The sequence below is a fragment of the Pyrus communis genome, chromosome 5, assembly GCF_963583255.1.
Source record: "Pyrus communis chromosome 5, drPyrComm1.1, whole genome shotgun sequence".
In the NCBI taxonomy this organism is placed as follows: Eukaryota; Viridiplantae; Streptophyta; class Magnoliopsida; order Rosales; family Rosaceae; genus Pyrus; species Pyrus communis.
The window spans coordinates 4,979,346-5,030,341 of record NC_084807.1 but is presented as its reverse complement, the minus strand read 5'-3'; the positions used below and the strand labels follow the sequence as shown (position 1 = coordinate 5,030,341).

Genomic DNA, 50,996 nt, shown 5'->3' with positions numbered 1-50,996 from the left:
ACCAAAAATCGGGTATCTCGAGTTCGATGTGAAAACAAAGGTATTCTTACCTGAAATGGGTATGGTTGGACTCCAATGAACCTCACGAGCATGGATATGTACTTTGTTTCTTCGATCTGTGAAGATTCGATGTGTTTGTGTGTGTGTCCGTACGTTTGGATGGAAAATGGGAAGGGAAATGGCACGGGACAGGGAAAGGGTGAGTGTGTGTGTGTGGGGGGGGGGGGAATGTGTGGTCCACCATCAGCCAACAACCAACCAAAAACAACCACACAACGTAAAGAAATCGCACTAGGGGCAAAATCGTCTTTTCACACTTACGTTTTTTAAAATTTTCGGAACGGGCTGTCACACCCGCCTCACTAATGAATCTCCTATGTTAGAACTATCGAGGGATCCAACAAGTTTAGGCGATGCAAAACATTGTGTGGCTAAAAGATCCTAACTTGGTCTTTCTTTGTGAAACCAAGTGTTCAGTTAACTCTTTGTAAGTTCTTAAAGTCCAGCTTGGGTTTGATTGTTTTTTTGGTGTTAACGCCCTAGGTCAATCTGGAGGGCTATGTTTTTTGTGGAAAAAATGAGAGCAATGTCCGGATTCTCTCCAAGTCCAAATCTCACATTGATTCTGAAATTGGAGGCATTGGGGACTCTGAACATTGGCGATTTACAGGTTTTTACGGGAATCCGGTGCAAACTAATTGACGGTACTCATGGAATCTTTTACGCCAAATTTCCTCTGCCATGTCTATTCCGTGGGTGGTTGGTGGAGATTTCAACGAACTTCTCTACTATGGGGAAAAGGTTAGAGGTGCTACTCAATCCATTGGTCAAATGCTGGATTTCAAGGAGGCAATGAGCGACTGTAATCTCCAGGACCTGGGGTTTATTGGCAATCCCTTAACTTGGGTCACTTCCAGGAGTGGTGGAATTAAGGAGAGATTTGACCGCTTCCTTGCTACTGACTCCTGGAATGATGCTTACACAAACTTTAAGGTTCGTCATTTGGAGTCGTATAACTCAGACCATGTTCCAATTCTCCTCACTACCAAGTGCAGCCCAGTTACTCTGCGGTTCATATCTCATTCTTTTCAGTTTGAGGAGTACTAGACTCACCATCCAGAGTGTGCGGAGGTGATTCGTTCGGTGTGGAATCACGATATAATTGGATACCCTATGTTTCAAGTGGTTGAGAAGATTAAGGCTACTCGAACTGCTCTTCTTTCATGGCAACGTGCAACTTTCAAAGCTTGCCAAGTCGAATTGAGTAAGGTCTGCTTTAAATTACATTCTATTGATTGCCAGCCTTTTTCGAATTACACTATTGTAGAAAGACAGGTTCTTGTTTAGCAACTTGACTCATTCTTGGCCTAAGAGGAGACCTATTGGAGACAAAGGTCCAAGACCGGTTGGATGCATCATGGTGACTGAAATACCAAATTCTTCCATCGAAGGGCTTATGTTCGTAGAAGCAAGAATTGTATTGTCGGTTTAAGGGGCATCAATGGTGTATGGTATGATAATGATATGGGAATAGTGTGACTAAGGACATGAATAATTCATTGATGCGGGATTTTGGGCCTGAGGAAATCAAAACAACTATCTTCTAAATGCAACCATCGACTTCTCCTAGTCCTGATGGCCTCCCTCCCCTGTTCTTTAAAAAATTATGGGTTATTGTCGGAGATGATGTGACACGTGCGATCCTTTCTTTCCCTAATTCCGGTAACCTCCTTAAGGAAGTGAATTATACTTACATTGCTCTCATTCCGAAGGTGAAGACCCCGGAGGATGACTCAGCTCTGGCTTATTAGCCTCTGCAATGTACTATTTAGGATAGTTTCCAAGGTAATTGCGAACCGCCTCAAGCCATTACTCCATCATGTGATCTCCCATCACCAGAGCGCCTTTGTCCCAGGCCGACATATTTCGGATAACATAATTCTGGCTATGGAGTTATCTCACTTTATGTTCAAGTGCCGCATGGGCAAAAAAGGTTTCTTATCATGGAAACTTGACATGAGCAAAGCTTATGATCGAATTGAGTGGGGTTATTTGAGGAATGTTCTTCTCCGACTTAGTTTCTGCCGTAAGGGGATCGATCTGATTATGACTTGTGTCTCGACAGTTTCTTACACTTTTCTAGTTAATGGCATTCCAAAATGATATCTTCACCCATCGAGAGGCATGAAGCAAGGAGACCCGATGTCCCTATACATGTTCCTCTTTTGTGCCGAAGGTCTTTCGGCTCTGATTGCCAAAAAAGAATGTGAATGACTCATCCAAGGTATTTCTATTTGTTCAGTGGCTCCCCACATCAGTCATCTCTTATTTGCGGATGATAGCTTCTTGTTCGCAAAAGCTACTATGGATGAGTGCCACCAAATTTTGCTTATTCTCCGCAGCTACAAAGTCGCCTTAGGCCAAATGATTAATCTACACAAGAGTGAAGTCTCCCTTAGCATAAATGTAAAAAGAAACACGCACGACTCTATAGCCTCCAAACTTGATGTAACTCGAGTGGTGAGACATGACAAATACTTGGGTTTCCCGACATTTGTAAGGTGAAATAGGGGACAATGTTTTAATTTTATCAAAGAACACCTCTAGAAGCATCTCCAAAGTTGGAAATGAAAATTCTTAAGCTCGGCAGGTTGGGAAATCCTTGTCAAGGTGGTTACTTAGGCAATCCTTCTTTACGCCATGAGTTTTCTTTTACCTAAATATTTTTGTGATGAACTTAATGGTCTTGTTACACGGTTCTGGTGGAATAGATCCGATGATGGCAGGAAGATCCATTGATTGGCTTGGGACAAGCTGTGTCTTCCCAAGTATGATAAGGGTATAGGCTTCGGGAATCTACATGTTTTCAATCTTTGGATGCTTGCCAAACAAGGTTGGAAGTTGTCAACTGAACCTAACTCTTTGGTGACACAAGTCCTTCACGTCAAATATCTTCCTCTTCCCTTTTTTTTTTTTTTTTTTCCAAGCAAAGGTTAAGCCCAGTGACTCATTTGTTTAGAGAAGCTTATGTGCTAGTCGAGAGGTGCTCACTAGGGGATCAAGATGGCAGGTAGGCTCCGAAGAAAAGATTAAAATTTGGGATGACAAATATATTCCTTTGTCGTCATCATTTCATATTTTCTCCCCCAAGCCTCATGTCTGCCTTATTTCTCTGGTCAGTGATCTCATTGATATGGAAGGGAAATGCTGGAGAACCAATGTCATAAGGACTTGATTCTCAGATTTGGAGGCCAAACTCATTCTCTCTATTCTCATTAACCATCGTCTACTGGAAGATAGACTCATTTGGCACTTTGACAAAAAAGGTTTATTTTCTGTGAAAAACTCATATCATGTGGCACTTGACTTGGTTTCTGGTAGGATCAATCGAGATTCCTCCTCAGGTTTGTCTGACCTTTCCTTGCTTTGGAAGAGGATTTGGGGAGCCAAAATTCTGCCGAAAGTTTGAATGAACGCGTGGCGCATTTGCAAAGACATTGTCCCAACGAAATCCAATCTGGTAAAGCGTCGCATAACCTTTGACTTTCTAAGTGTACTTTGTGGCAGTGTTGGTGAATTAGGAGTCCATATTCTTTGTGACTACCCTTTTGCAACTTGTGTGTGGAGTTTTTCTCCTCTGGGCCGTCTACCTTGTGGCCCTTCATTCTCCTCAGCCTGTGATTGGATGATGTATCTTTTTCCCAAACTTGACAAGCATAATTTTGATTTAATTATAATGCTTTCTTATGTTATTTGGAGCGTTATGAATACTATGCTTTGGTCAGGTAACTGTGACCCCTTAACATCGTGGTTTCTCACACCATCTCCTGGTGGCAAAACTTCCAACTTGCCTCCACTCCTACTTCAGCTGCTAGCTACTCTTCAGACTTATCGACCATGAAGTGGGTGAAGCCTAGGCCTGGTTTTTTGAAACTTAATGTAGATGGAGCTTAGAATGCGAACTGTCTCATTGATGGTGTATGTGCGGTTCTCTGAGACACTGCGGGCAATTTTGTAGCAGGCTTAGCTAAGTTTTTCCCTCACGTTCCTTCTCTTCTCTTTGCTCAGGCTTTGGCGGTCAGGGAAGGTTTTGCCTTGATGTCTTGATGGTGTATGTGCATTTCTCCCGAGACACTGTGGGCAATTTTGTAGCAGGCTTAGCTAAGTTTTTCCCTCATGTTCCTTCTTCTCTCTTTGCTGAGGCTTTGGCGGTCATGAAAGGTCTTGCCTCGACGTCTTCCAGGGGGTTTTCACAATATAGTTATTGAGAACGATTCACTACAGATCACCCAATCTCTTCGATCTTCTTCGTCAGACCTTTCTCCTATTAGTCTCAACATCGAGGACTCTAGAGAGCTTTCCATGGGGATCACTGGAGTTTGTTTTACCCATATAAAACATCAAGCAAATGAAGTTGCTCATCGACTTGCCCGTTTCAGTCTTTCGTCTAGTAGCCCTTCTATGGGGTTTGAGGAACCAACGGACTTCATTTTAGATGTTTTATTCGCAAATTGTAATTCTGAGCAATGACTGCTCCCTTTTTGTAATCCTTTTTCCCTTATCAATATATATCTCTATCGCCTTTGATTAAAAAAATGAAAAAAAAGGTTTGTTAGGTCTTAGTTTTCAAACGCAATTGAAGGCACTTTGAAAACATTTTAAAACTAGATAGAAGAGCTGGTCGCTCGGTTGCCAGATTGGTCGATCGGTTGGTCACCAGTTGCCGAAATGTCTCACCAGAATAATTGTTGGTTGCCTAAAAATATGGTAAGGTCGAGTGGAAAACATGTATAATTGAAATATAATAGCATTTCTAAAAGAAATTTGGTTGACTTTTTCGTTGATACCTAAACTAAAAATATAGTATTTATCGAAATTTGTCCTTAGAAAAAGTATTTAATATAAAAAGCCCATTTTGTTTTTTGGTGTTGTTATTAACACTGCAAAAAATCATTTGCACTCCAAACATACAAAAATATAAGTGAACATATAGTTGAAATGAAGACACACTGACATTTTTAAAGTACCAATAACACCCTTCATCTCTTTTAATGGTCATTTATCCTTACTACTTAGACTTGATATTAAGGGTTGGAATTAAAATATTAAAACTGCATCCATTTATTCTTCATCCTTGATATTTGGTGTACCATAATTTGGGTCACTACTTAACCCACAAAGTATGTAAGACTGGAGGAAACCTTTGTCCTATAAAAAGAATCCTAACCCTCACTTTAAAGAGAACCTCTCATTCCAAACCCTAGCCATTTTACCCTTTCAAAGGCATCAAACCTCGTCTTTTACAATGCAACCAACATTTACATAGTGGAATGGAAACTAAACCAATGTGGACATAGCCCCATCTCAAGATGAACCATGATACATTAGGGGTAGGCAAATAGGCCCTAGGTTCGCAGGGCAGGCCGGTTCCACGCAGTTCGGGGCAGGTCTAAAATTTGTAAAGACAAAACGGGGCGGGCTGAGGCAGGTTCACAAAATTATCGAGGTGGGGCGAATGCAAAAGCCTTAGGAAACAGGGCCCCGTTTGGACATGTTTCTCCCAATTTTCACAAAATTATCAGAAATCCCAAGTCTAGGAATTAGTCCCTTCCTCGACTCCCTCGACGGCTCGACCTCGACTCCAACTCTCAAATCTCAATCGTCTTCTCCAATCTCACCTTACAGAAATCACCTAGCCCATCACCGCTGTCGCGAGTCGCAACCAACACAACGACACCACCCATCCAGCCATAGCCATAGCCACCACAACATCGCTGCCCTCAGAAACTCAACCTAGAGAGAGAATAGATATAGAGCAAGAGAGAGAAGGCAAAAATGGCGTCATTGCTGAAATCCTTGGTGGATCCAAGGAAAAACTGGTTCGCCCACCAGCACATGAAGGTCGTCTCCTAACGCATCCGCCATTACGGTACACCTTCTCTTTCACAAACCCTAGCTTCTTTCTCACCCTATATGTATCTGTGTATGTATAGACCGATTTGATTGTATTAGATTTGAACTAAGCTAAATTGGTAATGAAAATTGAGGGCTTTGATACGACGATCTGTACAATCTCTACTACGATTTGGACATCAATGAGGCTTTGAGTCATTTGCCGAGGAAGATTATGGACGCTCATAACCACCACTAAATACCTCCCCAAGCATCTTCAGGTGCCTAGTTGATCATCATAGAAAAAAAAAAAAAAAAATCAAACGACCCATGAACCCAGCCCAAACCGACCCGTTTCAACCAGGTCGGGTTAGGTCTGGTTCCTGTGTTGAAATATGTTATCCCCGGCCCATTTCTTTTATACCTGAGTCTGGTCCGATCCCTTCAAAGTTAGGCCCGGCCCGACCCGTGCCCAGCCCTATGATACGTCGTCGTGTTTTTGTGCGTTTTTGTGATTTGTAGTTGAAATTAAGTTGGTCCAAGATTAATTTAATTTTGTGCATCAACCATATCAAATCGAAAGGTAAATGAGCATGAATTCTTTAGTCACCAAATGACCTCGAGAATATTTTATGTAATGTAAAAATAATCACTTTGAAAAAACTACAAGTCATCTATGAAATAAAGCAATTTGGTGCTTAATAAACTATTAAAACTGATCCGAGTATAATAACCAGTTTTTAAGCTTGAAAAAAAATAAACCGTGGGTGTATAATGAAGGAAATGGAAATGACATTGAAATGTTACTTCAAATATCTTTTATAAGAGCTACTTAGTACTACGGTTTAGTGATATTCATATTCACTTGTAAGTGAGAGGTATTACATTCGAGTTTAACCAAAGACGAATTTGAACCACATTATTGCTAACTGATCGTGAGACTTAACTCACTCCCTCACCTTGTAGATAATATCGTTTATTTAAAAAAAAAATCTTTATAAGAAAATACAACGAGATAGTTCTCTGTTTGGGTAGGAAAGATGGAGGAGCAACAACTTACAGTAATTTCCCTTAAAAAGTTTTAAGGTACTTCAACTACAAAGTCAGAAATTCAATCCATGGTTTCTTACAAGTAACACGTACCTTTGCTTAATTTCCGGGAAGAGGGCACGGTATAGGCCATGGAGAACTTACAAGTAAAACTCATAAACATATACACGAAGGAAGTTGCAATTTTTATATCAATCTTCAAGCTCCATGATCTTGATCACAGAAGTATCGCCAATTTTTTGGCAAATGACCACACGGTCATGTGATTTTACGACACCAGTGGCCTTGCCATGGTCCAAAGCGATTTTAAGAATCGATTCATTTGTTGCATCGGTAGTTTCAGCCTGCAGGGGAGAAAGGGCAGATAAGAAAAAGAAACGTCTCAGTCTGATCCAATGGATAGTGAAGCATGCAAAAGAATATGTATCATGTGATGAACTGAAGTTAATCCACGTCTATAACCGACTCGGGTCCCTAAATGTAGCCTCCCCTTCTCCTTTCCTACCATTTTCAGAGATCTACTTATCTAGAATTTTGAAAAACTTCCAACTATATTCATTAGGGCAGCATTCAAGGTGAACGGGAAACCCAAATCAATCAATTTTAACGAAAGAAAAGATCTGGGAAACCATGTGAGTATTATATGCATTATGCATAGCTTTCTCCAATGCAATCAACAGGATATATCTTACTGGATGTCGAGGATCTGCTAGCATGGGAAAAATGCCTCTAACAATGAGTGATTGCCTTGCCTGCCAGATATTCATCACAAGAAAAAGATGGATATTATGAGCATCAAATTCAGTTGGAGAATGTAAATCATAAAGAATAGCATGATTGTCTGCTAATCATTCTTCTCAATTTTAAATCTTGAGTTTATAAGCGATATATGTTAAAGTTAGAGCATCCAAACCAAAATCAATTGGCGCTCGGCATATAGACTGTAGAGGTTCAAGATATCAAGATATGTGTGTGTGTCTATGGTCATCACAGCACAGAATTCCGGATGCAGGATTTCTATTTTCAATTGGAAACCTATGGAGTCAAACATGTGGATCAGTTAATATTAGGTAACGTGGAGCAAGTATGGCTGTTGGGCCTGACATGCAGATGCATTGTCCGCTCTGATACCATCTTAACTAGAGCATCCAACCGAAAACCAATTGGGAATAAGTGGGGCGGCTCAAGATATGATCTACTTTCATGCATGTTTGAGTGGGACAAAGGAAGAAAGAAAACATTCAACAAAGTAACTGCTCCAGGATTATGTCCCAACTGGATAAAACCATTAGTAGACAAATTCTAGCATCTAGCTTCCTACTTGGAAAAATACACTTGCTAGTGCATAAAAAGTTAAAACCAAAGATGATCAGTTCAGTAAGAAACCTCAAAAGCACCAGAAAATGTCCATCGAAGTTGATTTGTCTTGACCCGAGGAATGACAACAGAAAGCACGGGCATTGTTGGTCTGTACTTTGCAATCAACCTACACTTATGCCCAAATAACAAAACCGGTATATACACAAGAGTGAACATAACAATTGCAAAAATATTTGTATCTAACATCGTAATAAGTTTTACAATTAAAGTACATCTAACTGAACTTCAATCAGGAAACTAAAATTTTACATAAAACCAAGAAACATTAGCCTTACCCACTTCCTAAGGGCCAGTTTGATAACCATTTTTTGTTTCTTGTTTTCACTTTTTGTGCTTGAGATATAAGGAAAGTATATGGGGGGAAAGGAGGGAAGATGAAGTAGGGTGATGGAAGAAAGGGGAGGAAATAAAGAATAAATGAAAACAAAATCTTGAAAGTGAAATCAACTTAAAATAGTTTTTGGGTTTTGAATTTTACTTTTCAACATTTTGTGTGCCTTTCCTTAAACATTCCTTCAACATTTCTTCCATCATCCTTCCTCAACTATTCTATATCCCTCATTTGTCCCATGTATTTCCCCTCTATCTCTAACACAAAAATAAGAACTGAAAACTAGCTAAATGGTAATCAAACAGGCCCTAAGCATTTGATTTTATAAATACACATGAAGAGAGAAGAAGAGATAAGAGAGAATCACCTTGCAGCTCTTCCAGATGTAGTGAAGCAAATAATTACAGAGGCCTTCACCTTGATGGCCGCACGTACCTAGGAAAGATAAATTATATTATAATATTTTCGGGTTGTAGCAAAATAAAAGGCATCCTTCATACATGATTCTGTTAGCAGCATCTCTTCAGGGAACAGGCCAATGGTACAATAAAAAGAAAGAGAAAAAACAAAATGGTAAATACTGAAAGCACAAAACTACCGCAGAGGAAGCAATAGATTCCAAGTGGGTCATTGGTTCTCCAACATTTTTGACAGCCCTCTTAAAATAGAAATCTTGATTGAAAACTTTCTCCGCCTGTCGACAGTAATTTGATAAAAGAAAATTTCCATTATTACAAGATATAAAAGAACTGTTATAATAAATGTGGAAATGAACTCAGAACTTTCCCTTGTCATTGTACTTTAATTTATAATATTTTTTTGATAAACCATTCCTATGAAACATGCATCCTAATAATAAGAACAAAGAATTGTCCCACTCCCACCCTCCAAAACTGACTGACCACAAAACAAAAGGATCACCCATTCTAATATGAGTCGTGTGACTATAGCAAGACCAATGAATCACTCTTTTAAGTATCAAGAAAGAGACAATGTTTTGAAATAATAGCCAGACTAACAAAACACATATTTCTATAGCCACTTTGAACAGTTGAAGCTCAAATGAGAGAAAGTGAACAGAATAGCCATGAACATTTTCCAATTTATTAATATTATATACAATTAATACTACAATTCCACCGGAATATGTTGATGCAGAATCATATCTCCTGTTTTATTTTATTTTCTTGTTTTCTTTCTTTCCTGTTGCTATCAGGGTTGGGATTACTCTCCTAATTGTCGTAGGGCTAGGTTATCATAAATATGTGCTTTGTAAGTAATTCAAATTAGACAGACTTGATTGATTGATTAAACAAATCTTTTCCCTAAGTAATCTTCTCCTAAATTCTCCTCGACATATCTCTTTTTGTCTTCTAAATTCTAATTCTAAATTCTGGTATTTGGTTCTACATCAAATATACTCCCAGCACTTAGCTTTAGGAATGGGTAGCGTCTATGCTAGAAACCATCAAATTCTAGATAAGAAACGTTAAGACCACAGAACATAAACAATGCTCAGTGTGCTAATATAAGTCAGTTCTGAATCTTCAGAGAACCACAAAACCAAAGCTGAAATATTAAGAATTCTCAGAGAGAGGAGTGAAAAAAAATATAAAGGAATGGTCCGATATAAGAATAATGGGAGTTTCTAAAATGCACATCAACATATGGCAAACAAACCCTCAGAAATGAGAAAAGTAATAGGATGGAAAAACAATGCTACTTCAACATTAGCTTTGGAGGTGCACGTCCATAAAAGTCTCTACTGTTGTAGGACAATCACAAGAGAAATGAAGAAAACAGATATATGGGCTCACTCCAACCTTTGGCACTGCACCACAGGTGTATTTTAATCACTCCAATAGAGAAATTAGAAAACTTTTGGCATCACAGTCAGAAGATCGCAAGAACTCCTTTCACCGTAAACTTTCAAAGCTCACAAAGTAACTCATGTATAGAACCATTGGCACATGAATCATTGAAAAGACTCAAATTAAAACACTTAAATGGCAGCAGATATATTCACGATGCCTCATGTGATATAAGATTCCAAACCAAGGATCCTAAAATACATGTGCCAAATGCATTTATTGCAAATAGGTATAAATAATCTGAATCATGTGGTTTTTAGTAATTGAATGGGCTTATTTATTATAATTTGAATCCGGCTCCACCATCATCTATAAAACACAGGGATGCAACAGCTGAAAGATTTCTCGCTTTTTCAGGAGAGAGAGAGGGAGAGCTTTATAGCAATACAGAAATGGAGTTACCTCAGAGCAAATTTTTCCAACAATGGAGATTGTCTCAACAGGGTACAAACCGCGCAGGGTCTCTGCACCTAGAAGAATTGCATCACTTCCTGCACAAATAGAATTGAAAAGTGGGTAAATAAGTGCACAGGTCGTACTTGTACATCCTATGATAACATTAACTTGTTACTTGTTTAATAATGCTCAAGCAACAGGAGTATTCCAATACTAATGATATTTACTAACACTAACAGAGCAACAATCCATGCAATGACATGGACATGAAAGAATAAATGAGATGGTGGAACCTGCCAAAGGTAACAGAAAGGAGCATATTTCATGTCCGAAGACAGAAGTTTACCATCCAGTACAGCGTTGGCAACATCAGTTGCTTCAGCACGAGTAGGTCTTAGGTTGTCGGTCATGCTGTCCACAACCCGAGTCACCACTGCTGGCTTTCCAGCCATGTTGCACTTGTAAACAGCAGCCTTTTGAAATAAAAATACCTGGAAGATCAAAGTAGGGTCTTTACCAGAATATTCAAGCCTCATTATAAAAAATAACCTCCAAAAAAGTATATAGATACACATCCATCGAAGCATGGAAATTGGATACACACACGCACACACTAAAAAAACATTTGGTTCCCAATCCTCATTACTGTAAGTACCCCCCAGCTTTCAGGTCACCATCAGAGGAAATCGACATTTGATAAGTCGCTATTTAATTCTTCCTCCAAAATAATAGTCCACATCATAACAGAATATAACTTGTGCAGGTATACCCCAACATATAACAAACCATGGAGGCGATATTCAATAATATGCTGATGACGCCACATACAAGACATGGTTCTCACTTAAGTCATACCAATACGGTATATCAGGTAGACTGTTTGACAATGACTTACTCATTACTTTTGTGGCCATGTGCAGTTGGTGTAAATACATAAAAGAACATGACTACCAAAGTGTACCTTCTCTGGTGGGAGATCTATCCCCAGAATTCCACGAGAGACGATAATACCATCAGCTTCTTGCAAAATTTCATCAAAATGATTTAACCCCTACAAAAATAGAAGAGAACCTGTAAGCTAATTCAAATCCAAGCACAAGTATGACATTTGGAAATCTGATCAGTCACACATGATCCTTTCTGCCAAGAATATTCCTTACCACCATTACTGCCTAAATACTGACTACTGAGGGCTCTCCACAAATGTGGAGCCCACATGTCAAGGTGGTAACCATATCCATAATCCAAGCTGACAGTGATAATATTAGTAAATTTTGTTTTTTTGTTCTTTTCAAAGAAACTCACCTCTACATTTTCAATTTTTGCAAAAATCTGAGTTTGGTTGAGGTCGCCTAACTTTGAAAGAAACTCACGGGCCTGCATAACAAGAACGGCCTATTAAAACAGAATAATAATACTTCCTCAAAAAGAAAAGAATAATAAGGAAAGGGTACTTAGTTTCTCCTTATATTATCAAAAGTAGAAGGAAACATAATAATATTACCCAGGGAATTAAGCCCTAAATATGAGTGAACCACATCATAAAGTAGGGATGAACAGGGAGAAAAATTATAATTCACATAACCCGAACAGACAGGAAATCCTGTCATGAACAGTCCTTACGTGGCGAACATCTTCAGCATGACGCGTATACGATAATGAGAGGAAGTCGATGGTGTTACGAACACCCCAAGTACTTATGATCTGATAAATCATTAAAATATTAAAACACATTAAATAAGCAATTCATGTAAGAATAAGATCTCCTTTGATAAAAAGTGATTTTTTTTATAATAGTTTCCTCCAAATTGATTTTAATGAGTTAAAGATTACCTCCAAATTCATTTTAATGAATTCAACATTACCTCATGTACCTTCTAATTCACTATCAATAAAATTAGAAGGTACACAAGCCATCATTCAGCAACAATGAGTGAAGACACTCAAGGAATGAATCCAGAAAATGAAGAAAGACAAACAAACTTGACAAAGTCCATCTCCTCCAAGGTACAGCCTCAAAACAAAACACAAACCTCAGTCAAGATTAACTATACTGACTGTTACCTCTGTACAATACTTTGACAAAAATGTCCAAAAAGAGTTAAAAACTAATCCTACCCCAAAAGAAGAAGAAGAAAACCAAGTGTTTCTTACCAACCAAACAATCCAAAAACTGACACCACTCTAAACACATCTGATAACTGTGTTCAGAATTTCCTTCTGAATTGCAATGCTAAACTTCATGATAGAAGGACAAATTGTAATCCATGCAGAAGCAGACAATTCAATTTTCAGGGTGGTTGGTGGATCTAATTATGTTAGTATCTAGTACCGTGACTTCAAAAGAAACTAACCTCCTTATCTTTATCGGTAAGTGTAGGCAGATCAATACGAATCTGAGAGACATTCAAAGTATACAATGACCCTGCCAAGGTAGCAGAATTCTTTATGAGACAAACCACATCTTCACCATTCACCTCAGTGACCTGCATTGTAAAAGAAAACGTTACAACAACATGTGAATCATTCTTTTTCCTGAGAATATTATATAAAAAGAATGCAGAGGGTACTCTTCAAGAGACATCTGCCAACCGAACGGATGGAGGCTCATAATAAATCTAATGGAAGCAAATGACATACAATAAGGCCATGGGACCATACCGCAGGTAGCAAATTTAGAGTTCCTAGAGGTTTTATTTACATTCAGGACCACCCAGGTCACTCATCAAATAGATAACTTCTGATGATCCCCTATAAATATCATGCATGCAAACAATAGTCGACCTTGAGAGACTACAGGTTCCACTGCCAAAGGTTGTATCAAATTTATAGGATTCAGTTTTAGCTTTAGTCTGCTACCAGAGCTTCACCTAATTCCCAATGTATGTCTAAATTGTTCTATTAATTTAAAATTTTAAAGTTGAATGTCAGCATTCCTTATCTCTCAGAAGTCAGAATCTGGTCCCACTCTTGCTTTTTTTACAAGATTTCTTTGGAACAGTTAGAAGAGTAACGAATAAAGTGGCTATTACCTTGTTTTCACTTCTGAGTGACAAGGAATACATATCTGACTAGGCAAGGAGTTGAAAATAACATGCTTAATTTTGATTCTGAAACCAACTATACTACTACCAACTTCCCAATGGAACTCATATCTCTTATATTTCCTTACCTCCAGCCACACAGAAGTAGTTTCACTTCCCGTAAAGAGGTATTGACCAATAAAAATTGTATCTCCCTTCTTCACTGCCTGCAAAGACCAAATTTAACTTAACTCATTGCAGCAATGCCAACATAATGTGAGACACGTTGTAAGATAAATATACAGAACTAAATTAAGTTCTTACATGCTTCCAAAAATCAAGAGGAGGAAGTCAATATCAAACTATATGAACTGGTTTCTCTAAGACACCATTCCTGAACCTACAAGAGATGAATTGGTTCCTCCAAAATCTCGTGATATGATATGATATGGATGACTTGAACTTCTTTGTCTATATGTACAAGAATTCTACACCAGAAGTAAAGCATCTAAAATACAGCAGAAGTTCAAGAACTGAAAGAAACAAAAGAAACAGCACAAAATCACATAAGTTTGAAATGGTTTAGTCATTTCATTTTTGTCAAAAAAGTAGACGCACTCAGTGTTTTGATAAACATAGAAAATCATCGTTATAATCATCAAATGACTAATTTATTCCCCATTTGATCATTTTGTCGAATAATTACCCTTGAATGCAATGCAAGTGTGTGGGTGGGAGTGGGGGTTGGTTAGACTGAAAAACACGACTGCTTGTTGGAAAAACAAACAATGCGTCAAAAGCCCCGTCCCTCATTGATGTCAGAATAAGTCAGTCTCTTTCCAGGTTCGCTGAGTTTGGTAAGTGCAAAAACAGTTACTTCATAGTTCGTCTTCACTCAGAGAAATAGATTGGCACGGCAAAGTTCATCGCTGTAGATCCAATAGAACCAAGGATTCTAACATAGCAAGATATTTGTCTTTCATAGAGATAAGCCAGAAAATATTCAGAATGACATCTTTCAATCATACATACCTTTGCCAGGCCACTAAAATTTACGGGTAGTAGATTTGAGGTGGCCTCTTGGTCTTGATCAGGTGTTAGGACAACCAGGGTATCTTCCTGAAGAGATATGGGATGCTCACTTTTATTCACTACCTGCAACTCTGGACCAACTGTGTCTAGCATTACCTGAAAAATAGAAGATTAATAAACCAACTTGTAAGCGTACATATCCAAAGGGAGGTAAGTCAAAAAGTAAGTAAGCCTATATCAAGCCTTTACAAGTTAAGGTGATTTAGTGAAAGGAACATAACAAATTAAATAATGCAGACACAAAAGCACAGTTAATTAAAAGTTGAATTTTAGGATCATTATATACAGTTAAATAATTTAGAGACAAAATGCAGAGCTCATAAGAATAGCATGCTTACTGCACACAGTTTATTGGTACTCTTCATTGCAACCTTCAGGTTTCCCAATGTCTCTTGGTGAAACTGAGCATCGCCCCATGAAAAATCAAACCGTGCCACTATATATACATGGAGGGTGTGAAAGGAATTATATACTTCAATTAGTAAAATCAATGGCATATAAAATTCAAAAAGGGAATTCAAATTGAACAGACGGAAAATAGATAAAGGATTTACCAGAAGCAAAACAACCACACAGTATTATCTTTACAGTGAAGAAATTGTACCGCCAAAACAGAGGTACATAAGTCTCAGACGGTGATTCTTATCCTTTTACTAAAGTATTATAGATGAAGGGAGATAGCAAAAATAAGAAGCTGGCAACTCATACTCAGACAGATGCACAATGAAAATTATGCATAGCAGGTGAGCAATACCAGACATTCCTGCCTTCAAGCAACCGGAGATTGTCTCAACCGATTGTGATTTTGGACCAAGCGTTCCCACGATCCTTGTCATTGCCGGAAAGAATGTCTGTAAGTTCAGAATTCATCAAAGTTAGTCACGCATTCAAGTTCTTTCAAATCACTACGGCCACATATTCACCTAATAACCCACGGAAATTCAGAGAATATTTCGGAAACAACAATATCCTGTTTGATTGCTAAGTAAATATTCTCTAATAAGAAATATCACACCCTCCTGATGATCACATTTTCTCAGAAACCAAACACATGATAAGAATTAAGATGCTAGAAGGAAATACAGACTCCATCCAAACCCACAAACACAGAGAGTTGATCTATACTTGCTACAGTTTAATTTTAAGAAACAGCCAAACAGGTAGTACAAAGAGGATATCCAGGCATTGTTTGTTTTCCATCCAATCCTTCACTTTCTCGGGAAACAAACACACTGCAACTTGGTTACTTGCTGGAGAAACAAAAGCAAATAATTGGCTCTCTCTCTCTCTCTGCTCAATCAGAAACTGAAAATTAACTAACAATTTCAAAGAAACGGAAGAGTTAAAGTGATCGGAATTACTCACAGGCTTGGAAGGCTCGAGGATCGAAGCCATCCTGATCGGCTCTTCCAGAAGCAAGTGAGACGAATGCATTTTCGCCGCCGACGAAGAAGAAGACGAAGAAGAGGAGCAACAACAACTGCAACTGCTTGTGGAAAATGTTCTGTTGAGAAAGTGCGATCAGAGAGCGTGAGATTTTGATCAGCTTCTTTTGTACGCTCATTTTTAAATTATTATTTTAACTCTGATTTTTTTGTGCTCAGCTTCCTACTGTACTGTACTTACTTGTTTACGAGCAGTAATTAGTTAATTACGGCGTCAATTAGTGAAAAATCAAATACGGTTGTTGGCTGGAGAGCCCACGCGTCAGTTTGATAGGAGGACAGACTGGATCGCGTGCTCCATTCGTCAAGCCTTTGTCTCTTGTTTGTGAGATTGCTACAGGTTAAATTCCATTTGAATCCTATGTTTACATTTTAATAGTTCATTGTCTATCGTATGATTAGAAAGTACTAAATTTTTTTTATTTAAGATTAATCATAAACAGTATCTAATAAAGGCTGATGAACATATAATATGCGATAATTCTTAGAATTCTTAGTTAAATGACATAATCTCTTGGTTGATTTTGTTTTGTTGCATTAATTTCGGTTTCTTATGTGAACGATTAGTACTTTAGTTTATGGGTAGTATCATTGACGGTTAGTGTGGTTTTTCGTTTTTTAGATTGTTAAATTAAGTTTGACTCATGTTTTTGTCTTAGTTGTGATACAACCAATTAGCATAATAGGAAACTCTCAATCACAATAATGTATCACGGTGTTTATTTTTTTATTTTTTCTAAAAGAGGACTAGTTGGTAACTTTTGAGAGCCAACAAGACTTACAAAAACATTTCAGTCTCATCTGGTCATCATCGTGTAATTTACACGCGCCAGAAAATCGAACCCAAGACGTGCTGTATGAAATACGAATTTAGAATTCATCTACAACCGTTAGACCAATCTATGATGGTTGTATCACCGTATTTATTGAGTTGTCATGAGGTCTATGAAGGTGATTGTGAACTACATGCTTTCTATTGAAATCAAACTAAATGTGAGACTAGAAGTTTATTTATTTATTTTCTTTTCTTGTTTTGGACAAATTTATTTTATTTTCTTTGTAGCCTTGTTAGAATACGAGTTTTAAATATAATTTTTTTATTAATTTAATTCGCCTTTTAATTTCAAGTTTTTCATCCATCCCGGATTCGGGGCGTAATAAAAAAGAACCAGTAAACGCAATTGGGTTAACATTATTATATTCAATTATCCAGATAATGAATGGATAGACGAATATCAAAATCATATGTTTTAAACTTTTATTTATTTAAGAAAAATATAATTATTACAAATAGTGTTGCTGTTTATTTTTGGAATTTTAACGAAAATTTTTTGGTACGGTTTATTTTAATGAAAAATCATATTTTTATATTAAAAGAATCATTCTGATACTATTTACTTTATTTTTTATTTTGTTATTATCGATAAAACTTAAAATTTTCAAATCTTTTTTATTATTATTATTTTTTTTTCTCAAAACACCACATTAATATTTTTAATTTTTAAATTTAGACGAGGACGGAGGACCTTCTGGAGTAAGAAAAAGAGAGAGGGAGAAAATATAAGAAAAGCGGCGTTTTCAACATCTCATTCTGCTCGCTTTATCCGCCGTTTACACTTCAGAATCGCCCCTTCTCTCCCAAAAATGGCAGAAAACACAGAGATTGTAATCAAAGAAGACGACCCAAAAGGACCCAAAAACTTGTTTTCACTCTTCCCCAAGTTCAAGCTTCAACTCCCCTTCCTGAAGCAAGAACCAGAAGCGGCAAGCGTCGTTGTTGCAGAGGAGCCAAGGAAACCAGAAGAAGGAACTGAAAGTAAGACGCCGAAGCCGGCTGTTGTGAGCTTCCCGAAAGCGCAAGTGGTGGCTCCTCCGCCTGTGGCGGTTGAGTGCGAAGAGCCCATAACGAAGACTTCCAATCCTATTATACTCTGGCAGGCATGGCTTTTTTACTCGGGTTTATTTTATTTTGTTGATTTTTTTACATGAAATTTTGCTAATTTGTTGTATATGAAATCTGGGTTTTCATTCATGATTGTATGTGAGTTGGTTTCTTGCATCCTCGTATTTGAACTTGGAATTTTTCGTGATGAAACTTGAATTTAACATGAAGAAAAAATATGGATACTTCTTGATTTATGCTGGTCGTTTGAATTTTTGATTACCAGAAACATAAATTGGATAGGAACGGGACTGAGTGTAGGAGTTTAGCTTCATAAAAAGGGTTTTTCGGGTGTATGCAACTTTCGATTCACAACCCTTTATCAAAGTTTGCATTGCTGCACCAAGAAAGGGTGAAGGAAGTGTGATGAAGGGTTTTCAGTTTTGTTTGTACACTGCCTACAATCATCCTGTTGTTTGTTTGTTCTCACGGTTTTTTCTCGAAACACAAATGTGTAGTAATTATTGACATGATGATGGTCTGGTGAGGCCTAGAGATTACAACTACTAACTTGTGAGATAGAGGTCTTTATATGTGTTTAACTGGTTAAGCAGATGTAGCTTAGTGTATGGGTTGGCATTTTGAAGGAGGGCTACTATTGCAAGGTGAAGAGATCATTTTACATAGCATTGGATTGATTCGAGCTTGTGCTCTTTATCTTGAGGGACTCCGAAAAGGATTTCAAAAGATTAACGTGGATTTTCTTTTGAAGATTGGTGACGACACAGTCATCTCCACATGAATAATGATCATTTTAGCTCAGTGGTTGTGAGACCCTGTATTTTTTAGTCCAAAAATAACGTATTTTATTGTCATAGTGAATCCTACCAAATATATATCTTATAAGTTCTAGACGTTTGGTTTTGAGATCGCAGTCAATTCAAAACCAATTTGAAACCAGTGCGCTTTCCACCTATTCTTTTATCTCTTTAGTTATTAGAGTGTGCTAGCTGGAAGTGCATATTAAGCACTCTAGTGCTTACCATTGGAAGCTATAACTTAGACATGGCTTGAGGTAGTTTTATGTCCATCTATAGTGATAATTAGGAAATGAATGAGCTGCTTGTAAGCAGTCTTGCAGCTGGACGCAGCAAGCGGGATTTCAAGGTGTTTATCATGCAATTGACACCACTTGCAGGAATAAACTTGGCCTTTACGTTTTCGGATTGGGTGGTTATCTCTTGCCACTTTATCAACCAATCACTGGGTCCGGGGCGTGACTGTGCTCAAAGTGTCTTGTTTCTCTTGGTATAGTTGGAAAATATGAGTGGGGAAAGTTGTCATGGAGATTTAGGTGGGCAGTTTAATATGATGCAGATATAAGTTGACTAAATCCACGTGATGGCTAATAGGTGAGATAACAATAGCAGTCATTAACTCTATGGTAGTGGTGGATTGAGATATTTTACCAAGATCTTGAATGATTGACTTGTGTTGATTGTTGAACTGGCATTTCAATGTCGTATCAAACGCAAGTAAATAAGTCGTGGTCGACTATTCTGCTTATAAGGCAGTAAGACTTGGAACATCAGTTTGGTAGGGATTTGATAATTGTGAGCATTGCTGAATCTTTACATCTAAAAGCTTCCACTAGTTGTAATGTTTTTCAAATTTTGCACCGATGGTTAAGATGCATATTTCATTGTTGTATCAAGAAAAACCATTCATATTTTGTTTTACACGGAAGCAGAGAGCAATTGTATGTTCATGATTCATAAACATACAACTTACACACACACTTGTGAGACTTTGCTATGTGTCAGTGTTGATCTTTTATGTTTGAAGATATGACTCCAATTTGTTCTAATTGGTCCATTGAGGAGAGGCATGAACTTGGTAGCTACAAATCTGTGTCTTCTTGATAAAAACTACTCGGATTAGCAAAAACATAGTTACGACTTTGTTGTTTTTTCCACAAGCTTGTACTTTAGTTCAGATTTTGATAGCATGGTGCTCACCATCAATTAGGCAGAAAATGTGTTGGCTTTCTGTCCATTTTTTCTCTCATGAACCAGTGACTTCCCGTCGTGTTTTAATTATGTTACTTTGCCTACTTTCAGCTTTCTGCACTTGGAGGGTATCTGGTTTTGAGGTGGCTTTGGGCAAGATGGCAGGAAAGAAGGGATAAAAAGGATGGGTCTTCGGACGACGGACGGTCTAATGCTGATGAATAGGTTTTTCATACGTTGACTACGCTTGAAATATGGAACATAGAAACTGCAAGTTACTTTCTGGATTCCTTGAGTGTGCTTAGTAAAGAGAGTGTTTTCTCTTTCACTTTCCAGTCTTGATTTCGTTACGACTTATAAGATTTACTGCTAGTTATTAGATCCGTTCATTGTTTTCTGGGATGTGGTTTTACGTTCACACAACTTCTGCATTGCCTTGTGAATTAAAGTGAAAGAACAATTTAAACGTTTGGGACTTTCATTGCCTCGGCACACCGCCACGGTGACGTTCCATGCCAACGATAAAATCATGAAGCAAGTTTTACCAAAGTACAATCATGAAGCAAACTTTCCCCCAGTAACGGTTGAATCATAATGTCCCCTTAACGTTATTTGGGGAGCAGTGATGGTAAACCCTGTAAAGTGCATGTAATAGCTAGTTGTCGTCAGCCTGCTTTTCCTGGACCGTTGGATGTACTCGGGTGCCTGATTGTATACATAAATAACTGCGTGTGTGTGATAAAACATGCAACCCGCAACACCCGATTGCATCAACCCAGTTATCCCAGCAACTTTTCTCAGGCTGGGCCCATGGACAAGTTTGGCCCGTTCTTATTTTGACGGCCGAATATGGCAAGCCCGGTAGGATTGGGCTACTGAACTTTTTTTTTTTTTTAAGTTTCCATGTAGCCCTTCATTGGAGATGGGTTTGAGAGCAAAATGGGCTAAATTGGGCCATGTAGCCCTCCATTGGGATGGCCTAACGATGGGATTTACAATGACGGTTTTGATTTTTAATATGCTTATCTAATGTCTATTTGTTTGTTATATGAAATGAAAAAGATTATGTATTAAAAAAAAAAGATTAAATTAAAATATTTTTTTAGATTGACATGACCCTCTATCTTTTGGTATCTGACAATAAAATTCAATAGAAATGATATTAGAATTTGTTTATTATAAAAAATTTGTCAATATATTTATTAAGTAGATTTTCATAAAATAACTAAAAATAATTTATAATGAACAAACTTGAAAAACTCTTCTATCAATTTTTGTTAGAGACCAACATGTCAATTTCAAAACCATTTGCTAAAAAGTCTAAATCAAAACTGAAAAAGAAAAAAAATGTTCTGGAAAAAGTGTTATACAGTATAAGTGTCCTAATAATGATAATTCAGGGCAAAAAAAAAAAAATTGATAAATACAAAATATTTACAGAAAATAAAATAAACCCAAAAATAAAATAAGTTAAATACAGCAGGAAAAGAAGAAAGCAGCGATTGAAATCCAGTGAACTTGATTTTCTTTCTCAGCAACCAAACAAGAGGTAACAGGCGTGGGATCGCGAGGGGGAGTGCAGGCAGCGAGAGTGAAGGGAGGCACAGTGCAGCGAGAGAGAGAGGAATCACGAGGAAGGAGGGACGACGCAATCCTACCTCTTGAGGCGGAGGAGGGGTTTGAGATACAGTTTAATTAATCCCTCGTTTTCTTAAGACCCTTGTAAAATTACCCAAACAGGGTATTCAAGAATCCCACCATTTTGTCAAGACTCCCTTTTAAACCCTTACACAAACACAAACACACCCTAAAAACCCAAGGCAAAGACCTCTTCAAGTTTCCGTGTGGGTTTGATTTCTGAGATAATCTAGTGTCCTTGATACTGCATTGTAGCTTAACCAAAGCTTCAGACATGGTAACTTCAGATTACTAATTTTTTTATTTTTATTTTTTATTTTTTATGCTGAACTTTCCTCCAAATTGCATTTTCTAGGGTTTAAAGATTTGACTGTTGATTATTCTTCTTGCCCTTCATAAGCTGATGATGAAATCTTGATTTTTTTGTCTGGCGTTTGTTTATTTGGACGAATCAAATCCCAGGCAGATATTAGGAAGTGGTTTATGAAGTCGCACGACAAGGGAAACACCAAGAAACCGGAGGCGACCGTTTCACAGAAGACTGAGCCTAAAGAACCAGTAGGTTCATTGCATTTTACGTTTGTTTCAATGTTCTTTTTTAACAACATGAAATTCATACTACTGCTCGGTTTTGCTGAGAAAATTGTATGAAAAGGAGGATTATTTTCTTAGTCATATTGTGTGTATTTTGAGGGTGATTCTTGGCGCAACAGAAAGGTTGCTTCTTTGTGGCTAAAAGATCACGGGTTTGAGTCGTGGAAACAGCCTCTTTGCAAAAAGCAAGGGTAAGGCTCTGTACAATAGACGTTACCTGCCCCCCCCCCCCCCCCCAAAAAAAAAAAAACAAAAACCTCGCAAAGCGGGGAGCATTGTTGGCTTGGGGTTGACCTATAGTAGACAAGGAATCTAATCAGAATCTCGAACCAAAACTAAAATGCCACTGACCCGTAGTTGGCAAGTGCACAGAACAGGGGAATTGTGAAACTATATTAATCATAATAAGGTTTCCATTTTGTTCTTTAATTCTCTTATCTGTGATAAACCAGGTGCAAGGAGGTCAAGAAAATTCTGGCAAGAGGAAAACTAGCAAGTATTTCCCCACAGATAAGCCAAAAGATGAAAAAGGAACAACTGAAGTTCCAGCCAAAAGAAAGCCTCACAAGGATCCTGATGAATCTGTTAAACCCTCACCTGCAAAAAAAGCTCACAAAGTTGATGACGACGACGACGACGACGATTTTGTCTCTCCTAATTCGAAGAAGAAGTCAGTTGATGCCACTCCTAGTAAGAAATTGAAGAGCACATCTGGCACGGGAATCCCACAGAAGGTTACAGCTATTGATGAAGGTGGCGATGAAGATGAAAAGGTTGCCAAATCATCCCTCAAGCCGGCTGGTAGGGGTCGTGGTGGAAGAGGTGCTTCGGCAGTACCAGCTGGTGGAAGAGGCAGGGGTGCTGGACGAGGCGGATTTATGAATTTTGGAGAAAGGAAAGATCCTCCACACAAAGGAGAAAAGGTTTAATGTTTTGGAATATGTGGAATTGATTATTAAAATTATTGTATTATTCTTGATGTTAACTATTTGTCCATGTTTGCATGTCTCAGGAAGTTCCTGAAGGTGCTCCTAATTGTTTAGCTGGCTTGACTTTTGTAATTAGTGGTACACTTGACAGGTATTTATTGTAATATATTTGTGACATTCACATGCTTGTCAGGATTGTGTAGGTATTATGGTTTCAAGTATAATGTTTGTCTGGCAGCATGAGTTTCTTCTTCCCTATTTTCTTTGGTAGATTTCAATAAATGTTTGTTTTCCATTCATTCTAATATTGAAGTTTAAACTTTACTACTTACAGTTTGGAAAGAGAAGAAGCAGAGGATTTAATTAAACGTCATGGCGGTCGTATTACTGGATCTGTCAGCAAGAAAACGGTTTGTTGATGTTTCTATCTTGTATTCCCTTCCCTTCAATTTACATACCAGTGCTAACATTTGATTAACGTGGTCTATTTGCAGAACTATCTTTTATGCGATGAAGATATTGAGGGAAGGAAATCCTCCAAAGCCAAAGAACTTGGGTTGCTGTCTTAAACCGAACTAGATTTTTCATATTTCCTATACTTGCTTTATTTTTATCTAAATAATAATTGTGTTCTGTAGTACGGCTTTTCTTACCGAGGATGGATTGTTTGGCATGATTCGGGCGTCTATTGGTGACAAAATACCTGTACAAGAAGCAAAGAAATCTGTGGATGATGCTGCGGCAGCATCTTTGCCCAGTAAAAGCCCTAAGAAAGTAACATTGAAGAGTATGTCCCAGTTCATTAAGTAATTTGGGTGTGTTGTTCTAATTGCAGATTTATAATTTGGTTTTTGGTTTGGCTGGGTTTACTCTATGTGTATGATAGCTCGGGTCTCAATAGTTTGTTGCTTGAAAGAAACTTGCTTTTCAGTCTGATTTATCTTTTTTCTCTGTCAAACTTTGTAATAGATGTATTCATTGTGTTCTTGCATTGTCCTCTTTATACATTTAGGCCATTGAATTATGTAGATGTTTAGTTGCTTCTCTCCCTCTATTGAATTATGTAGATGTTTAGTTGCTTGTCTCCCTCTCTCATGCTTGCTTGTGGTGCCCAATTAGGTTAATTCTTATGCAATATAATCCGATTCCAGGGATTGAATTTGTACTGTTCTTCAAGGGTTTGCTCTATAATCTAAATATATGAAAAGGGTCAAGGGTGTCTTATTTCTCAATTATCTTGTGTCCATAGTGTTTATAAATATTTTTGCACAGATAGCATATAAGGGCAATAGTACTGTTCATTGTTGTGGTGAATAATTTGATCATGTATTTTGCACTCTCTTCTTCTGTACACAATTGGGAACAGATGTGGTCCTTTAGTTTGGTTAATTCTGGTGATTTGTGGCACTGTGGTTCTTTGTTGTCTGAATGCTTTTTGGGAAGGAAAATGAAAAATAACTTTGGAACCTTGTGGCAGCGTGCCATCTTGCGTCCGTTTGGGTGGTGTGTGAAGGAATGAATACGTGAACTTTTGATGATAGAAAAAAAAGTTGTGCTACACCTTTAGATATAATTCATTTATGGCGTCTCTTTGGGACTCCTGGAACTTTAATGATGTCTCTATTAGTTTGCTACAATTGATTGCCCTGTTGTTTTTGACCATTTTTTTTTTCTTTGTTTTGTGTAGTTTATCTTGTATTTACCTGGTTTTTAATAATCTTCCTGATGGCTCCTGATCCATCTTTTCTGTACTGCCTTCATCTCGTTCTGCTATTTGAGTGGTTATTATCTGTTCTTTGTCAGACTATGTTCATAGGGTAGTAGGAAGTGTTCCAAACTACAGATGGTATCAGTATGATTAACTTATATTCTGTTTCATTTTTTTTATTTGCTAACTGGGACCATGTATCCAAAGTTTTCTGCTCTCAGTGTTTCTTGGGAATAAAACTTACATTTTAAAGTTTTAGTTGTTATCTATTCTTCAGAATCAACTTTATGTTTTGTGATGTGATGTTTTTGCTTATTTTTCCCTCCTATTTGTCTCGATTTTCAAAAGTGTTTAAATTATTGTGCACTCTTTATGACATGGAGACCAAAGGTAATGTTTTTCTTGTTATATGGATTTTGAGGCTAATTAAGCAGCTGCGTCTTATTTGAAAAACAAAAGTAGTTGCATCATTATTGGATTTTTCTTATAAAATTGGCGTGTGACTGTTCCAGAAGATTGCACCGGAAGCTCGTTGGCATCAAGTGCATCTAGCAAACAGTTGCAGTCAGATGCCTCCCTTGCTAGGCATAAGAAGCAAACTACCGAGCATTCTACTTTTACTTGGACAGAAAAATATAGGCCAAAGGTTCCAAACGACATTATTGGCAATCAATCACTGGTATGTTGGTCATTGTTTTGCCACCATTGCATGTGCTGTTGAATCGTTGTCTGCACATGCATCTCTCTGGGAAGCAGAAGTAAAGCTCGATACAGATGATGTAATGTCTAATCTGCAGGTAAAGCAGCTTCATGATTGGTTGTCACATTGGAATGAGCAATTTCTTGATACTGGAGATAAGAAAAAAGGAAAAAACCCAACCAATTCTGGTGCAAAAAAGGCTGTACTTTTAAGTGGAACACCTGGTATAGGGAAAACGACGTCTGCAAAGTTAGTCAGTCAGATGCTTGGTTTCCAGGCAATTGAGGTGTCATACTTTAACCAATAAGCAGAACTATGAGAGAATTTGAATATTGCTGAATTATGTTACTGAATGCTATATTCTGTTATCTCTCTCATGCCAAATTTGAATTTTGCAGAACTAAAAGATAATTTGAATATTGCTGAATTGTTTAGGTAAATGCTAGTGACAGTCGTGGGAAAGCTGATTCAAAGATTGAAAAGGGAATTGGTGGAAGCAATGCAAATTCAATTAAAGAGCTTGTCAGTAACAAGGCCCTGAGCATGGATGGGTTGGTTTTACTCTCCCTCTCTCTCTCAACAATGGCTTCATTACAGTATTTCTTCGTAATCGCACTTTTTGAGTCCCATTTTTCTCCTCACCGTCAAGTTCGTAAAAAATTCCGTAGCTGCTGATGTGGCTCAAGTGAGATTCTTAAGGAGAGGGAAATTTAAAAAATTAATGAGAGAGGGTGGGGATGGGGGTTTGGGTTGTTGCTAGTAGGGAGATCGGGGGTGAGGGTGCGCAGGGAGGAAGGGGTACGAGGAATAGGATTGGCAGTGAAATCTGTTGGAATTCGGGGAAGGGTTGGATGGGGGTTTGGCAGAGAGGGGGATCCTGACTGTGATTTTGCGGTTAAGTGGGATTAGAGAGATCTTTCAAGGGGGAACACAGTAATTAAGCCTAATCTATAGTATATATTATTTGGGGTGCATTTACGCATAAGATGTGCCTGTTAGAATTATTTTCTCTAGTTGATGCTTAGTTAAATTTGCAGATCGAAGCATCCAAAAACTGTGCTGATTATGGATGAGGTTGATGGGATGTCTGCTGGAGATCGGGGAGGAGTTGCTGATCTTATTGCTAGCATAAAGATTTCAAAAATTCCTATTATCTGCATTTGTAATGATCGTTACAGTCAGAAACTAAAAAGTCTTGTGAACTACTGTTTGCTTCTCAGTTTTCGCAAACCTACCAAGCAACAGGTCTCCTTCCACCTCCCTAAATTGTCTGTACCCATGTATATTTGAGTATTTGGAAGAATATTCATATTTTTTCTTCTAGTCACTTGCACATTTAGTTATTCGTTCTTAATCATGCCTTATTGTTGAAGTTCTTTTTTCTTCTTTTTTTTGGTTTGCTACGTTGATGCAATGTTATGTTTTCAGACAGACAAATTGACATTTGTGATGAAAATTGAAATTGTTTATGCTGGTTATGATGCGGGAGCATTTTTGCTTACCACCATAACTATGGTGTATGCTCACCATACACCTCATCATCTAACACATGTCCTCTCACTTGACTAATATTTTTTTTTAAAGAATTTTACACCATGCTTCTATAGTATAAGCTTATAATGTTTGTTGCACTGTGATGTTGAGTGCTACAAAAATTTCTTGTTACCAAATATAAATTTTGATCGTTAAACAAGTGGGTTGACATAGTAGCTTGGTTGGGCAAGAAGGGGAAGATTAATTTTCATCCATAAAACTCTGCAATAGTGATTTCCATTTGCAAGATTTTGTTTTTGATTGTGTGTATGCATCGCATGGATAAGGAAATTGCATTTGAGATTTTGTCGAGTGATTTATATTTTGGAACTTAAGGCTTTTTGACACTTAAATTTGACATACCTTTGAAGAATAATAAGGTTGCTCCCACTATGCTGTTATTAAATTTTGTTTATGGTTTGTAGATGGCAAAGAGGTTGATGCAAGTTGCAAATGCTGAAGGCCTTCAAGTTAATGAGGTAAATGCTTTACAACTCTGAGTGCATTTTTTTCCCATGGTGATGGTAGTATACTTTTTGGTGTTTTCATTTACTATAGTGCTACAAAAGCTTCCATTCACCAAAATATCATGTGGGATACAATTCTGCTGTTGTAACACACCATATTGTAGAATTTTAATTTTTTTTTTTTCTCCCCATGTTAATTTAGTTTAGAAAAGTTTTATATGGTTCTTGACAGTGTAGTTGTTTTTCCATTTTCTCTTTCCCCCCCACTATTTTTCTTGTAATTGTTCTTTTTCCTTTTCTTCCCTGGGATGAGATGTTGTTAGGACCAAAATCAGTTTAGGTATTGGTTCTTTTTTTTTAGTGCTAACCTTCATAATCATTTTTTATTATGGTTTTACATGTGATCAGGCACCGTGCTTCTCCGGTTTCCGGCATGTGTCTAAAGATTCTTTTTCCCCCTTGTTGATTAATTTTCTATTCATTGTCAGATTGCTCTTGAGGAACTTGCTGAAAAAGTTAATGGAGACATGCGAATGGCAGTTAACCAATTGCAATATATGAGCCTCTCAATGTCTGTCATTAAATATGATGATGTACGGCAGCGTTTATTAAGCAGTTCAAAGGATGAAGATATTTCACCATTCACAGCTGTTGACAAGTATGGCAGCAAAGATCTCTTTTTGGCTCTGGTTCTCTGCATCTTGTTGTCTTTTGAATCTTTGATATGTTTGTCTCTTATTCATTTGCATTTTCTGAACTTGGTTTCTTGATTGATAATTTGAGATTGTTTGAACCATGTTTTTAACCATGTTTTTTGATATGTTTGTCTCTTATTCATTTGCATTTTCTGAACTTGGTTTCTTGATTGATAATTTGAGGTTGTTTGAACCATGTTTTTAACTTCACTGCTTTGCTCTCAATTGTACATATACTTTTGCTTTTAATAGGATGCCATGGACAAGCTATTTACTGAGAGAGAAATAGAGAAACTAACCTACCATCCACAAATCAGAACAACTTACTGCTCTGAACTAAATCTCTTTTTAAAAAAATAATATTATTTATGAGAAAAGAAGTTTTCCATCTACCATACAAAAAGAATACAAACACATTGCATAAGTTTAAATAATTATAGCCCTTAAATCTGCCAAAAATATAGTATTTCTATAAACACAGAAGAGAGCCAGTTTGTCGACCCTTTGCCTTAAGGATTAGTCAGTTCTATTTCTCGATGGGGGGAAATGGAACTGTGCAACATTTTTGACCCTTTTCTCAGATTTGGAATTCAAAACCTCCTCCGAAAGTCAAAGTTCTTGGCTATTGGGAAGGCCAACACCTGTTACCAACACCTGTTATCAAGTTCAAAGGCGAAGGCCTTTTATTTGCATTTCTCCCCATTGGTACAGCTTGTGTAAAACTGAGGAGGAGAGTGTTAATCATGTTTTTCTCCATTGTTCTTACCTAACACAGTTGTGGTGGAAATTGTTCTTGGAAGTTAGAGCAAGTTGGGTTATTCCAAAGGGTTGTTTCGAGCTTCTAAGCACCAAGTTCGAGGCTTTAGGAAAGGGGAGGAAAGCCAAAGCTTTGTGGGGCTGTTTGGTGTTGGCAGTTTTTTGGAACATTTGGTTGGAGCGTTGTAGAAGAGTTTTTGAGGATTATAATGGAGTGGGGGTAGAACTATGGGTAGAGTAAGATACTGGGCATCAGTTTCTAATGAGTTCAGGCGTTATTCTCTTTCTCATATAGTTAGGGATATGTTAGCAGCTGTAATCTGAATTTGGTTTAGCTTTAGTTACTTGTAAATAAATTTTCTTGAGAGGTCTTAAGCTAGTTTTACTAGATGGTGGATTTCTTATCCACTTTTTTGTAATTCATGTTATTGTTTTAATAAAATTTTATTGTCTCTTCTAAAAAAAATTGATTGTCCAAAACCTCAATTTATCCCACAAAACCTATACTGTCACACAATTCACAAAATGTCACATTTTCCCACAAAACTCCACTGTTACGATGCTCAAAACCTTACTTTATCCAATATAACCTTTGACATTTATTGTATGACCAGATACGGTATTTTTGTTTCTCTTTACCATGTGCGCGATGCCGGCTTGTCTTTTATGCTTGCAGGCTGTTTGGTTTTAATGCTGGAAAGCTGCGAATGGATGAGCGAGTTGACCTGAGTATGAGTGATCCTGACCTAGTCCCTCTACTAATCCAGGTTCTTTCTTTGCTAGCACACTTGCTTTTTGGCTGGCATATACTGGATAAAAAATGCTATAACAAACAGTGCAATGCTTTAGTTTGTTTCACATAGGTTAATTGTAAAGAAATGACAGTAACATCAGGAGTGGAATTTTTATTGTAAAAATATGACTGTATGAAGCTTCATCTGGTAATGCTTTTCAGTGGGAGATGGTATTAATGGGGGCCAGAATTTCGAAGGGACACTTACCTAGTAGGAGCATTATTTCTGAGAAATATAAGTTTTTGAAATTTCTTTGATGTTTTTTGAACTTGCATCAATATGAAGAACTTGTTTTACATTTGTATCTTGACTCTGACCAAAAATAAAAGAGAAAAATAGAAAGAGGAATATCTGTATCATGAGATATAATTTTGAATATTTTGTAATTTGGTACAATAACAATTAAGTAGGAAGAAAAGATGGAAAATTTGACTTCAAAGTTATCAGATTCTCCCTCTCATCTCCCTCTATCTCTCTTCCCATGAGGCTTAGTGTTACTACATGTCTCCTACAACTTTTCAAATCGTGTTAGTTGATTTAAGATCTTAGTGCCGCTTGTTCTCATGCAAATGACTAGAATCAGAATGTTATTCTACTTATTTTCTTTTGGTTACTTTGATTCTTGATGGACTTGGATGAAAGTTGCATTCACTTGAATCTACTTATGCTTCTGCACTCATCAAATTTTAAAAACTGCACCCTATTCTTTTTTTTCCAAATGATCATATTTGTAGCCAAAAGTTTAAATATTCTAATACATTAGTTCCATTTTTCAATTTCTGGTAGGAAAATTATATCAACTATAGGCCAAGTGCGGCTGTTAAAGATGATAGTGGGATTAAACGTATGAACTTGATTGCCCGTGCCGCTGAGTCTATTGGCAATGGAGATATTTTCAATGTACAGATTAGGAAATATCGGCAATGGCAGCTTTCCCAAAGTGCTTCTCTTTCATCCTCTATAATTCCGTATGTTTCTTCACATCAGCTGAGATAATTTCTTTATGAATTTATACATAATTTCTGATTCGTGGTATTATTTTATATCTATAACCAGTGCTGCGTTGTTGCGGGGGCAAAGAGAGACACTTGAGCAGGTAATTTATTTCCTTTTCCTTGCAAGTTTATAAATTCAAACAGCATTAACTGATCCTCTCTTTGGCCTTGAAAATGTGTTCATTCTGTGTGCTCTAGCGATGCACATATTGTTGCAGCCTTCATATAAATGGTTCTATAATGGTCTTTTCTTTGTGTTATTCACATTTTATTTATACAGCTTTCCTATGATCATGTTACACCTATAAAGCTACACAGAGTGGTGCACATAATATTAGGATCTTGTTTTATTGACTTGTGTATAGTATTGTAAAGAATCTGAACAAAAAAAAAAAAAATAGTATTGTAAAGAAGTTTTGCTGTCATTGGACCACTGGTTCAACTTAATTATACCACTGGTAAAAAAAAAAACTAAATTAATCCATTTCTTCACTTCATAAATATTTTTGTTGGGTTATGTCTTCCTAGTGGGATAAGGCTTGGTGGTTGTTGTTGTATATCTTCTTAGTGTTTTCAAATATGCATGTTATAAGCATCAAGGTTTATGCTTATCGCCACAAGTTGACCTTATTGTGCAGGGAGAAAGGAATTTTAATAGATTTGGAGGGTGGCTGGGAAAGAACTCAACATTAGGAAAGAATCGTAGGCTCTTGGAAGATTTGCATGTCCATCTTCTTGCTTCTCGTGAATCTAGTTCGGGGAGGTAGTTTCTGTTCTATGTTTGAATTTTTGGTCAGTAACGTAATGCATTTGAGTTTTGCAATGGCTTATGCCACCATACGGCCTCGTGTGGCTTCAAGGATTGGATTGGATGGGAGAAGTCACTAGATTCAGTGTGTTGAAGCAAGAAATTGATTCAACTTTCAAAAAGTTTCCATGTTGAAGGTAGAAGATGGAATAGTCATGAAGGAAACATGAAGGAAACTTATCCTTGTCAATCCTTCATAAATCCATCTTTTAGTTTAAACTTGGACAAACTTTGGAAGTGACTTCCGTTTCTTCATTCAGCAATCCAATCCCAGACTCCAAAAAGGGTCATAATGCTGAACGTTATTGACTTATATAAGGATTGAAAATAATATACAAGTATGCAACCAATGGTGTTTATATGGAGCCCTAGAACTTAAGATCCATGTGGAAAGTTGTAAGCTTATATTTTCTTGTGTGTGCATGGCCATGGTATCCTTGCCAAGGAAACTTCAACTGTTTATATTTGTTTAGGAGTTTAGTGGTTACTTTTATTTTTCCTTCTGTTTTCAGTCCTACTGTTGCATTTTAACTGTAAAATTTTGGAAATTTCCAATTGTTGGATTATGTTCGATATATTTAATTGGATTCCTGATATTTTATCATGTAGTTGTGACAAAAAAGAAATAAAAAGTTCGTCATGCCAAGGTTTTTATTAGTGAATGTGTACATTCAAGACCATTACCTCTCCCTCCCTTCCTCTCTCTACCACTCTGTTTTTATTTTATTTGTCTGATTTTGTGTACCTTGGAGGCTTCTTAATTTCTCGTTTGTAAATTGGTTAGGGAAATAGTGCGAGTTGAATACCTTTCTCTTCTTCTGAAACGATTGACCATGCCTCTCCGTGAACTGCCTAAGGTTGGAGATAATCTATTCTAGTATATGAAGATATACATTAGTTGCAAAATATGTAAAACAGTTGTGTTGATGATCAGTTGTAAATCCATCTTCTATGTTACACAATATCAGGATGAAGCAGTGCAGGAAGTTGTGGAGTTCATGAATACTTACTCCATTAGTCAGGATGACTTTGATACTATTGTGGAGTTATCCAAATATCAGGTAACGCTTGGTGCAGGCATGGTGGTTGCTGTTGCTATACTGCTCCAATATTTTCAAATTTTTCTCATTGCTATGCTATATATCAGGGGCATCCAAATCCGCTAGATGGCATAGTGCCTGCTGTAAAAGCAGCTCTGACAAAGGCATACAAAGAAGGAAGCAAAACAAGGATGGTACGAGCTGCAGATTTTGTCACTATTCCTGGAATGAAAAAGGCCCCTAAGAAGCGGATTGCTGCGCTTTTAGAACCATCTGATGATGCAATTGGAGAGAACATTGATGATACTTTGGTTCAGAGTGAAGATGAAAATTCGTCAGATACAGAGGACTTGGGTAAGTTTTTCATTCATCATTTTGCTGCTCCTTTTCTCTTTTATAGATAATTCTTTTTGGTGGGCCTACTTTAGTTTTCGGAAAGTTTTCATAACCATAAATGGCCATTTTGTTGTGCAGTATATTTTTGTGAAAAGGTGTTGCCTTAAGATGTTTCTGGAACAGAAAGCTCTATCATTATTATGCTGTAAAATAAAAATGGTGTATGCTAACATGTTGTACTTCATAAGAAATGGAGGGCATGTTCCATGCTATCTGGGTTTTCCAAATTGCAGAAAGTAAAGGAAATGAATTACAGGGAATGCTTTAGAAATGTTCTTTCGTGACCTGTTGATATATTATTGCCTCTGAGTGTGCATCTCTGTAGAATATTGAAATAATGTTCTGTTCTTTTGTGACCTGTTGATATATTATTGCCTCTGAGTGTGCATCTCTGTAGAATTTTGAAATAATGTTCTAGGATTTTGCTCTGTTTCTTGTAAAGAAACTTGACACCACCAGAAATGGGTTGTTTTAGAGTTACTGACACTGTAATTCTCTTATATATTGCCGGAAGGACCTTACTTAGAAAAAAGTTTTAGTTATGCCATTAGGGTTGTAAATGGAACGAAAAATTACGCGAGCTAGTTTGCTTCCGGACTCTTAACTTTTCTGGTTGGTACCATCTGACTTATTGGTGATCACTTAGTGATTTTTTTTCTCTGTGTTAGAAGGTTCAGCTGTTGGTGAGAAGCTGCAAAAGGAACTGCAAAGTTTGAACACAAAAGGTAACTGGTAGCATCCTACATGGATGCAACTAAATTCGAAAGCTCGCATATTCAGGCTATTTAAATGTACCAGTACAATTCGTTCCAGAGTGCATGATTTTTGCGTTCCTCATACCGTGCAGGAGTGCAAGTACAATTCGATTTGAAGGGTGCGCCAAATACAAGTGCAAAGAAGACACCAGCTGGCAGGGGTAGAGGTGGTTCTGCTGCTGCTGCCAGCGTGAAAAAGGGCGGCCGAGGTTCAGGAGCTGGTGCCAAGAGAAAGAGATGAAGGGAGATGAAAGAAGAGATGGAACTTTTCCTTGCAGTGTTGGCAGGTTTTATAAGCGGATGAAAATAGATATTTCCTCCGTACACAAATAATTTTTGTAGGTGAGGTGAGGAATGGTAAGATCTGCAGTTTGAGTGTTTAATTTACAAGGTTGATGTTGATGCTATTAGTAATTTCCAGATTTTGTTTCGACTGCAACAGCATCTTTTAGAAATGTGGTAGATGCGGGCTAGTCAAGTTAACTGGAGCAGCGTATTCCTCTTCATGCAAGCTCGAATTGCTCTCTACGTAGTTTAGTTTAGATTAAGTACCAGTTTGGTACAGCTTAAAAAAAAATAAAAAATAAAAAATAAAAGCACTGACCATAAAAAGCTGGGGAAATTTTATGTTTGGTAAAACGGGTAAGCAACTATTTTTCAGAGTTTTGGCTAAAAAAAAAGTTGAAAACCCGAAGCAGCAAGAAGCTTTAAAAAACCGGCTTATAACTTCAACAGGCTGGTGAACAGTGTTGATCAATGAATTTTTCAAAATTTCGAACGAGCTCTCATTTCTCTTTCATCGTTCAGATATGAAATTAGTTGGACAGAGAGCATCCGTCATAAAGAGCACAGAGCGCCTCCGGGTCGTGATTCATGAACGAGTAGTTTCGCTCCTCCGTCAGCCCTAAATCCCTAATTCTCAGGGCTCGCCGATCTCTCTGTTCGTTGTCAGAAGGCGTGAAATTCATAAATCTTCCAATTCCGTTTTCAAACTCTTGGCTGTAAATTTATGTATCTATGCTGTTGAATCGGGAAATTCTTTTTATTTATGAGAATTAGGGCTCAAATTTTGAGCTTGAAATACAGGGTGGTTGTGTATGGTTGAGCTTGAAAATTCTTGGAGACTGCTGATGACGGATTCACCGTCATGGTATTCGCCGGAAGGGGGCGACTTCTCCGTGGTATTCACCGGAATACTCCAAGAAAGCTCCAAGAAAGCTTTCTTGGTACCTCCAAGAAAGCTCCAAATTTATATGGTACTATTTTGGCTGGAAATAGCTATCATAAATAGAAAGTTTATCAAATGCCTCGTAGTTAGCCTTTAGTCCGAGAAACTGGCTACCCAACTGAGCACAACCAGCATGTGGCCACCGGCAGCCCCCATCTCGCATGCCTAACGGGCATAACGTTTCACATACTCGGCCAATTGGGTTGATGGAAGCATCGTCATCTGCCATAACTGTGATTGAAAAAGAGAGGTCTGATTTCTCATCCCGCTGCATGGTGCCATCCGCTTCTCTTTTTAAATAATAAGGTAATTTCTGCGAAGATGCAAATTGGCTGCTTTCGATGTCAACGGCGCAATCTCCACTGTTTGAAAAGTGGACCTTGCATCCCAGTGACTGTACGGCTCGCTTTATGGCGTCACTTTCCCTGCTTGCCCTCTTGGCCATCTGCCTAGCTGAGCTGCTGACTTGCTTCTCATTTTGCAATTCTGCAGTTAATGATTCCATTAAGGTGGCGATTTCTTTAGCTTTCCTTTCTGCCATTTCTTTTTCCTGTAAGGAGTTTTTGACATAACCGACGTAAAATGTTATAGTCACATAAGCGAATGTAATATGCCATTTAAGTTTGGGAAACAAAAGATCAGAGATGTAAGCAACATAAACCACCATCTTCCACAAACATATTAAGCTTGTCAATAAGCAAAAATTTATCGAATATACCAACCCCTCGTTGTATCCTTATTTAATGGGGTCAGCGTGAATTAGGGGTGGTAATACAACTAGCCAACACAACTTGCAACCAAAAACAGAAACAAGCAGTTGTTTTCTTTTGGTTGGCCTTAAAAGGACCTGCTTGACACAAGTACGTATTATACTCAGGTTTATTTACCAAATAATTGACCTACAATCCAAGCAATAAATAGCAACCTACAGTATAAAGTTTTGGCTGACACCGTGAGCAATAGCAACTGAATAGAGATTATAAATAAAAGATTGAACACAAATGTTTCAAATTGTTTTTTTTGTTTTCATTTCCTAATCCAGTTTGTATGCATTCTTGCTCCAGTTTAGCTAGGATCTTGATTCAGTTGGTTTTTCAGTTTTCCTAGAGACCAAAAAGGGCCTTATTCTTGAGTTTCTAGTACATGAAAATATTAGACAACCTAAAAGACGACGTAACCAACATGACGCATTTGCGAGCTGTAGGGCAAGATCAAGAACTCGCCCTCTTGAAAAAAACAGGTTAAAAAGAAAAAAGCTAGAAAGACTATTCAGATGAAAGATTTAGAACCCAGAAGTAAGTATTATTACCTTTTGTAGTTCAGAGAACTTGACATCCATTTGCCTAAATTGAGCTTCAACCCCTCCAACTTGAGCCTCTAAGGGACAAGCCCAACGAAGATGGAATTGGGGCCAAAGAGTTGGTGCTAAAGCTGCTGCTGGAGGTAACAGTGGACCACCGTGTTTCAAGGGATCATAAAAGTAGTTATAGTGCACATGAGAACTTCCCTGCGAAGCACGTAAATCAGCAAAATATGCCCACATGCATCCACAAGCATCGGGTACACCACATTGCTGCCTCTCCCTTTCACTGAAATACATGAGCAATCAGGAAGAAGTATTGAATAATAGTTTACATCGAAGTTTCTGGGTCAACTATTCAATCAAATTGAGCACAATTTTCCATGAGCCACTTGTTTTTCGAGAGGAGATGCGAAACATGCTATATCAAATTTCTTACCTATTACATAAGAAGTTTCCAAAGCGACACGATAGAACAGAGTCCAATAGATCCACCAGAAATGCCTAGATCACAAAATAGTGGAAAATTTAATGAACTATTGTTACCTGACCCAAAGAAACATTAGAAAAACAAATAAAGTTGTTCGGTGACAAATTGAACTGCATTTGTGAGCAGCTTCATCAAAAAGAGAAATGAGTGCACTTATGAAAGAAGGATACATACCGAAGAAAACTCAAAAGCAAAAGGATACATCCGTAACAATTGTGAAACACAATCAACCCACTGCATCAGAAAAGCCTAGGATTAGTGACTTACACTGTGGAAGGAAAAAAACACAGTTCTGCTGCAATTGCTCTCAATTGCAATCTCAGACCATTCCTCAAAATTAAACACTTGGCATCATTTCAGGTGGAAAGGACAAACTTGACAGAAAATTGGAAGTTGACTAGAGTGAACCGCTGACCGAAAATTGGAAGTTGACTGGATACATTCAAGGATACAATTTGGATCTTTTTGCAACTTCCCTTAAAAAATGGGGTCAGAAAGATTGACTATTTTTGAAAAGGCCAAAAGTCACAAATGGTCCTTGTGGTTTATGAGAACTATTACTTTAACAACTACCTTGGTTCCAATTGTGTCAATTTTCCCTTATGATTTATTTAAAAAACCAATTTTGGTCAATTGTTCAGTTTTCGTCAATTCATATAACTTCACGTTCACATGCAAGAGCATTATAATTTTTCTGTATACAATCTCACTTGATAAGTTGGTATCTGAAACAACTTTTTGGGTAAACTAGAGACTTGAAACAAAGATTTTTTTGGGTTTATGTGGAGTGAAACTATCGTGGTTCCAGATGATTATGTGGGATTGGATATAAAAATACTATAATGCCCATATACATGACCCACATGTGGTTTCCAAGTTACACAAAATGATGAAAGTTGAACATTTAACTAAAATTTGTTTAGAAGTAAATCACATGAGAAAAATTGCTTAAACCACAAGAACCTATTTTGACATTTGTATTTTCAAAAAGGTCGGGGCAATGGAGTTTTCAAAAAAAAAAAAAAGTTTAAACAACCAAAACGCTTTCCCTGTCCCTGGTTCGACAAATAAAGATTTGTGATTGAGGAAGATGAAGATGATGACGCCAACATGAGACTTGACCATATATCCTTAATTTTATTGTGTTCTACTTGTGTGGATCAATTGATATATGTTAATATGATGAATGAGTTCCTTTTGGGTTTAGATTCTACAAGTACAAGAATAGTGAGTTGAAATTTAACGCAGTAATAATGTACCAAAATAACAAAGTGTACCTGCAGAAATATGGGAGAATAGTCATTTGAATTCTGTGCATGAGAAGTGGGCGCTTGAGACACTGATGAATGGCGACTGGGTGATGACTGGAGAACTGGAGCAGAGGCCTGCCTTGTCAGTTCAGAAGGCGTGTTGCCACTTCCCGTTACAGCTGGCATGCCAACTCGATCTGCAAAGGGGTGACCAAATGCTAACCAATCTTTCTCAATCAGTGCCTGCATCAAAGCACATAATTAAGTTTTATATTGACTTCAAAATAAAAAATGCAAACTCTGTAATATTTTTAAATATCTACATACAATATACACCCTAGGTTTCGGGAATCTTTAAAAAAGGAACGCAACGTTTCAATTTTTGAAACATTACCATATTAAAACTTAAACAGTTCAAGTCATTCTTGTGTCTAAGCAAAATCAAGCGAGAACAAAAAAAATGTCTGAGTGTGGTCTGATTGCCTTCTACAAATGGGCCCCTCACCTATTACATAAAGAATTATAAGAGTCCTAGACAGTTAGACACAAGGACGACAACCCCACAGAACAAAAGAAGAAATGCAATAGACACTCCAGCGTCAAAACTGCAGAAGAATGGCCCACAGAGCAAAAGAAGGAATGCACCTTGTAACATAAATGAGTTTATCTTATAGGGGTTTTTACCCATGAAATCTAAGAAAAACTAGCATCATAAATCAGGACATTTTTCCAAGTATGTCCAGCAAATACCTGAAACCCAGTTAAAGTCCGATAGTATGGATCAAGCAACAAATTGGCAAGTGAAATCAGCTGAGTGGTTCTGTCCCATCCATCACTTAACAAAAGAATTGCAAATTAGAGGTTAAAACATCAAAAATGGAAAAACTGAACCATCATGCCAGTTTGATGAAGTACAGGTATAGTAGACCTTACCTACAATGTACAAGCACTGATGCCGACTCCAAAGCAACACGAGCAGCAATCCAAGCAGAACCAGCCAAGACACTTTGAACATGTATTAACCAACCACTGTCCCCCAGTGTTGACACTGAAGCAGACATACTGCTTAGGTTACCTCCACCCCACGTCCATCCACCATGTCTCTGTTAATATTAAAAAGTATAAAACGTGTATTCTTCTCTCCCACATCAAACACAACAGTTTTCATTTATTAAATTGAGAAAAAAAGACCATAACAAACTTGATCTTCCCTTCCTCTTTTCCTCTTTTTTTTTCATTGTAAATACTTTCAACAATATTAATATTTAATTAAATATTTTCTTCTCAAACGACAAATATTCACATTTTAACCATGCTTCTTAGCAAGGCTCAAGATCAGTTAACAAAGACACTTTGGACACATGGGGCCGCAGGTTCACAACCTTTGAGATCACCAAACTTCCATTCACTTTCAGAAATAATCCAGCTACTTTTGGAATTGAAACCCTTGTATATAAATAACTCCCCTTTGGTGACAACTAAAAACCATACATGTTGCAGAGTTTAAAAATCTTACTTCTAGGGAATAAATATATAGCCTTCACTTGTAGACCTGAGGCTTTATAGATCAGTGTGGCGCCTTTTAGTTTTCATTCATGCAATGTTAGACCCTTTTTGCTCTGTTTCCGCGTACACAACATGTGCCCTGTGTAGTAATGTTCACTTTTATTCATGGAAGTATTTTTCGAGTACTACACACACACATATTGCGCTCTCACATCCTGACTCTACCAACCACTAAGAGTAACTTTTATCTTTGAACAAAAAAACATGCAGCTATTATCAATAAATACAGCATACTTTATAGCCATCAGAATAAAAAAAAAAAATTAAAAAAATACTTAGAACCACAATTTAACACGGATAAAGAACCCAGATATTCATAAGATAGCTAGACTAACCAAGAAAGATGACCTTCCATCCGATGAAGCACCATGAGTGTCTAAATAGTCTCTGAGTCTGGCAAAGCTCTCTCTCATTGCATGTATGTTGTCTATCCCAAAGAAAACTATCTGATAAACCCCAAAAGAAAAGAAATAGGAAGTTACATAATTATGATATTACACAGCCAAAGATGCATAAATAAAAAATCCAAAAGTTAGAGATACCTCAGATTGAGAATAATGTGAAGATGACTCAGAGCCACCTCCCATAGCACCATTAGCTAGAGCATTTTTTCGAGGCCTTGCATCGGCTATATATAACTTCCTGGAAATCAATCATTTCAGAAGATATAAATGTTCTGGAACGATATAACCTAACTAAATTATCAGAAAAATGATTAACACAACATCCACTTGTTAAACCGTAAACTATCATAAGCATAAAAAAAATTTGGAATAAGAAATAAATGACAAGAGTAAGCATCAAGGACATAGACTGTTTAACCACCTATTAAAGGGAATATTCTTTTTTTTTTACTGTTATTATAATTATTATTAGGGTTAACTACATTTTACACCATCAAGGTTTGAGATGATTTTTAAAATGGACCTTTAGGTTTCAATTTTCTCACATTGCCCCATAGGTTTTGAAATTGTATCAATTTACACCTTTCCTGGATATTTGAACGTCTAAATATCCATTAAGTTGATGAGTTTTTTAGTCAATATGATGCAAATGTGGCTTAAATGTCATAGCAATTACGGGTTTCATGTTCACCATGCCATCGGTTTAATTATGATTCAAATAATTCATTAGACAAAAGGTGTAAATTGACACAATTTCAAAACCTTAGGGGGGCAATGTGAGAAAATTGAAACCTCGTGGCCCATTTTGAAAATCACCCCAAACATGGAGGGTGTGAAATGTAATTAGCCCTTATTATTAACACTTCTTAATGCTTGTATTGAAACATTGACCCATTAGCAATACTAAGTCATTAATAAATAGATGCAACAAAAATAACTGACTGTGAAAAAATAACACAGATAAAAGAACAAAGCAACAAGTTGAACAAAACTATCACTTACCTCTGTTTAACTGTTGTACCAGCAAGTTGAGTGCAAAGTGCAGCAACAATCTTTTCATCTGTGTTACTGCAGACAAATCAACACATGTGGATATGTGGATCATCACCAATTGCATAACAAATCATGCAAAAAATATGATAATATATAGGTGCTCTAAATTCCAAGAATTAAAAGTAAACCAACTAAATATGTATGATATCTTTTCCTTTTCAGGGTGTTCTCTTGACAGTCATGTATATCTACTCTCTGTGTGTGTGCAATATGAGAGGAGATTTCATTTTCAAAAGATGGATTATATTACCTCCTCATATTCATCATGAGACCAACTAAGGGTTGGGATGACCGTGCAAGAACTGCTCCCGTTTCTGTAAGTTGTCAAAGTTATTAGGACACAAGTATGAGTAGTATAACCAAAGGAGCAGCAAAAGGACTTATTTTTGGTGAAAATGAGAAAACGGATTTGACTAGATGGCAACAAAGAGACTTATTGCATACCTGGATGACACCATGTAACTACAGGCAAGCGACCTCTTGCTCGGAAGTTGGAAGCTTGAAGCACTTCTTCATCACTAGCGTCAGCAACCATGAAATAATTATTAGTTGCATAGTTCTAAAGTCAATGCAGTAAGACTCATTAAACCTGAAAAGCGTAAGGCAGAAGTATGAAATGATGGATCTTAAACTCTTACGTTATGGATTTTGGAACCATCAAGGCAAATGGATAACTCTGGCACATGATATAGCTGGAATTTATACTACTTATCCTCCACAAATCATTAGAAAATGTGAATGACCCATCTTCAATCATATTCATAGATGCACGTGAGGACCCTTTCCCAAGAAGCCGAAGATACTCATTCAGTAACCGCACCTTTGGGTTGGTGTTACCAAATTTGGAAGGTCCAGAAACAAAAGCATAAAGATCCCACAGACTTGTTGGCTTTGTACACCTTGATAATGCATCAAATATTGCATGTCTCTGCAAGTTTTTTGTTTTGTTTTAAATACCCATGTTAGACAGCTGTTCACAACTTTAAATGCAAGAAGCAACAAAATGAATTCACCATGATATTGAAAACCTTTTATGCTTCGAGACACACCAGCGAGATTCGTCAAGGTTATAGGCATAAAGTATAGACACAAGAAAGCAAGTATGTAAATCACTTGTTCTCTCAAGTTATTATTGTATAGTACTATATACATAATACTTTATTCTACACATGTGGTCCAGACGTGCTGCTCACCCTGTGCAGCTACTAATAACAATAATGAAATTGGTTTAGCTGTTGTGGTTGCAGCTTTAGCTGCATTTATTTCCATCGAAGTATTGATGAGACTACCCAACATACAACTCGACTTCTGCTCTGTTTCGTGAGAGCTGAAGCTAAAGCCTCACTTTTCATGACATGGTGAAAGGATAGTCCACCCCCGGTGTCGACTGTTGGCATTCACTTCTAACCATAATTTTAAGATTGGTTTCACCTATAATAAACTGCAAGTGTTCTTTATTTATGATGACTAGACTACTATCAGTTAAACATTCAATGAAATGAAGAGCATTCAAGGATATTATGAGTGCAATTTGTCCTAAAAAAGAAAAGTGTGGTCATAAATTGACGAAATTGGTTTTTGAGAGCGATGTTCAGTTTTGTCACAACATTTGCAAAACTATAGATAGCCTTTCATCATAATATTAAGATACAAAACCTTTAAAAGATATATACTGGAGTGAACCACAATGCAAAAGTATTGAGAAGTATTCACAATAATAATTTACCTCCCTTGTTTCAGGACGAAACCCAAAGACAATCGTCCTCATGTCTTTACCTGCAAAGTATAAATATTTGGATGGAAATGTGAACAAGAACTGTTTGAGAAAATAAAAGCAGACAATGGGGAGAATTTTAGCCTGTATAAAACCATCAATATTTAGCAGCACTAAGCCAGATAAGCATGTTATTGCAACGACGACCCATACTTTAGTAGCCTTGAGGATTTCTATATGGCTTAGTAAACATTTCCAAGAATCTATAAACTACTATTGAAATCGCAACTGGACTGAATTAGTTAAGATCTAAAATAGAATCCACACGTCTCTTCCTAAATCAATCGTTGAATGATACCAAATCTGACATGATAAGGAAAAGAATTCATATACATTTACATAAGTACTTCATACAAGTCTTACCAATGACCTGAAGAAGCTGTCTTGATGGAGTCTTTTCGGATTGACGAGGGGTTGGCTGATTCTTTACAACCTAAAAAGTCAAATAAATACAATGAACTGGCTATTTCCACATCCAAAAGAAAAACACTAACTGGTGAAAAACAATATTGAAAAATTAATACTAGCAGACATTTATAAATTTGTCATTCTTGTTGGGTCCATTCAACCATCTAGATTAGACTCGAGAGAAGCAAACCAAGGAAACTTAATTTGTCTTAAAGCTCTGTCATCTCTCAAAACATGGCAAAGAGTGAATTTATTCTCTCAAAAGAAAGTGAAGAGGACTACAGAAATAAATGGTGTAAAAAGAAAGAGACCATGCACCAAAATGGGCAGATCACTGATGTATTGTTGGTAGATCACCTGAGAAGTGGAATAACGAATTGGGAAAGCATGAAGGATATGACCTGATGGAGGTGGAAAGGACTTGAACGAGGAGAGCTTTTATTTTAAAATTGTAATCAAATATTTCATGTCGACACATGTTATGTTTACTTACTTGGAATGGGGGAAGTCATGAAGAGGAAGGGAAAGAAGGCATGAGTATGGGATCAACTAGGGCCCCGTAGTTGTTATGATTCCTGATTTTTCTAGTATTTAACAAATTGTAACGTGAAACCCACTTTTTATTTTATTTTATATGAGTTAGTTAACTCATGGAAGTCATAATTTGAATAATTCCAATACCCATGTTTAGTAAATGCATGAAAGTCAAGAACCGGAATGATTTTTCCATGTAAGTAACAAGCTCACGGTTCTTTGTAATAATAAATATGAAAACACTCTACTCACGATAAAAATATGTGACCAGGCATCTCGGTAAACTCTCCTCAATTAATTTCATCTCTACATCTTTCAAAGATGCAAGACTCATAGAAAGATTATAGATACAAATGTATTTGAGATTCGAGCACCACAAACGAGTTTATCACAAGAATTGTTTGTCAACAATAAAAGTGTATACATGGAGATTAGAACTTACAATTTCGGTGAACTTCTCAATTGTTGCCAACGGTATCGTGCCAAGTGCAATAACATTCCTAGTTCCCTCACTCTTGAAAAACAAAAGTAAGAATATCAAATTAGCTATTCTGGGGATAAATTAGGACACACACAACACCAACACTATCACCATCATCAAATTACAGACGATTAAATATGTTACCATGTGTTTTACATTCCTCAAACCGCTAACAATTTATGTGCCAAAAATTTCAGTAGCAGTAACATAAACAAGCAGAAAATCTAACAAATGCAACATCCACTGCAAGACCTTTTCTTTATCTTTTATTCACAAATCTTGGAAGGTTTTTCTCCTCCATTGTTTTGCTTTTCAATTCTACCATCGCCTTCTTCCTTCTCATCCTACACACCAATTGCACAGATACTCACCCAAGCCTGCCCAACGTGTAAATTCCAGACCTTATATATAACAGCGTCTGCACCGACATATCTAATTTTAAGCTCCCCCAAGCCCATCTGTTTCAAAGTCACTCTTCTAAGATAACTCACTGTAGATTGCCACATTACTCACATTACTAACTGTTGGGTTTTTTCCAGCCCATGATAAGTTGTCCTACGTCTATAAGGAATTATAGTCTTAGAGGATTAAATTGTTTTCCCAATTGGAGTTAGTTTCTCAATTGGAGAAGGATTCATAACTAGATTCCAATTAGGATTAGTAATCCTTATTGAAGAAGACCCTTATTATGTCTATATAAAGGGGCTATTGTACTAGTTTTGAGAAGGGAGCAAAACAATAAATTGCATACCACTCAAGGGATTAGAGTGAGAGAATATTGTAAAGTGTGTGCGAGAGAAAAGAAAAGAGACAGTGTATTTCTTGTTCTTGTTCTTTCAGGTTTTTCGTCAATTCCTAGTTCTAGAGAGTTCGCAAGATTATTGGTTGTACTCATTATTGATATAATGAAAGATTGTTGTTGCTGTCCTGTGGATGTAGGCACATATTGCCGAACCACGCAAATTCTTGGTGTTATTTATCTTGGTTATTTGTTTTCGATTTCCGGAGTTTGTTCTATTTTTCTCATTCTTAAACGTGATTTCTCAACACTAACATGAACTACGTTGTTACCAAAATTACTCCTCTTCAAACATGAACTTTACTCGAGCCATGCATAAAACGAACAGAATGAAACTTTAGAATGAAATTCACGGCACATCACATACCAGGAATAGAAGACGAAAATTGGTCACTATCAAAGTGCCTGCCTTATCCGTATTAACAAGAACAACTCCAGACCCCTAAAAGTAAACTTCAAATATCAGAAAACTTTGCAAGCATGCCATTAGTTAATACAGAAAACGCCACATTACATCAATCTTTGATTTGTTCGTCCTTGTAGTTAATTACAAAGAAAATCCTCCACAGCTAAAGCATAATGAACCGAGAATTCGAAAATATTAAACTATTAGTATAAGAAAAATCAGTATTTCTGCTTATTATTCAAGAATTCAATGTACCTCAACTTGGACTTGCTCGGCTTCAAGCAAGCACTCCAATTTCACATGCGAAACGGGCCGAGAAACGGACCGCGAAACCGGCTGCAAAACAAAATTTGAACAGAAATCGAAGATTAAGAGCAAAGGCCGAAGTGACGGAGGAACAAAATTTGAATAAAATCGAAAACTTATAGATAAAGAACTCTAGGAGTGGAGGTAGAAGAGACGACCTCAATGGTCCAGTCGAGGGCGTCCCAGCTGCCGGTGGCCTCCATCTTCTCGGACTCGGAAGAGTCCCTGAAAGTTGTCGACTCCCCGAAAGACGCCGATCGACCTGAGCTGTGCTACGGTGCTGCCATGCTGCGAAACGACGCCGTCTGTCTGACTTTTGACAAGATAATAGGAGAGATAGAGAGGTGAGGTTTTGTCGTGGTTGTTTTGTTGGTTGTTTGTTGTTGGTGAATGAATCGGCAGGACGGGAGGGGAGACCGGGAGAGGGCTTTACCTGCCTTTCAAAGGAATAGGCGGTTCGCACGCGATCTATTTTATTAAATTATTATTTTATTTATTATTTTCGTGTGCGGACCACGCCTTCTGAATTTTAGAGGAATGTTATTCATATCGAATTTTTATATCACATTTTCATATCATCGTGATATTTAATATGAACAGATACATAATTAAAATTTTAAATTTAGTTTATTATTTAATAAACTAATAATTAATAAAAACTAATTAATTAAATGATGATTGTAGTATTCGAGGAATCTATCTCCTTCCTTTCCTTGGATTTTGCAAATTTTTCAAATAATATAGCTATTCATATTAGATGTCACCTAAAATGGTATAAAAACATAGTATGAATATTATTATTCTGAATTTTAATTTACCAAAACAGGTGAGCCCAAACAACAATACAAAAAGTAACAAAGCATATGAGGGCAAACGAAGGACACGTTCTCTCTAGCCATTTTAAAAACAAAAATAAGAAATGTCCGCATAAACAAGTGTGGGATATGCTAATGTTAGTTATGAATAGGCCGATCATGTATTGTTGCACATAAAGACCCTAAAAATAAACATAAATAAGTAAATATGCTTGAACAACTGACAGTCCTCCTTTCTCATATTTATCATATTTAAGAGGAGGTCAATCATCCACATGATTAACCAAAACAAAAATCGCAATGTAGTTTCTGAATCCACACAAGCAGGAAATAACAAAATAGAAACTGCAATGCAATTTTTGAATCCACACAAAATAGAAACTACAATGTCGTTTCTTTTGCGCGAGAGTGATTCTAAGTGGTTGATATTAGTATATTAGTAAGGGTCAAAAACATCACTTCACATTCAATTATAGAAGTTTTGGAGCTTTTTCATTGATGCCTAATTAATTAAAATATTTAATTAACTTTATTTTTAAGTCGAATCATAATATTAGTGGGTTAAATAGTTAGTTATTAGCAGTGTTCTAAAAATCGGCTTAGGCAGTGCCTAGGTGTTAGACGACAGTCAGCCGCCACGATTAACCTATAATCGAAAGGAAAATCAGGAAAGGGATTAGGTGGGCGCCGAGACAGTCCGGGCAGTGTTTGGATGGCCTAAGCAGGCGACTGGATGGCCTAGGCGGTCTAGGCATTTCACTTCCTTTTTCTATTTTCAAAGTGAGGAAGGAGGAATGCAGAGCAATGTCTGTGTTCTGGGTTTTGAGTTCCAAGTTCCAACGAAAAAAGACGAGAGGAGGAAGAAGAAGAGAGAAAATTGAGTTTATCTCTCTCTTCAATTCTCACCCCACGTGACCATCCCTTTCCCACTATCAAGTCTCACTTTTTCATATTTAATATATTTTAAACTATTGTCCAATTAAAATGGCACGCCTAGTATCCTATTTGCTTGTATACGTATAAAGGAGGGGACATCAAGCATCTTAAAAACTGAATGTTATTAATGGTGCCCCACCTCCCTCCCTTCCATACATCTCAGTTTCCACACTCCCTTTTTTTATGTAATTATTTTAAATTGTTGATTAAATACTTTCTTCTCTTTTTTGTCAAATATTTTGTTTTCAAAATTAAATGATTTCTAAACATATATTTGACATCCTTATTCCCCCTTTAAATGTGCTATAAAGTGTATTCTTTTACTTCTATTTTTGCATTTTGTCATTCTTTTATTATCCATACAAGTATAGCTTTTTCTTTAAATGTAAATAATCACTTATTTACAAGATATATAATAAATTTATATAAATCCGCCCAAACGTCCGTCCTAACGTTTAGCGTTTTTTAGAACTTTAATTATTAGGTAAGAGGAGAATCGGTGGTAATCCTCTTCTGATAAACTGGAAAATCCATTAACCAGGGCGAAAAGAGAAGCCAAAGTTACCTACAAGGAAAAAAAATCCTCTTCATGAATTTTAATTTACCAAAGCGGGTGAGCCCAAACAACAATACAAAAGTAACAAAGCATATGAGGGCAAACGAAGGACAAGTTCTCTATAGCCATTTTATAAACAAAAATAAGAAATGTCCACACAAACAAGTGTGGGATATGCTAGTGCTAGTTATGAATAGGCTGATCATGTATTGTAGCACATAAAGGCCCTAAAAACAAACATAAATAAGTAAATATGCTTCAACTGACAGTCATCCTTTCTCATATTTATCGTATTTAAGAGGAGGTCAATCATCCACGTGATTAACCAAAACAAAAAGAGAGTTTTAATGAAAAGCCCGTGGTACTGTTCACTTTAACGAAAAATCGTATTTTTACACTAAAAAGTCAATCCTAGTATTATTCATTTTACTTTTTATTTTGTTCATATCGTTAAAACTCAAAATTTTCAAGCATTTTTTATTAATTTTTCTAAACAAAAATCGCAATGCAATTTCTGAATCCACACGAGCAGAAAATAACAAAATAGAAACTGCAATGCAATTTTTGAATTCACACAAAATAGGAGCTGCAATGTCGTTTCTTCGCGCAAGAGTGATTTTAAGTGACTGATATTAGTATATTATTAAGGGTCAAAAACATCAGTCACATTCAATTATACAAGTTTTGGGGATTTTTCATTGACATGCGCCTAATTAATTAAAATATTTAATTAACTTTATTTTTAAGTCGAGTCATAATATTAGTGGATTAAATAGTTAGTTATTAAGTAAAATTAATGAAAAAAATCTTGAAAACTTTGAGTTTTAACGATGATGACAAAATAAAGGATAAAATGAATAGTAAATGATTGACTTTTTTATGTAAAAATTTAGTTTTTCGTTAAAGTGAACAGTACCGAAAGTTTTTCGTTAAAGTTCTGTAATTATTAGGTAGGAAGAGAATCAATGGGAATCCTCTTCTGATAAACTCGAAAAATCCATTAACGAGGGGCGAAAAGAGACTCCAAAGTTACGTACAAGGAAAAAAATCGGGGAAAACAGCAACAAGAAGAAGAGCCGAAACGCATAGGCTGACAGGAGGAAAACACACAAACACGCTGCTTCAACAACTAAGCTACAAATAAAACTCGAAAAGTATGCAAGTCATGTCCATCAATAGCTTCTTCTTCAACCACAGGTCCACAACCCCAAACTCAACCACCGACAAGTCAAAAAACCGACACCCCAATGCGTCTACAGCCTTTGTGTGCGCGTATGCTTGCGCTTGTCTCTATGTATTTTGTTACTATTTCATAAAGCCAGAGAATTGCACTATCATACCAAATCCTTTTGGGGAAATATAACCTCAGGTCGATTTCAAGAAAATATTTGGTGTTTTGGAAATGTTCATGCTTCATTCCTCTTTGTGAATAGCTTCTCCGAGAGTAGTTGGGATCATATGGAACTGTGAGGGGTTGTGGTGGTGGAGAAAATTTTCAGTGTGTCGTGACCCAGTAATAATACAATTAGTGGAAACTTGAAAAATAAAAATTCTCTCTTGCAGTGGTGGCCCTGCTGGGTTTGCGTTGGTACATATTCTAGGAGACCATTTTATTCATAAAGGTCAAATAGTAAAATACAAATAATTTGGATTTAATTCATTAATTGTTGTAAAATTGTGAGAATGAATGCCTACAGTGAGGAAGGCTTGAAAATGGTGATGTATTTGTTATTGTGTAATGTTTTCAAAAGTGGCAATCATGTCATTTGCTTGGTTTGTCATGGATGTTGCTCTATATAAAAAGCACTCCATTTGTGATCACAATACACACTACAAAAGAAAAGAACTGAAAGCAATAATATCAGTATCCCTCACTTTCTCTTTTTACTTGCAATTCTTTTGTGTTATAGTTAGGAAACTAAATCCTAAACCCTAAACTAAACAGTGTGATATTTTGCATCCGTTTCACTCATGTCCTTAGCAAAGGTTATCTCTCTAACTTTTGTTTATTTATAACATTAATTAAAATTTTCCAAAAAAAAAAAAAGGTAAAATTTCCATACCATCACCTCTATTTCAATGATACAATGTAAATACTGTAAAACTTTAGAACACTAGGGTTTTCAACTCAGTTGCACACCCATATAATGATGGGTTGCCGTATATTTATACACATCAATTTCAGATTACAAGTAGGGTTTTGAATACCCTATTTACACGGAGATCTTTGAATTCAAAAAAAACAAAATCACAACAAACTTATCCTTGAGCTATTCAAACTAAAACCTAACCTAGCAATCTTATCCTTTGAAGAGTTTGTTTCAGAGCTGAGTTTCTGATAAGATTGACTCGATCTAACATCCCCCCGTAATCTGACAGGTCGAGCAACCACTGAAAGCTTGGAAACTAACAATTTGAAATGTGAAGAAGATAGACCCTTTGTGAACAAATCGGCAATCTGGTCTTGGGAACAAACAAAATTAACCAAAAGTTGTCCTCGTACCACTTTTT

The 50,996-nt window shown here is 36.9% G+C and overlaps 4 protein-coding genes across 8 annotated transcripts; 2 read left to right on the top strand and 2 right to left on the bottom strand.

The window, feature by feature from the left end:
• Positions 1-6,933: 6,933 nt before the first annotated feature.
• LOC137735260 (pyruvate kinase 1, cytosolic-like) lies at positions 6,934-16,534 on the bottom strand. Its single transcript, XM_068474673.1, has 16 exons — positions 16,401-16,534; positions 15,790-15,886; positions 15,374-15,471; positions 14,976-15,131; positions 14,093-14,170; positions 13,275-13,406; positions 12,544-12,624; positions 12,226-12,297; positions 11,882-11,971; positions 11,267-11,411; positions 10,927-11,015; positions 9,252-9,347; positions 9,021-9,088; positions 8,329-8,428; positions 7,635-7,694; positions 6,934-7,286 (listed from the first exon to the last, which is right to left on the bottom strand). Exons 1-16 carry the CDS (start codon positions 16,467-16,469, stop codon positions 7,134-7,136), a joined length of 1,584 nt encoding a protein of 527 aa, XP_068330774.1. The 5' UTR covers positions 16,470-16,534; the 3' UTR covers positions 6,934-7,133.
• A 1,504-nt stretch (positions 16,535-18,038) lies between these two features.
• On the top strand, positions 18,039-20,699 carry LOC137735406 (uncharacterized). Its single transcript, XM_068474832.1, has 2 exons — positions 18,039-18,418; positions 20,483-20,699. Exons 1-2 carry the CDS (start codon positions 18,125-18,127, stop codon positions 20,594-20,596), a joined length of 408 nt encoding a protein of 135 aa, XP_068330933.1. The 5' UTR covers positions 18,039-18,124; the 3' UTR covers positions 20,597-20,699.
• A 1,154-nt stretch (positions 20,700-21,853) lies between these two features.
• On the top strand, positions 21,854-34,685 carry LOC137734829 (replication factor C subunit 1-like). 5 transcript variants are annotated; one of them, XM_068474123.1, is made up of 22 exons: positions 21,854-22,286; positions 22,472-22,567; positions 23,056-23,526; positions 23,616-23,683; positions 23,867-23,942; positions 24,027-24,088; positions 24,171-24,319; positions 25,753-25,919; positions 26,047-26,226; positions 26,376-26,491; positions 26,978-27,185; positions 27,899-27,952; positions 28,429-28,598; positions 30,068-30,158; positions 30,972-31,153; positions 31,242-31,281; positions 31,819-31,943; positions 32,773-32,845; positions 32,957-33,049; positions 33,136-33,382; positions 34,093-34,149; positions 34,272-34,685. In XM_068474123.1, exons 1-22 carry the CDS (start codon positions 22,284-22,286, stop codon positions 34,418-34,420), a joined length of 2,877 nt encoding a protein of 958 aa, XP_068330224.1. In that variant the 5' UTR covers positions 21,854-22,283; the 3' UTR covers positions 34,421-34,685. The 5 variants fall into 5 exon arrangements, with proteins under 5 accessions (XP_068330224.1, XP_068330225.1, XP_068330223.1 ...); XM_068474124.1 differs by having other exon boundaries at positions 26,038-26,226; positions 34,102-34,149; XM_068474122.1 differs by having other exon boundaries at positions 26,038-26,226; positions 34,096-34,149.
• Positions 34,686-34,879: 194 nt separating this feature from the next.
• On the bottom strand, positions 34,880-46,634 carry LOC137734831 (phosphatidylinositol-3-phosphatase myotubularin-1-like). Its single transcript, XM_068474127.1, has 19 exons — positions 46,337-46,634; positions 46,128-46,208; positions 45,834-45,908; positions 44,629-44,700; positions 43,608-43,677; positions 43,197-43,246; positions 42,109-42,398; positions 41,915-41,988; positions 41,721-41,784; positions 41,420-41,485; positions 40,556-40,655; positions 40,349-40,459; positions 39,381-39,550; positions 39,198-39,282; positions 38,475-38,690; positions 37,372-37,431; positions 37,147-37,211; positions 36,717-36,996; positions 34,880-35,957 (listed from the first exon to the last, which is right to left on the bottom strand). The coding sequence occupies exons 1-19, from the start codon at positions 46,379-46,381 to the stop codon at positions 35,439-35,441; spliced, it is 2,493 nt and encodes an 830-aa protein (XP_068330228.1). The 5' UTR covers positions 46,382-46,634; the 3' UTR covers positions 34,880-35,438.
• Between the last annotated feature and the right edge of the window lie 4,362 nt (positions 46,635-50,996).

Excerpts from the sequence above, each read along its gene's own strand:
- LOC137735260 (XM_068474673.1), bottom strand. The coding sequence starts at position 16,469 with ATGCATTCGTCTCACTTGCTTCTGGAAGAGCCGATCAGGATGGCTTCG. Across the intron at positions 12,625-13,274 it reads TTACCGATAAAGATAAGGAG|ATCATAAGTACTTGGGGTGT; the intron begins GTTAGTTTCTTT and ends ATGATTTATCAG. Across the intron at positions 11,016-11,266 it reads TGCCAACGCTGTACTGGATG|GAAGTGATGCAATTCTTCTA; the intron begins GTAAACTTCTGT and ends CTATTTGTGCAG.
- LOC137735406 (XM_068474832.1), top strand. The coding sequence starts at position 18,125 with ATGGCAGAAAACACAGAGATTGTAATCAAAGAAGACGACCCAAAAGGA. Across the intron at positions 18,419-20,482 it reads ATCCTATTATACTCTGGCAG|CTTTCTGCACTTGGAGGGTA; the intron begins GCATGGCTTTTT and ends GCCTACTTTCAG.
- LOC137734829 (XM_068474121.1), top strand. Across the intron at positions 24,089-24,170 it reads TCCAAAGCCAAAGAACTTGG|TACGGCTTTTCTTACCGAGG; the intron begins GTTGCTGTCTTA and ends TGTGTTCTGTAG. Across the intron at positions 31,282-31,818 it reads AAAGAGAGACACTTGAGCAG|GGAGAAAGGAATTTTAATAG; the intron begins GTAATTTATTTC and ends CTTATTGTGCAG.
- LOC137734831 (XM_068474127.1), bottom strand. The coding sequence starts at position 46,381 with ATGGAGGCCACCGGCAGCTGGGACGCCCTCGACTGGACCATTGAG. Across the intron at positions 36,997-37,146 it reads GGAAACTTCTTATGTAATAG|TGAAAGGGAGAGGCAGCAAT; the intron begins GTAAGAAATTTG and ends CATGTATTTCAG. Across the intron at positions 35,958-36,716 it reads AGTTCTCTGAACTACAAAAG|GAAAAAGAAATGGCAGAAAG; the intron begins GTAATAATACTT and ends AACTCCTTACAG.